The sequence below is a fragment of the Telopea speciosissima genome, chromosome 10 (genome assembly GCF_018873765.1).
Source record: "Telopea speciosissima isolate NSW1024214 ecotype Mountain lineage chromosome 10, Tspe_v1, whole genome shotgun sequence".
In the NCBI taxonomy this organism is placed as follows: domain Eukaryota; kingdom Viridiplantae; phylum Streptophyta; class Magnoliopsida; order Proteales; family Proteaceae; genus Telopea; species Telopea speciosissima.
This window is the reverse complement of record NC_057925.1, coordinates 17,978,405-18,050,493: the sequence shown is the minus strand read 5'-3', so window position 1 is coordinate 18,050,493 and position 72,089 is coordinate 17,978,405. Positions and strand designations below refer to the sequence as shown.

Here is a 72,089-nt window from a genome sequence, read left to right as displayed (position 1 = left end):
TAGCATCTTCTCCACATAAGCTTTACCTGAACATACTTCTCAGGGTGCTAACAACTGTCTCTTTTGCTTTTATATACTCCTGTTCACCCTTTAAATGGTAAAAAGTGGAACAGGTGTTGGCAACACAGATATACGTTAAGGTGAACATACGTGGGGAGATCAATTCTGAAAAAGAATATCTAATGATGTTTTTATGATCATAGTGGTTATGACAGATGTCAATCTTAGAGGGTATGCGTAGAGTAATTAATCTCCTCAATGGGAGAGATCCGAGTCATCTTTATCCTCTCAAGTGAGATGCACTGCACAGTGTACCTTTAAAGTTTATCCTCTTAGTCTCATGGTCATCGTTGGATACTCAAATGTGGTGCATTGGACAGTACACCGCACTTGAGAGGATAATATTTTTCCGAAGTCTCCTCACATTTCAAAATTGCATCACTTTTCATACTTCATATATTGAATTAGGCTTCTTTTTTCTTTTCCTTTTTTTTTCTTGGAAAAGAAGAATGGAAATTAACTTTTTATTTTTCTTTTAGGGGAAAATCTGTTTGTAACCGAGTCTGTTACAACAGCTTTTGTAACCTATCTTTTTTCCTTTGCCTACAAGACAAGACAATGTTTTAGATGAGGATAGTTTTGTAATTGGGCTTGGAAGTTAGGACTACTTTCAAGAAAGTGAGTGACTTAATACAAATTTGTTGATCTTCAGCAAAAAAAAGTACTACTTTCAAGAAATCATATTCCATCTTAAAATTTATGTAACTTCTGATCATTTGCAATTGTTGATCACCAACCCTATGCTTTCGTTCAATCATTGTTGAGGTAGCTAGACAAGAAGCACTGCGGAGGAAATCGATTGTCTCGGGTCTATATGGAAATATCCTCCTCTATTTAACGGTTTAAAACAAGGGTGCTTGGAAGAGATTTGCATAGTAGAGATTGACCATCCCGGGTTTGTATGAAATTTTAATCAAGTTCTTCAAGCATTGTTGGACCGACGAGTCATTGGAAATCAGCGAAAACAACTTGAGAATTATTCCAACAAGATTTGGGTGTTGGAATGAACCCGATGCACAACGGAATTTGGATCGGGTCAATACTTGTAGTTCATGATCAAGAGTCGGGAAGAAACAATTTCAAAAACAAAATTCATGGTTACCTTAGAGTCGCAAGCGTAACTCCTATAGATAATAGGTCTTCCAACTTGTGCAAATATGAAGATTGAAAACTTGTTCAATACTTCAATGCTTGTTCAATTCTTGCAAATTTTAGAAGAACACAAAAATCACCAAAGCCTCTTAAGTTCTAAAACTCAAGTCTCATACACACCACTACAAGAGAGGGGAGAGAGAGAAATTTGTGGGAAGGGGAGAGAGCACTGCCAAAAATCATGGAGAGGCTCTTTCCTCTCCCTTTTTATAATTTTGGAGATCCTTGGATCTCAAGTAATCCCCTTCCATTTTGGCATTAGCTCAATCTTCTATTTTGGTGTTTTGTGAATCTTCTAATTGTGCAACTCCAATTTGCTACTAAAATTGAAGAAATAGAATCTCAAAAGGGATACAATTTTTCTAAATTATGGTTCATAAAATATTCTCATAATATCTCTTGCCATAATATAAAAAAATATTTAACCATAAATATTTTGTTCTCCCATATAATGCCATGTGCCCAATAAATTCTTTTATGGCACATAAGCTCTTCCACTTTTCTAATATCCCATAATAAATTATAGGGTATGTACTTTAATGCTACTAATCTCCAATTTATTAGTACGTTGATCGAGAGAATATGTGATTGCGATCGGACGGCCAAAAAACTTCAAATCAATTCTCAATATAATTTATGCAATAATTTTATATTGAAAATAAATTAATAAAAACATTTCGATTATTAAACACTGGATCCAGATTAATTCCAACCAATCACTTTCTCTCTCCTAGATATTCCCCGCGTACGGGTAGTGAATTCCATGTTGAGCATCCTCTTTGTTTACAATGCGGGACCATGAATCCAGTGCACCGGTTTATAGTCTTAACGGATATCGACCATTGGTTTACCAAAGCCCGTAACACCACACTGCAACAAATGGAATCTCTCAGGTCTAAGGGCCATCGAGTGGCGGGTACGTGTATCACTCACACAACCAGTAGCATTACATAAGATACTCGTACCAGATTCTTATCTATACACGTTCTCGACGTGTACACATACCCATGCATCAAAATCTCCATTTCTTGTGACATGCGGTACAGTGACCATATAAATAGGATGTCCAGTCCCATTCCCAGTTGAAACCAGTTTAAGGTTAATACCTATGGAATGAACTTATAAGCCCAATTAATATAATTAAAATGCTAATAATTAAATTCATTAATTTAATAAACGGGTTTGATGGACACATTTCCAACATTGGGATCTGGGTGGGAATTATATAAAATTCTTTTATTTGTGCACTCTTTCGTTTCCTACAATTGGTCTAGAGGACAAGACCAAATTTAAGGGGAGAGGAATGTTATGGACACATGACTATGTTGTTATAATTTTAATTAATAGTCGTTAGTTATTATGTAGTTGTAATAGTGTGGTTAGTTCGATGGAGTAATAGAGTAACTGTAATATTGTAATGGGTGATGTGAAAGATAGAGATTCTAGGAAAAAAATAGTGGGAAGTTATGGTGTTAGTGAGGATAACCACTTGTAACTCTATTTAAGGAGTAACAAAAGGAATGAAAGATAGACTATTGAAATCCCTAAAATTTCTCTTATGTTAGACGAGGTAGGCTTCCTTATTCAAGCCAGAAGTCTGACTTCATCTGTAAAGCCGAATCTCTATTTTCTCTCTACGAAGATCTGCGCATGTAACAATGTATTGGTTCATTAGTTTGTGCCCTTAATAGAAAGATGCTCCCAAGAGAACCAACCAATTCTTTAAAAAAACCCATCGTATAAGTCAAGCGGGTGAGGCCACCAACGCCATTGCACTCAAGGTGACCACTACAGTTGGCTGTCCCTTGTTGAGCAACCTCCACAAAACCTGACCATTGATTCCAATGGGTAACATCCCGTGTTACAACCGAATTCTAAAAGAATGTAGATCCTCAAATACGATTATGCCACAATTTCCCTAACCCCAGGACCACCAATTTAATACCCCAGTTTCTAATTATAGAATTCAAATTCTTTTATGGAGTCAGTGCAACTAGAAGTCATTTCCTCGCAATGACCATCAGAAGGCGAGATATCCAAAATCGTGGTAAACATTATTATTGCTTATATTCATTTTGGGTGTATCTACATACTAAGGATAATTGTTATTAGATAGGGTAATGACATTTCTATAAATTTTTAGATGTATTAATAGACTCTTTAGCATGATTAGATTTTTAAGTATTCCTAGCTTTATTATTATTAGTATTATTGTGATTTATGTTTTGTCATAATGATTTGTATATGAGTGTTGTATGTCATAAATTACATGACAAAATTTTCTTATTCTATGAGCATGTATATTTATGTCGGGTGTATACTATATGAGGGGCTAAGCCTAAGAGGGCTAAAGGTGAACCTTTGGACTTGACCAGGTAAACCCTAGTGTTTTGGTAGGGTTAGAAATTACCCAGGTATAAAAGGTATATAACAGTCATTTGAATGAGAATATTATCTCAGCACTTTACCTAATTGGGAAAAGAGCGAAGAGAGAGGAGAGAAGAAGAGGAAGAATGGAAAAACAACTTACTTAGGGTTTCCCTATAAATATGTAGCGAGGGTTCTTTTTTTGTAATGCAATCTAAGAGAAGTGTGATGATGAGTGACTGTAACCCTATTATCCATTGATAGTGAAGCAAATCTCATCTCACTATGGACGTAGACAATCTTGTTGAACCACATAAATCCTTGCTTTCATTTCTATGATTGTTGTTTGTGATTTTCATTCTTTTCTGCATTAATATTGTCGAACCACGTAAATCCTTGCTTTCATTTCTATGATTGTTTTTTATGAGTTGCTTTCCTTTCTGCATTGTTTTATGATTGGTTTTCAATAGTGTCGGGCATTCTTATAAAGAAGAATGACATTGTCAAATAAACTCGACTGCTCAGCCCAATCACCTTTCCAATGTCCTTCTTGGCCATATCAAGTTAAGTATCCTTACAGGTTATAAGAGATCCATTCATTTATAACCAAAGGTTTAGCAGCACCTTCAATGGTCCTATTGTGTTCCTTGCCAGACATCTAAGGAGGTGGTTCGTTGGATGTATGTTATGGACACATGCTTATGTGGCTATGTAGTAATAATTTAATTTAATTGTGGTTAGTTATTATATAAGTTATAGTAGTGTGGTTAGTTCGATGTGTTATTGATGAAGCCTGATCTCAGTCTAATCTAGAAAGTACTGTTGTTACTTTGGCAGGCTGTTTCACCTTCGAAATGCACCAGAAGGGCAAAAAAGTGCATATGTCAACGCCGAAGGCCAAAGGCATTGACACCTGAAGAGCTCATCGAGATCTTCGATTTGATATGTAATTCACCCTATGTTGGTTTGTAACTCAAGCTAGACTGGGAGGGCTTCTAGGGGCAGTTTTGTACTTTTGTGGGTTAGGGTTTTCTCTATTGTATCTATATATAGTGTTTATCTCTTTTTGAGAGATGTGAGGGCGTGAGAGAGCTTTTGTATTTTCTTCAAAGAAATAGTGGATCTGGATCTATCGCTCTAATGTGGATGTAGCCTACCTTCTTTGGGGTGAACCACGTAAATCTCTATCTCGTGTGTGTGTGTGTGTGTGTGTGTGTGAGCTTTCTCTTTGTTTTCTTTTACAAATTGCCATTCTACTACATTGTTTTTCCTAACACGATGGAGTAGAAGAGTTATTGTAATATTATAATGGGTAATGTGTAAGGTAGAGATCGTAGGGAAAAATTACTGGGGAGTTATATATGGCGTTAGTGGTGATAAACACTTGTAACTCTATTTAAGGAGTAACGAAAGGAATGAAAGATAAACGATTGAAATCCCTAAAGTTTATCTTAAGTAAGACGAGGTAGGCTTCGTCATCCAAGTCAAACGTCTGGGTTCATCCGTAAAGTAAAATTGCTATTTTCTCTCCTATCTTCTCTCTTATTTTTATTTTTTATTTTTTTCTATTTTCTCTCCACCAAGATCCACACATGTAACAACTGGTATCAGAGCCAGAGCACGGTGGAGGAAATCGACCGTCCCAGGTCTATAAGGAAATATCCACCTCTATTTAATGGCTTAAAACAAGGGTTCTTAGAAGAGATTTGTGCAACAGAGATTGACCTTCCCGGGTCCGTACGAGATTTTCATCAGATTCTTCGAGCATTGTTGGACCGACGAGTCATTGGAAATTGGCAGAAGCAACTAGGAAATAATCCCAACAAGATTTGGGATCTAGTTTGGAATTATTTAATTTTTTTTATTTGTATGCTCTTTCGTTTCATACAATTGATCTTGAGGACAAGACCAAATTTAAGGGGAGAGGAATGTTACAGACAGTTGCTTATGTGGCTATGTAGTTATAAATTAAATTAATAGTGTTTAGTTATCAAGTAAGTTGTAGTAGTGTGGTTAGTTCAATGGAGTAGCAGATCGAGTTACTATAATATTGTAATGGGTGATGTGTAAGATAGAGTTTGTAGGGAAAAATTAGTGGAGAGTTATGGTGTTAGGGGTGATAACCACTTGTAACTGTATTTAAGGAGTGACGAAAGGAATTAAAAATAAACTATTGAAATCCTTAAAATTTCTCTTAAGTGAGATGAGGTAGGTTTCCTCATCCAAGCTAGACGTCCGGCTTCGTCCGTAAAACCAAATCTCTATTTTCTCTCATTTGTTCTCTTTTATTTTTCTATTTTCTTTCCACGAAGATCCGAAACACATAACAGTGTATTGGTTCATTAGTTTGCGCCTATAATAGAAAGATACTCCCAAGAGAACCAACCAATTCTTTCAAAAAAGGTGGGTGAGGCCACCAATGCTAGTGCACTCAAGGTGACCACTACAGTTGTCGGTCCCTTGTTGAGCAACCTCCATACAACTTGACCATTGATTCCAATGGGTAACATACCATGTTGCAACTGAATTCTGAAAGAATATAGATCCTTACATACGCTTATGCCACAATTGCCCGAACCCCAAGAGCACCAAGATCTATAAGATCTTGTTAAGACCCAAAACAAAACTTTCCGTTGGTCATGATAATGGAGTACTTAAACTGGTGACTGTCCACCAAATCCAAAATAAGTTGTTTAATTTTAATCTGCAATATATATGGGTGTTTGCAACTAGGCATGGAGTTGGGCTCTCTATTGCTTGATTGTTGCATTGAGTGTTCTGAGAATAGAGATTCTAGACACAAATGCGAGTACACATTTATGTGTATTGGACCCGATCATTCCAGAACCCTTCTTAGTTTACTATAGGGTGTTTTATGTAATAGGGTTCTCGTGAAGTTGTGTGGTCCCCAAACTTGAGAGGTCTTTATGGTTGTAGACCAGTATTGTGTACTTTAGTGTATATATGATTGATGCTTACATTTGATTGCCTATGTATCACTAAATTGGGTCTTTGTGTTTGCTAAGGATGAAAGTGACGCCTAATATGGAATTCAGTTCTCGTACTAGGAGAATATCTAAGATGGAATCCAGAATATGAATGGAACAAATTCCAAGCTTAGTGGTTTAATTGTAAATTGTTTACAAATAATTTATAAAATTATTCTATGTAATAATTTTATTTTATTTATTGCATTTGTTTTTTTGTTGTTTAATCCGTGGTCAAGATACTCTATGCTAGCTATTCAATGGACTAGGGTAATAACATTAATTTAATTCCATGGAGTCCATTGTGAGATATTTTAAAATGGAGGGACTTAAACATATTGTTTTATGTCAATATGGTTTTTGTGATGATTACCATACTAAAGTGTCCTTATAAGACATTATGGTTAATTAACTTTTTTGAGTAAGGCTGCAATGAAGCTGCCTTTATGTATGACCCAATAGGATCACACCACTTGACACATGAATCCAAAGAAGGAAATGAATATAATTAGACTATTTAATAGCATAAGGAGGAAAGAAAAACACTCTTGTCATTACCTCATATCGATTTTGAGAAAACTAGAGCTCTCTCAAAATCACACACCGTCCCTCTCCTCTTCTTCTTCTCTCTCTCTCTCCCTCCAATTGTTGGGTGTTGTCATCATTTTTTGGAAGGATTCCTCTAAGTTTTGTCCATCAAAATGTTGAGTACGTGAAGATTGATTTCTACTTCTATGGGTTTAGTGTTCAAGTCCTATGAACCGTTGGAGATCTTTTGCTTGCAACACTAAGCTCCAACCCTATATTGAGTTGTTTGATTCGAATATCCTGTATTGTATGAGGTTCAATCTGTTGCTTTGGATCTGAAAATTTTGATTTAGAGTCGTGGGCACCAATAGTGGCTCCTTGAAGTGAATTTGGTATGGGGAGGGAAGACTGAAGAGGGCATATATAAGACCCACTAAGCTTGTTCCAACCATTCCATCCACATTTCTAAGGTTATTATCCCCCCCCCAATGGAGCTCCACCACCATCACAGGTGATGATTGTAGATCCTCCAACACCATTAATCTTTAACCCATTGCCACTTGCAGAGTTACATACATCAGAGTGGAGAAAGAAAAAGCATCACACACAGCTTAGTGGTCAATTCCCTTTCTACCTTCTAACCTCATGGATCTTTAGTCATTTCAGGCATTAAAACGTATTTTACATGAAATTACATCATTTGCCCCTATGTTAAAAGATAAAACCAATTGTGGTAAAGGGAAATAAGGTATGGTTCCAAATAATATTTGTAATAGATTGGTTATTGTTGCACAAAGAAAGATGTTATTGGATTTGCGAGGTTTCGCTCTCTGCAACACAAGAATTAGTAATGGACATGAAGAGCTCTGTCAAATCTTTATTGATTGATTGGATAATTGGTCCCCCTTTCTTGTGGCACTATGGCCTCTCTTTATACATGTTTCTCCTATAATCCCCTTTGCCGAGACGTGCGAGATTGCCTTCCTTCTCCCGTGGATGATTGAGTCATTCTAGGCTTTAGATACTCCCCAGAGGAGTGATCCCCTCCTAATTTTCATCCATTAGGAGTCTTCCCATATGTGGATTGCAGTTACCATTCTCTACGCCATCGGGAGTCTTTCCAACTAATCTTGGTGATGTGTCACCCACGTTTTACCTTGTCACATATGATGTATGAGTCTTCGACGGATTATGCTTCTAGGGCTCCACTCTTCCACGTGTCACCCTATAACTGGTTAGATATAATATGGTGTATCATTTGCCCCTACTCCCTTTATCTTGAACAAGGCATAGGGAGGACTTCACACCTCTTCTGAGTATCAATCTACCGACCACCATGCTTGGTTATCTGTTATTTTTTATCTTGGTGTACCATGGTGTAGACGCTGGATTTCGCCAACCCCCCAGTGATGACGACAATTGAAGCAAAAGACTAGCAATGCCCTTCAAAAATTCTTTTCCTTCGGAGTGACTCAAACACCCCCTGTTCCACCTCGTTTCTACCCGCGGTTCCCCGCATCCCCAGAACGACCCCACAAGACACCTTCGCCTGAAGCCAAGACCCAGTGGCATCATACGCGGCCGTGGCACTGCGCAGTAGCACTGTGCCCCACTGCCACAGTGCCCCGCTGCCACAGTGCCCCGCTGCGACACTGTACGGCAACACCGCGCTCGACGACGGCACCGCATGGAAGCACTGCATCAGCGGCGGTGCCCAATGGTAGCACCGCATCGGCGGCGGCGCCACACAGTAGTGCCCCCGCTGCAGAGGTGTCGGGCAGAAGCACCGTGCCCAGCTACGGTACGGTACGGCACGACAGCGCCGCGCCCAGTAAACCCTGGTCCCGCGGCTCCGCGGGGGACCCAAAGTGAATTTTTTTTAGTCCGGTGAATTTTGCCTATAAATACCCCACCCCTCATTTCAACAAGTTCCAAGTTGAGGAGAGGGGGGACCCCCATAGCTCCAGTTTTCAATTTTTTTTCTTTTTTTCCTAGTTTTGGGGCCCTGCCCAATCCGATTTTGAGCTTTGGAGCCTTGTCCCTCTGTTTGGAGTCTGAGTCCCCCGGACCCGCCTTTCCTAACCCGTTTCCACCCAAAACCCCGAAGCCTCTCATGGCCTAGTCACCTTACCTGGAGTCCTAATTCCTAGTTTCTGAAGCCTTCCGACGCCATTATTCTGTCTGAGGTCCTAGTACCTGACACCTGTGCGCCGTTACTCCGCCCGATATCTGAGAAACCTAGTTTCTGAAGCTTTTCGATGCCATTATTCTATCTGAGGTCTCAGTACCTGACACCCGTACACCGTTACTCTGCCCTACATCTGGGTGATTGCTATCCAAAGATTTTTTGACGCCGTTATTCTGCCTGATATCCAGGCAATTACTTTCTAACGCCGTTACTCTGTTCGACGAAGGACAAAGCCAGTCTTTTGCCTCCACTTGAACTAGGGGACGTGATTCATCCCGTATAATTGCATTGGTTTGACACATACAAGTATTTAATCCTTTCATTGCATTTTAATTTCATAACAATGTAGACTTTTGAATTATGCATGTGTAGTGTACAGTAGTTAATTTAATTAAGCAGTTTGTACATCATTTTAGCTATACATGTGGAAATAGGACATTTATGAAGGAATAATATTTGAAAACCAGCATCTAGTAGAAAGACCGGTATACCTGGGCGAGGTGGGTGCCTAACACCTTCCCACTGTCGTAACCTGACCACTTACCCCGAATCTCTAACAAGACCAAAAGAAGTCCTGTAGCCCTTCACAGGGCTACACCAATGGGTCCTATACCCTAATCCTAGGTGGCGACTCCATTTTCATTTAATTGTATGGCCTCCATCCCCTGATAAATCATGAACTTCGAGAAGACGCATTCCTTCTCTCTCTCCAACCGAGGAGCATACCTCCAAATCCCCGTCCAGAACCAAGCACAGCGTTTGGAACACATGTGCGGTTCCCGGAAAGGAACGGATCCTCACAGTGGCGAATCTGCTGTGGATTGATGGTCAAGCTTTCAATACTAGATGCTACCGTTGAACGCAAGAATATTCTTCCTTTTGCATTATTGATTGATAACATGTTTGGCTAACCCCTTTTGTGTAGTAACTGAATCATGCATCGTGTTCGAAGTGAAATCAAACGACGAGGGTACTCCCTGTTGTACCTCTACCCCTGGGGAGGTAGGGCACATCATACTAAGTACTCTGAGATCGGATGATACCCGCTTCCGCCACCACTATCATGCACACACAACCCCGTGGTTAGTCGTTGGACCCCATATGTAGATATGGGTAATTCACGGTGAAGCCACAGCCCTTGATATTTACTGTACGAGTTTAGAATCACCGATGAGGGTATTCACTAGTGTGCCATGGGGTACTTCGCTACTCAAAAAGGGCACTAGTTTGATTACTCTGAGACCATGTGACCTACTCTCTAGGTATATTAAAAGCACCACGTGCCGACGATTCGAGACCACGAGCGGTAGGTATATCGGTTCTGTCAAGGGTGACCTTTTTCTGTTCTATCAACCTACCCATTGCATGCATTATGTAGGAAATTAGACCATATATGATTAGGATACACCATAAACTAATGTAGCAACCCTTCGTGGACGAAAACGAGGTTCTTGGCAGTATATCCTCCTTAATGTAGTTTACTCGTCATGGAAAAGAGCTCCATTTGTCCCTCGATAGTCCCTCGATAAAAGTGACATTATCATCCGGGTTGGTGTATCAAAAAAAAAATAACGTAGCCTCGATAGTCCCTCAAAAAATGGTACACCACCGAGTACATTATATCAATGATGGAGCTTTGGTTACCCCAAAATGAAAGGTACTCTGCATTAACCTCTTTGGGAGCTAAGGTGGGGAGCTCGGGTGTCGGTGAGTAGATTCCTGCAATTGAAGCTAAACAGATTGTTGCACAAGAAGCTGAGCGTACCAAGTTTGTGGTAGAAAAAGCTGAGCAGGTTCCTTTCAAGTCGGAGGAGTCCCCCTCCATTTTGGCCCAAGACACAGAGAAGTCCTCTGCTTTCGATGTTGAGATCCGAGCACAGATACTCAAGCCCTAGTTTTACCTCACCCCTATCTTGTTTTTTGGTTTTTTTTTTCTTTTATCCTTTTGTCCAGGCCCTGTTTCCACGTATTTTCTTCTTGTATGTAGAGAGATTATTTTTAATGAGAAAGTTTTCTAGCTTTTGACTGCTATTTCTTGTGCCTATGTTTATTCTTGCAAATTCTGAGCATGACCTTTGAATTTTGCATGTAGGGTCATCCTACAATGCGCGGTGTGCACTCTCATGGAGTAAGTAGAGAGGAGGAACTCCATGCGTGGTTAAAAATGTATGAATCTTCAAATGTAGCTTTGCGGAGGTTTAAGACATGTCTTAAGAAGGAGCTTGACTACTTCAAGTCGCTTGAGAGGTGGGAGGATGATCTAGTTAAGAGGCTTGATTTCACCAGGGACATTGTTGACGATATTGCTGACTATCTTTGGACTGAGAGGCACGCTGCTGCAAACTTGGCCATTGATCATTTCTTAAAGTCAAGGTCTTCCACCATTTTTGCGAGGACAAAGCCATGGAGGGTGCTCAGCATTTATACCACAAAGTTAAGAAGGCTACCCCTTACTTAAGTGGGGAAACTTTAATTTGGGTTTTAATCCTGAACTCCCAGTACGGGATGTGAAGTTGGAGCCTTCTTCTATTTCATTGCCCCTCTTTCCTCCTCCTTAGAATCTTCCTAGCCTCCTAATGCTTGGCATCCCAGCAAGTGATTTATGTATCTGTGACATCTTCATGTATTATGTATACTTTGTAAATGTAACCTTTCATCCCTTTTGCTAATGAAATCTTCACCTTTCATTATTTGTCAATGGTTCGTTTTCCTGTTCGCCTTCTGTTATTTGCTTCTAATGTTACTACAACCATTATGGTTGGTAGACCATTAATTTTATTGTGATGCAACTCACCACTATGGTCAATACACCATCAATCTTATTGTGGTGCAACTCACCATTATGGTCGGTAGACCATTAATCTTATTGTGGTGCAACTCACCACTATGGTCGATAGACTATTAATTTATTGTGGTACAACTCACCATTATGGTCGGTAGACCATTAATCTTATTGTGGTACAACTCACCACTATGGTCGGTAAACCATTAATCTTATTGTGATATAACTCACCACTATGGTCGGTAAACCATTAATTTATTGTGGTGCAACTCATCCCTGTGGTTGGTAGACCATTAATCTTATTGTGGTGCAACTCACCACTAGGGTCAATAGACCATTAATTTATTATGGTGCAATTCACCATTATGGTCGATTGACCATTAATACATACATTGATGATTTACACATTGAAATGGTTTGATGAAAATGCCTCTATTGAATATAGACGATTTGGGATTTTTGTTTTAAAGCATTTCCAAAATCTTGGAATAACTACATAAACGATTTTAGAATACATGAGGACTGACCTGTACTGATAGAATTTCCTCAAGTTTTCTGAGTTCCACGATTGCGGTATGGGTACACCCTCCAAAGTCTTCAAATGATAAGCTCTGAAAGCTACTTGTTTGGAGATTCTGTATGGTACTTCCCAGTTGGGTGCTAGTTTTCCCATGGCTCTTGGATCAGAAGCTTCTACCTTGCGGAGCACATGGTCCCCTTGATGAAAGGATTTTGGCTTCACCTTGGCATTGTAGTGGCGTGCTATCTGTTGTTGATGAGCGGCATTCTTCACTCGCGTTGTCTCTCTGATTTCCTCCAATAGATCTAGATCTGTTCATAATTCTTCACTGTTGGTTTTTGGGTTATAGAGTTGTACTCTTAGTGAAGTTTCACCGATCTCCACAGGGAATACCGCCTCAGTACCATACGTCAACATGAATGGTGTTTCACCCATTGCAAGTCTTGCGGTTATTCGGTATGCCCATAAGATGTTCGGCAGTTCTTCCACCCATAACTCCTTGGCTTTCTCCAGCTTCTTTTTTATTCCATCCAATAAGATTTTATTCATGGCTTTTGCTAGACCGTTGGACTATGGATGTGCCACTGAAGTCTTACGCAACTGAATCTCATACTGAGCATTGAATTCTTTAAATTTCTTCTCGAATTGCTTCCCGTTATCTGTGATAAGGGTCCTCGGAATTCCATATCTGTAGATGACAGATTGGAGAAAAAACTTCCATACGTTGGCCGCTGTGACTGTTGCTAACGCTTCTGGTACCACCCACTTGGTGAAGTAATCAACTGCTACCACCACGAATTATCTTCCTCCGGTTGCCTTTGGGAATGGTCCCAAAATATCCATCCCCCATTGCACAAAAGCTAACGGGCTTGAGATGGTGGTGAGCTCGGTTGCCGGTTGGTATGTGATCGGTGTGAAGGTTTGGCACTTAAATTTTCATACAAAACTCATTGCATCTTTTCGTAAGTATGGCCAAAAAAACCCTTGTCTGATCACCTTGTGAGCTAGCGCTATGCCCCCCAAGTGTTGTCTGCAAATGCCGGTGTGTATCTCTCTGAGGACATAATTAGCCTTTGATGGTATGAGGCACTTCAAATATGGCATAGCATATGCCTTTTTGTAGAGTACTCCTTCGATCATGATGACCCGTGCTGCTCTCATCCTTATCTTCTAGCTTCTTCTTTGTTGGTTGGGAGTATGCCCCTTTGGAGATATGCGATGAGTAGGTCCATCCAGTATGGTTCTTCTTCAATTGGCATCATATTCTCCGTTTCTTCAATGCTCGGTGCTCCGAGAATGTTTATGTACATTGTCCGGCCAAGCTCTTGAAAATCTGATGTGGCCAACCTGGATAGTGCATCTGCAGATGCGTTCTGTGCATGGGGCAATTATAATATTTGAAAGTAAGCAAATTCAGCCTTTAGTTTGTGTACCTTCTCTAAATATTGTGTTATGCGTTGCTCCTTTGCTTCATACTCTCCGTTCACTTGATTGACTACCAGCTGTGAGTCACTGTGCGCGGTGATGCTTTTTACCATTAGGCTCTTTGCAAGGCCCAAACCAACTATCAATGCCTCATATTAAGCCCCATTATTTGTAGTTTAGAACTCGAATCTCAATGCATATTGAACTATAAATCCTTCTGGGCTTGTTAAAATCAGCCCTACCCCGCATCTGGCATTGTTGGAGGAGCCATCCACATATAACATCCAGAATTCTGACTGTTCTTCATGATCGGTGTTCGCTACTAAGTTGTCATCTAGTATGGTGCATTCAACGACAAAATTTGCTAGTGCTTGTGCTTTTATAGCGGTGTGCGGTTTGTATTGCATCTCAAATTCTCCGAGCTCAATCGACCATGCGACTAAACGTCCTAAGTGGTCAAGTTTTGACAATATCTTCTTCAGAGGTTGATTTGTCACCACCACTATCGTGTGAGCCTGAAAGTAAGGCCTTAACTTTCGTGCAGCCACTATTAGCGCATAGGCATGCTTTTCTATGTTGCTATATCTTGTTTCTGCATCCAGGAGCACCTTGCTGACATAATATATTGGCTTTTGCACTCGCCCATTGCCTTTTACCAATCCTATGCTGACGGCTACCGTGGTAACAGCTAGGTAAAGCTAGAGCTCATCCCTAGGATCAGGTTTCTTTAGCAATGATGGATTTGCCAAGTTTTTCTTTAGATCTGTGAACGCCTTTTGACACTCCTCTGTCCACTCAAAAGTAAGCTTTACCCCTTTGGTCTATCTTTCAGCTGCTCAATTTTTCATTACTTTGAAGAATGGAAGACACCGATCACTAGAAGCAAAATTATACCTCCCCAATGCAGCTACTCTTTTCGTTAGCTCTTACACTTTCTTGATTCTTCCAGGTGAAACCATATCTAAGATGGCCTTGGTCTTGGCTAGATTTGCCTCTATAGCGGCATCATGAAGCCAAGGAATTTATCTGAAGTTACCCCGAACGCACACTTAGCAGGATTGAGATTCATTTTGCTTTTCCACAAAACTTAGAATGTTTCTTTGAGGTCGGTTATGTGGTCGGATGCCTTTAAAGTTTTCACGAGCATGTCGTCCACATAAAATTTCATGTTGCGCCCTATCAACTTTTGAAAAATTTTGTTCACCAACCACTGATAGGTGGTACTTGCATTCTTTAGCCCAAAGGACATGACTTTATAGCAGAATGTGTCTCTTCCAGCTATGAAGGAGGTCTTCAGTATGTCGGGCTCATACATTTTGATTTGATTATACCCTGAATAGGCATCCATGAAACTTAGCAATTCATGGCCCGCTGTTGCATCTATCAATAAGTCAATGTGAGGTAAGGGGTAGTAGTCTTTAGGGCATGCTTTATTCAAATCAGTAAAATCAATACACATACACCACTTGCCATTATGCTTGGGCACCATAACTACATCAGAGAGCCACTCAGGATAAATGGCCTCTTCAATGAATCCTACCTCCAGCACCTTGACTACTTCCTCCACCACTTTTCTCTGGCGCTCGGATGCAAAGGTGCTCTTCTTCTGGAAAATTGGCTATGATGCTGGATGGACGTTTAGCCTGTGTTCGGCTAACTCTCGGTCAATTCCAGGCATATCAGTAGCTGACCATGCGAAGACATCTGCATTGGGCCTTAAGAACTCCACCATACATCCCTTCCAATCACCCATTAGGCCTGTGCCTATCTGCACAGTGCGGCGATCATCCCCTTCAATAATCTCCATTGAGACTAGGTCCTCAGCCGGCTCTGACCTTTGCTGCTCGGTATCATCGCGAGCATCTTTGAGTGTAACTTAGAGCATCTGCAGCTCCTTCCCTTTTCCTCATAGATCACCCTCATAGCATTTTCTTGAGGTTATCTGACTTCCACGACACTCTCCTATGCCTCCTTTAGTGGGAAACTTCATTATGAGGTGGGGAGTTGAGACTATGGCGTGGAAGGCATTGAAGCCTAGTCGGCCGAGTATTCCATTGTAGGTGGAATTGATCTTTACCACCAGAAAATTCATCATTACTATGGACAACAAGGGCTTAGTCCCCACAATCACCAATAGCTCAATAGAGCCTTCCACATGCACGGGTGCTCTGAAAAATCCATATAGTGGAGAATCCACCTTCTTCAGCATCTCAGGCTTTAGTTGCATTTTCTCAAATGCATCATAATAGAGCACGTCAACCAAACTTCAGTTAATCAACCAATATCCTGGCCATCGAAGAATTGGCGATAGTCATATTGATCACCAAGGCATCATCATGAGGTGGCTGGATATCAGAGAGATCTTCGTCCGAGAAGGTTATCTACTGCTCGGTCTTCTCCTCTTATTTGTCATTTCGGCCTGAAACACACATCGAGCATGATGTTTTCTAGAATTTGAAGATTCTCCTCCCAATCCTGGGCCTCCAAAGATAGTGGCTATCTCTATGAGGGGTGCATTGTTGGTATAGCGCCTACGCCCAGCTAGATCTGTCCTGTCCTCATTATCCCCCAACCGAGCAAGGGATTTTTCCTCCAATCACTGCCATCCCTTTTTACGAATATACTCAAGTGGCCCCTCTGGATAAGGACTTCTATCTCCTCCTTCAGCTGCTTGCAATCCTCCGTGTCATGGCTATGATTTTGGTGGAATCTACAGTACTTGTTCATGTTGCGCTCATGCGCAGGCTTAATCATCTTCCCTGGCCAGCGCAGGGTCACCTTGTCCTTAATTTCATTAAGGATGTATGCTTTGGTTGTGTATGAGGGAGGTGTAAGTGGGCTCTGGTTTTGAATTGTTCCTCGGGACCCATGCCTGATCATCTCTCTTTCTATTCCCATCATTTTGGTCCTTACCATCTTTGTGGTTATTTCCTCCAGGATGAGAATCTTTCTTTTCCAGATTCTTCTTTTCTGAATTTGTTTCATTCGCTTGCTCGACTGCAATAACCTCTGCAAGGTTGATGTGCTTTTCGCAGCACAAGAAAGATCGTACATATTTGCAGATTCATCCATGATTAGGGACTTCATCAACTCTACATCCTTGATGTCACTGCACAGGGCTTGGAATTTCACAATAGGGTCCAAGTCTCAGACTTCCAATGCCTCATTGTTGAGCCTTGTGAGAAAGGCTCTTAGCGTCTCATCGGAATGTTGTTTAATGGCCAATAGATTGGCCACTGTCTTCCTATGGACTCTGCTACTCATGTAATTGGCTACAAAGACCCGCATAAGCTCCACGAAACTAGAGATTGATCATGGCTTCAGGCATACGAACCACTGTCTTGCCGAGCCCTTCAAGGTAGAGGGGAATGCCTGGCACATGATGGCATCTAATGCTCCCTGGAAGAGCATTACAGACTTGAAACTTTCCAGATCGTCCTCTGGATTTGTCGTACCTCTATACTGCTCAATGGTGGGTATCTTGAAGCCTTTGGGTTCTGCCCTGATCTCCTCCATGAAGGCAGTGTCGGTGGTGAAGTTGAAGTCGTGGCTTGGAGCGTGACCTTTTCCCTTCAGAACTTCCTAGATCTGTTCCTGCAATTTCATCACCTTGTTGTTCAAGGCTTGTTCAGCCTTGGTCATCTGAGATCCCTGCCTTTTGTTGTCTCCCAGAGCCTCTTTATCCTTCCTCCTAATATTGTTGGCATCGCTGTGATTTTCACTATGTGCAGAAGAATGTGTTCTCTCCTTCATCTGGGATGGGTGTGGAGGTGGCAAGAGCTCTGTCAAATCTTTATTGATTGATTGGATAATTGATCCCCCTTTCTTGTGGCACTATGGCCTCTCTTTATACATGTTTCTCCTACGATCCCCTTTGTCGAGACGTGCGAAATTGCCTTCCTTCTCCCGTGGATGATTGAGTCATTCTAGGCTTTTGATACTTCCAATAGGAGTGATCCCCTCCTAATTTTCAGCCATTAGGAGTCTTCCCATATGTGGATTGTGGTTACCATTCTCTACGCCATCGAGAGTCTTTCCAACTAATCTTGCCGATGGGTCTATCCACGTTTTTCCTTGTTACATATGATGTATGAGTCGTCGATGGATTATGATTCTAGGGCCCCACTCTCCCACATGTCACTCTATAACTGGTTGGATATAATATGGTGTATCAGTTACAAACGGAGGAACCCTTCCATTATTATAAAGATTGCAAGGGCTTCAAAAGGATAGCATATATGTACCCTGAATCTCAACTCAATTCACTAAAACCTTATCTTTGATCATAATTTTTATTTTTATTTAATTTTTTGAACAATAAATTTTGTTGAAAGGGCAAGAAAAATAAGCAAGGGAAAATTGCCTCAAAACATAAGAACTGCAGGCAAATTGTCACACCCCAAACCACCCCCTAGGAGGATTGGGTAGGTGACCCGAATTGCATAACGGCAATCCGCCAAATCCCACGGATCTAGAAGCTGTGCTTACGAACATGGAACCACAACCATCACTTTACCATAGGCAAGATCAGAGTGCTGCAGATAAACTACAATTTCAATAATAAAAGGAAGCATAGCGATAAGGGGAAATGGTGATAATATATACATAGGATAGTTGGTACATTTCCCTCCACCCACAAACAAAGAGACCAAACTGATAAGTACAGAACTACATACATAGACATATACAGGGTGAGCATACTCAACCCCAAAAAGAAATAAAAGAAAAGCTACAACTGATCCACAATCAGAACAGGGAAAACTCCTAGCAAAACAAAAAGGAGTTCCCACAACAAAACATCAGAAGTACTCCTCAATGGTCTTCATCAATGGTCTTCATCAATGACCACCAAAAAAGTATGCAGACCTCCGTCGGAGTCCACACCAACATCATCGTAACAACCAGGACTCTCCTCCTCGAGATGACCTTCCAGGCCACACTGGCATCTATTTGCAAAATCATCTAAGAAAAACAACATATAGCAGAGTGTGAGCCCCACCGAGCTCGTGAGCAAATAACATCAATTATGCATGCACATGCAATCACAATTCACAGTTCAAATGGTCCTACATGATGTGCAAGTCCAGTTTATTATTAGCCACCTAACATTACAACTAAGTTAGGTTAGTGCTACTAGAATCCCCAATACATGTATCCCTGGTGAGGGCTTCTAACCCCTTCCCGCGATTCACCCATTGAGTTGTCGGAGAGGACCAGTCAGCTCCCATATTCGTTCACCAAGGTCAGCCCGACCAGCCCTCTGTGATTAACCCGTGGGACAATCCATTTCATTTCTTTCTTTTCTTTTCTGGCTTATAGCCCGACATATAGCTCATATCACCATTCCGATGTTCTTTTCATTTCATGCACCATTCCGGTGTGCTATTCATTTCTTTTCCTCTTTCCTCATTTTTTGATGGTCGCCCCCACAGGCATCCAACACCTTAACCCCCGTTGGCAAGGGTGCGTAGCACGGGAGATGAGACTCTAGCCCCATGTCTATATGGCATCGTATGAGTCAGGTGGTGTCAACCGCATCCCATACTACGGGCTACCACCGGCCTCATTTCCAAGCCGACTACGACATCTAGTCTAACAATCACAATCATCATATAAGAATTCACAGTGTTGATCAACAAACAGTAATTATGCAGTGATTTGAGTAGTTTGAATATAAATAAATAACCCAACATATATGATTCAATTCTAATTAGCCGGCACAGTATCATAATTACACATGCTCACATGATAGCATTATTCACTCACCTGAGTTGGGTTCTAGATACTCGTTAGCAAACTCAGTTCCAACAGCAGTCTGATTATTGTCCTCGAGCGTGGGATCAATTCCTAGATGTAAATCAAAAGTTGTTATATTAGGGTTTCAGTCTATCACTGGTACTCCTAGGGTTAACCTAATCTTACTGGGTTGACCCGGTACTTGGTTGGTACTCATTTGGGATCACTAGACCATGTCTCTAGGCCCTCGATCGAGTCCCGGTGCTTTGGCCAGAGTCTGTGGCACAGGGGTAAAATAGTCATTTCCATTGGTTTTACCTGACCCTAGGTCAGATCAGGTTCACAATGCTGTCCACAGCTTGTCTGTACTGCAGGACCAAGCACAGTAGGGTTTCCTTCACTTACGGGGCCCATTAGGGTTCCAAAGTGTTCTTCCACCAAGGACAGATGTGGGGAAGGGCATTTATGTCATTTTCCAACCTCCCACAGTGTCCAGGCGGTCAGTGGGTGAGATTCCCTAGGTCTGTCCACTAATCCAGCAATTTTCCCTTCACTAGGCGATGTCTCTAGACGTTGCTGCATCGCCCAGTGGCTGTAGAATCGATGCTGGCTGAGTTTCCATGGTGGGGCCCATAAGACTGAGGTCAGACCTGATCCTCTGCATGTCAGGGGGGTCAGGTAGCCCTTGGGATGACCTACCTCTTGATCCAAATGGATCATCCATCAGGTCCACCATCAAGACAGCCTAGTGAATAGTATCATAGGGTTTTTTTTCTAAACTTGAAATTCGATTCCAGCCACATGCAGGGCTGGAAATGGATGTAAAACAGTGACTCATGGTTGCAACCACCTAGGGTTTGGTCTCTGCAGTCTTGGCTTGTATCCAGGACTTCAATTAGCTCATCAGGAGCAGATTTGAGCAGTGTAGTAGGGCATAGCCAGATTCGGCTCCCAAGAACAATGAATCAACCTATTAAATTTGTATGAAAATCACAGATCTTCCATGCATAAGGTCTGCATGAGAGATCTGGAGCAGTTCTGAGCTAACCCTAGCTGAACAGGGCTGCCCAGGGAGCAGAATCATATCAAATGCAGAGGAGAGATGGGGTCAGCAGGCATAGGGGGATGTTTTATACCTGTAATGGCCTAAGAGGGGGCTCGGTTTCCAGCTGGAATGGGTGGCAGCAGCTCCCTCTCCTTATTCCTTCTTCCTTCTTCTTTCTTCTTCCCCTTCTTCTTCTTCCTCTCCCTTTTTCTCTCTTCTTTCCTCTCTTCTCTCCCACGGATTTCAGGTTTACTAAGGGTTCTAAATGAACCCAGAACCTCCCTATTTATAGGCTCAGCCCTCACTGAGGCTTGTTTGCCTATGAAGGTTCCTTTTTAAAATCAGTTTTTAAATTGATTCTGTCTGATTCTGAGCACACTGGTCGGGTCCACAGTTAACCAAGGGTATGAGGTGGTCCCTCAGACTCCCCTTTATTAGTGGAGGGTGCCCATGTTCTTATTGGGTGGTTCCCACAAATAAAATTCAATAAAATATTCAGAAATACCCACTGGGCGATGTCACTGGGCCTTGCTGCATCGCCCAGTGCCATCGTCCAGAGAATTCCAGCAAGCTGAAATTCAATGGGCCTGCACAGGGGTTTGACCCTTGATCAGGGTATTGTCCTCACATGCCAAATAGGAGATTTTACGCACTTTTTACATAGGTGGGTCCCACTGTTTGAGTAGGAGAGAGATTACTTGGGATCCAAGTCATACATCAGGCTGTGAGCTGCACAGTTGCCGGGGTCTGCTACCCATCTATTGACAGGCATGTAGGATGACCCACACATGGTTTCCTCATCAATCCAAACCACTGGAGTAATACTCCACAGTGTTCTTGGTTGCTTGATCAGGGGTTCCTGTCCTTCAATCAAAATTCCAGTCAGTCAGAGGTAGGGTTTAACACAAATAAAATCAGGCTTTAGAACAATAACTTGAAAAAAATTAGGGAAAGAGAACGCTACCTAGGCGCGTGCGGTGCACTGCCCCTGCGCCCAAACACAGGAGAGGTTGAAATGACCACCATGCCTCCATGGAAAGGCAGAATTAGGCAAAATTTTCCAGGGGTACGGCTGTCATTTCACCCACCCTCGTGTTTGGGTGCAAGGGCAGTGTACGACACACGCGTAGGTAGCTTTCTTTCTCCCAAAATATTAATACAATGAAGCACAACGGCTCAACAATCATCATAATATTATTTGTTAACCACTTCAAAGCTCATTGTATACTTCCCCAGACAAATTTTCAATCTACCCCTTGTTCTAATCTACAAAACATATAGGATTTTTCCTTTTTTTTTTTTTTTTGGGGGGGGGGGGTGGGATGAGGGGTTTGTGGGGAGCTCGCTGTCTGAATGCATGGCCCCTACACTAGAAGGGGGGGCGAATGAGGGAGTGCTGGGGGCATCCAACATTGGTAGGATTTATCATTTCATGGTAGGCGGGGATAGTCACTTCTCCCATCTTGTGTTTAGCCACGCACACGGTGCCACGCAGCTTGGGAGCCTTCTTTTGCCTTTATTTTTTTTTTAAGGTTATAGAATATAACCTATTAGTTCAATTAATACAAGTTTGATACTTCTCTAGGAATTTTTTTTTTAGGGGGGGGGGGGGGGGAGAGGGGTGTTAAGAAATACTCCTCTAGGAAGTAACCAGACTACCGAAAGCAAAAACAAAAAATAAAATAAAATATTCAGTTAGATTCTGAAAATTTAAAGATTAAATTAAATGTCATGTCTTGGTTGAAAACCTAAATACCTAGGAAAGATTTAGATTTTCAATTTCAACCTTTATTTATCGTGTCAAAGGGATCATATCAATCCACACAAAATCCCTTTCATAATCGATGTGAGATCAACTTTCATATTACTGATATGTGATTATAACATATCACCAGGCTTTTGAATGACATCAACGACAATTCACTCAAATAAAATAGTCTTTTCTAAGCGGTTCCACTTTGCTCGAAGATCTATGCAGATTATTCACATCCTTCTTGCACATTAGAAACGGAAAGAAAGGTAATGTCGCAAGCATTTGACACCATGCATACAAAAAAGATCATACTTACGTATACATACAACAATAAAAATTGAAGTAAAGGAGCTCGCCACTTACACTTGTGCTAAAATATCCCCGACATATTTTTCTCTTTCGTTTTCGTTATAGCCATATCTCAATTATGTGATTGTAGTTAAAAAGAGAAGACTAGTATAGTGACCCAACATTCTCCTTTTTTCCAAGGTAAAAAGAAACAAAGAACTCAAGGGTACGTTATGAAGTCGATCATATCGCAATCAAGCAACTATGAAGCAAGGCCTTCAGCATCACTTTTTCAAAAGAAACCGACGTTCTAAAATTAGAAAATGGTACAGTTTGAACTTCCAGTTTTACCGTATGTGTCATACTAAATAATGGTCCACCAACAAGAAGACAACATGTGGAGGGAGACTTGGATCACACGACACCTAACAGCATGATCCACATTTCTAGTTGGACTCAAGCTACTGATAACTTACAAAAAAAAAAAAAACTCAAGCTACTGATGTGACTATAAGGGGAAACAATCCCATAGTTTGAGGGACATGGAACCCAAGCAAACGATCAGGTGAAAGACGTATTGAAACAGAATCATCATCGTCTCAGTAATCGCAAACTCTATATATAAGGATAGGGGGACCACAAAGAGGTACGATCACTTTTCAAGCTCTGGATTTTTCCGTGCTCCCTTTACTTACTATTCTGTTAGACTGACTTTGGCATCGGAGAGTTTCCCCTAGGAGTCGGCTCCGGGTCTCTTCAGTGCCCCTTACCTTTTGTAGGTCTCCACATCATCCAGCTATATTCCGACAGCAACAGTATGTAATTTTGTTTTCGTTTTCTAGTTTTGTGACGGAAAAAGATGAGGTGATTTGGTTTCGAGTTGAAGTGATTATTTCTCTATATGGTTGAGGTACGGCCGGTTATGTCCTCCCTTTATTCTTATCGACTTTATATCTTAATAAAATTTAAGAGTTTTCCCGGGTCGGTCCCAGATAATATTCGGGCCAAAAAAAAATCACCATTGCCACGGATGAAGCGATGACAAATCCTTGGCTGAGCCGTAAAGGTAATAGCATCAACAACGGCTCTTACTTGTGCAAGGATACTCATCACTATCCGGTAAGGGAAAGTGGAGCTAAAAAATAACTCTACCTTTATCATCTCTAAATAGGTTATATGCCATGCAACCCCACCACTGCGGCCAGTCAATTCATTAATCGATTACTACTAAAATAATCAAGAATTTCCAGTCGCACTTTGTAAATAGAACATGAAAAGCTTGCAACAAGTGAAAGCTAAGGAATATCTTACTTAAATAACCATTAACCACTCAAGGTAGAAAGCTATGAAAGTTTTTTTTAGGTAATATCAACTTTATTGTAAACAAAAGGAAAAGATATAATACAAACTGTTAGCAAATTAGCATTGCATTAATCATAGAGGTTTAGGGATTACCTGAACCGAATGGAATCGCAGCGGAAGGGATGATCGAATGCGGCTTGCAGTTACGAACAGATCACGATCACGAACACGAACAATCTCGAAAGGTTTCTCCACGAAGAAGAACTCCACACCACAAAGCCCTAGGCAACGATGGAAACCCAAGGATAACACAGAACTTGAAAAAGAGGGAGAGAGTTTCGAATTGTGTTCATGTCTTAGGGTTTGAGCCAAATAACTTATTTATAAGCTAAACCACTAGGGCCCCCCCACTAATCCGATTCCCTCTGGGAATCTAAAACAAGGGATAAGAAGGGGGGAAGGAATCGATCACTTAAGTGATCGTTCCTCCCTCTTTCATCTTGGGCCTGCGATCAGCCCCCACATGTGGGCGATCAAGTTGGGCCCAAACCCCATATTTTATTACATCTCCCACTCGCCCACATAGGGTGCATAAATTTAATTATGCATTCAAGTTTCTCTTATTCCGTGTTTATCCTTCATACAGGCAATGGGGCGTGCGACATGACGAGATGATACAAGGTAGGAGTACTATATCAAACTTCCATCTAGCCAACATAGTACATCACTCTCAAAAGTCTCCAAATACCCCAAATGATCCACTTATACCCGATCTAACACTCTCGACCCCTCATGATGAGCAGTGTTAATCCTTGGTATGTAATGTACTTATGACTGCGTCGATCACAAATACGACACGTCGCCCGGGCAATGAGTCACATAACAAAGGTGTAACATCCAATGGTTTTCCCTGAGCACCTCATGTCAATCCAAATATCTCCAACAACTTTCCCAATCGCTTCCCGCTGGACCACATAATCCATGGTCTTAAGGAGAACGTCAAAGTAGCGTCATTGGGTGTCTTTTTCATGACATCGTCTCAGGTAATAAGGGTATTATGGGATTAATATAATCCACGTGGCTCACACAGTGATGAAGTAGGGATCCATTCGGTCACTCTCACAATCAGTCGTCATGAACACATGCAGTATGATATGCATGCTATGGCGTAACTCCCACTAGGGTGGGCATGTCACTCGCAATAAATAAACGCCATACAGATCTTAGTCTAGTCGCTACTCTAAGCGCCTAACCTGAGTCTCTAGCACAGTCACCCTCATGGTTTCTGTCTAGAACCTCACATTTGGCTTATAACAGGCTACTTGGAAGTGTGGTGTCTTCCAAGTTGGACCAAGTAAAGGTCTCATCTTAGCTCTAACTAAGGCGCCATAGAGCACACATGCTCATGGGCTCATCTCGATCACTACACCCCAGCGCCGAGGTGAGTCACCCGTGTGGGTGGGTCGATTCTAAGCTTGGTGACATCTTTACAAACAATGAATGTATACACACAAGATTACTCAAATAAATATATGCTCATCAATAAATGTAAGAGAAATACAGATAAATGTCCATCACAAACAAAGTATTCTCAAAGCAAATACATATCAGATCCGCCTGAGTCCCAAGTTCCTAACGTGAACTAGGTAAACATCTCTGGCAATGGGCTTAGTCAACGGATCAACCAACATATTGCCAGTGGAGATATGCTGCAGAACCACTTCACCTCGCGCTACCATGTCTCGAATGTAGTGATACCGTATGTCAATGTGCTTAGCCCTACCATAGAACTTGGGGTCCTACGCAAATGTAAGCGCTGCCGTGCTATCACAGTGTATAAGCACAGCGTCGTCTGAGTGACCAGAAACGCTAAGTCTTTGCAAGAACCTCCTAAGCCAAACGGCCTCCTGTACTGCTGCTGAACATGCGACATACTCCGACTCCATCGTGGACAGGGCGATGCAAGTCTGTTTCTTGCTACTCCAAGTGACAGCCCCGCCTCCCAGGACAAACGCATACCCCGAAGTGGACTTACGCTCGTCTCTATCACTAGTCCAATCAACATCACTATAGCCTCTCAGTCTCAAGTCTGAACCACTGAAGGTGAGCTAGAGGTCTGCAGTGCCACGTAGGTATCGAAGTATGCTCTTTATTGCCTGCCAATGAACTGGCCCTGGGTTACTCTGGTAACGGCTCACCATGCAGGCGGCAAAGTAAATATCTGGACGCTTGCACATCATCACATACATTAGACTGCCTACTGCCGCTGCATAGGGTATTTTGGACATTTGGTTTCTCTCTTCATCACTCTTAGGGCATTGGTCTAGGCTCAAAGTGCATGCCTTGTCCATTGGAGTGTCAACGGGTTTTGAGTTGTTCATATGGAACCGCTCCAGGACTTTCTTTATGTAAGTCTCTTGAGACAAACTAAGAAGTCTCCTAGTGCGATCCTTCACAATCTTCACGCCCAACACAAAGTTGGCCTCACCCATGTCCTTCATCTCAAAAGTAGAGGACAACCACTCTTTAGTGGCTACAATCATTCCAATGTCATTTCCAACCAATAAGATGTCGTCAACATACAATGATAGGATAAGAATCCCCGCCTTAGACCATTTAACATACACATAGTGGTCCTCTTCAATCATGTTAGAACCTGCAGTGGTAATGGCATGGTGAAATCTAATGTACCACTGCCTGGACGATTGCTTAAGGCCATAGATGGAACGTTTGAGATGGCATTCTTTACGCTCATGTCCCTTCTTCTCAAAGCCCATAAGCTGAGCCATAAAGATCTCTTCATCCAGTTCTCCATTGAGAAAAGCGGTTTTAACGTCCATTTGGTAGAGCTCCAAATCCAACTTTGTGATAATGGCAAGAATGAGGTGTATTGAGGCCATTCTCACCGCAAGGGAGAACGTCTCATCATAGTCTATACCCTCCTTTTGGGTATATCCCTTCACCACAAGGCGTGCCTTATACTTGTCAATTGATCCATCTGCCTTTCGCTTGACCTTCAGGACCCACTTGTTCCCGATGGCCTTGCTCCCAGGTGGAAGATCAACTAACTCCCAGACTTGGTTCTTACTCATAGAACTCAACTCATCTTCCATAGCAGCTAGAGAAGAGAGCACCTCACTTACTGAGGCTGGCTCATTCTCATCCCTCGGGCCACAGACGAGGACAGCGTCCCCTTCGATCTCAAAACAATGTCAAGGAACGTGTCCATATACGCTCTTATGCGCAGAGGATTCTTGACCCACGGGTTGTGCATTTTCATTTGGTAGCGCACTCCCACTGGGCTGATGATCACTCTCACCCTCTCTGGCAATCTCTTGATGAGTATTTAATTCCTCACCTTTGCCAAGAGTAGGTGAGACGCTTTCATCAGTCTCTATATAAAAAAGATCAAGGTCTCTACCAACGTCACTGATGCTAGGGAAATTGGTCTCCAGAAAATCCACATCGCGGGACTCACTCTCTGTCATTCCTCCATCTTGATGTTCACCGTACACTATATAGCCTTTTGAGGTATCGAAATATCTTACAAAGATACTCTTTTTATCTCTAGGGCCAAGTTTCCCAAACTTATGGGAGGTACTATGAACATATCCTGCACATCCCCATGGTCGCATATGCCCCAAAGTGGGCTTTGCGCCTTTCCATAATTCATAGGGAGTGAAGGGAACTGACAGTGATGGCACGCGGTTAAGGACATAGGTTGCGATCGAGATAGCATCCCCCTAGAAAGATATTGGGAGGTTGGCCTGTGCCATCATCGATCTAACTATATCTAAAAGCCTCCAATTCCTCCGCTCTGCTACACCATTTTGCTGTGGAGTGTGGGGAATAGTCAGCTGCCTAGTGATTCCTTTTTCCTCACACATCTCTTTAAATTGATCAGACAAATACTCGCATCCTTGGTCAGTGCACAGAGTTTTTGACCTCTTGCCTTACTAGTTCTCAACCTCTGCTACAAAGCGTTTGAAGCAATCTAGCGCTTCATAGCGATGAGCGATCAGATACACATAACCATATCTCGAATAATCATCGATAAAGGTGAGAAAATAGGAAGCACCATGACGTGCCTTCACGTTCATTGGTCCGTAGATGTCCGAGTGGATAAGCTCTAGGGTCTGGGTTGCCCGTTTAGCCTTTCCAAAAGACTTTCGGTGGGCCTTACCTGCTAAACAAACCTCACATGTCAGTAGGTTGACTTTAGCGAGTGAACCAAGAAGGCCTTCTCGAGCTAGCCGTCCCATCCTATCTCGATCTATGTGTTTTAGTCTAGCATGCCAAGTAATTAAATCTGGACTAGTATTAGAATCAACTACAAAAGATGAAGAGGAAATAATAGGAATTATCAAATCCAATTTAATAAAACCATTCTCTGGCCTACAATGTCTAAAACTACTACCATCCAATCATATCTCAAAAGAGCCACCATAAAAAATAAAGGAATATCCTAAAGTCAATAATGCAGTAACTGAAAGTAGATTATGCTGGATTTTTGGTGCATATAGCACATCGTGAAGTAGCAAGATGCACCCCGTGCGTAAGGTGAGCTGGTAGGTACCAACTCCTCGAACTACTTCACTAGTGCCATTCCCCATGTATATACTTTGGGCACCATCCAAAATCTTTCTATAATCTACAAATCCTCCTCAATCTCGCGCTATGTGTCTTGTTGCACCTGTATCCACAATCCAATCAAATTGAGTTTGGGCAACCAAAACATGTGTACATACAAAAGTACAAGGAGAGAGAGGCAGAAATGGTACCGCTTCGCTGGTGCATCACGAGCGAAGTGCCCCATCTTCTCGGCGTTATAGCACTTGACCTTGGTGATATCTTTCTTTCCACTCGCTTGCCACGTCGGCACTTGGTGGTCTTACGCCCAGTTGGTGCAGCTTTCTGAGCTTGATCCTGATTCCCAGTGGTCCTTTGTCTCTTGCACTTAAACCCATTCTTGCGCTGCCCCGCTTGGGCGACAAGGGCATGTGATTGGGTCGCCTCTAGGCACTCCGCCTCTAGTTCCACATGAGCGGCAATGCCATTAAATGTCTTGATAGTGTTGTTATGTGTCAGAACTATCTTCATCTGCCCCCAAGAATCAAGCAACGTCCTGATGACAGCTTGTACTTGCTGCTCATCGGTAAGGTGTACCCCAGCATCATCCAATTTTTGGATCATGTCTTTCACGACCCTGAGGTGTTCAACCATAGTGTGCTTGGGGTCCTTACGGTACATCTCAAACTTCAAGGTCATAGACCTAAGTCTGATCGTGGATGTACCGCCACAATCGAGCCTTACCTGGTCCCACATGGACTTGGCAGTCTCGCACTTCTCATACTGGCCAATAAAATCATCGTGCATTGTGGTAAACATAAGAAAGCACGCACTACGATCTCTCTTAAACCAATTGTCGTAAGCCTCTTTTTTTTTAAGGTGACAGGCGGTAATACCCACTTCGGGTGGGGCCATCTCAGTGGTTAGGAGGTCTAGGTAACCTTGCTCATTAAGCAAGAACTTGGCCTTTCGGTGCCACATGTCATAGTTGGTGCCATCCAACTTGTTACCTTGGTTAAGGTCAGCAACAACACTTTTTGAGGCCATCACTACAATGTGCAAGGGAAGACATTTAGTATACATCCATAAATCCACAAATTTGTTCAAGAAACCCTAATTAAAATTAATGGTACCCATTACCACACGGTGAGGCCAAAAATTTTGCTAAGCTGGTAATCAAATCTCACAATGTGTGGGTCTAGGGACGTGTAACTTTAACTGATTTCGAACAAATGTAGGAGAAAAACAAGAATCTCCTAACCACAGTTTAGTGCACCATACATACGGGTGCACAAGGGACTCACATAAGAGACCCAAATTTGGTACTCGAAGTGATATGCCAAGTCGGTACAAGGTTGTGATACGCAGTGTAATAGCTCCCATTACGTGGCTTCTAAAAAAAAATATTAAAATTACAACCGGCTCTTTACATTTAAGATCCCTACTACAAACTACCAGCGAGCACTGCACTTTGTATCACTTCCAGGTACTAACTCTAACGCACATCTATCCAATTAAAACACATCACTCAAAGTACCAAATCCATCCCATGAAGATATCAAAATAGCAAAACACACGGTGTGCATGGGATGGGGTTTTTGACAACGGTACCCAAATGGCAACGTCAAACAGGTCTGTACCGCAATGGGGGGAATCACATGTTTCTTTATTAACAAAGTGGCCTTGGACAATCTCCAATACACATGGGAAAAATATGGGACGATTTGGGGCAAAATCCTATCTCCCATTTTTCTCCCATGGATCTCACAAAATGGTTTCACACTAATAGGGGTTGTACATGACATAAATAAAATACCCCCAAAATGAGAAACCCTACAGGGGAGATCCCCAAAATTTGATGGGGTCCACATGACCAAATCATAAACAATACATATATCAAATTACATGCATAATAAAAATATGATTTATCCCTAGATCAAGAAACCATATAATAATCAACTCAATAACAATCCCCAAAAAACGGCCCACAACCATACTCACATGCATATAGTTATAACCAAAACACCAAAATTGCATATATTTCCAAAAGTATACCCATATGCAATATATATTTCCAAAAAAAAATGCAATCGGTTATAACAAAAATTAAAAAGCAACTAACAACAGTAGGTTTTTTTTTTTTAATTGCTTTCCCTTTCTTCTTTCTTCTTCTTCTTATTCTCCTTAAACGTGTTGCTGCCAGCAGCAGCTTCTCTTTTTTTTTTGTTTTTTTTTTTTTATAAATTGATGTAGCGTCCTGCTTGGCGCTGCCGAGCATGGCCGCTGCTGTGCTTTGCGCTGCCGAGCATGGCTGCTGCCATGCTTGCATCCCTTTTTTTCTTTTTCTTTTTTGTTTTTTTAAACCTGCTGCAGCCATGCTTGGTGCTGTCGAGCGTGGTTACTGTCCCAGCCTGCTTCCCTTCTTCCCTTTGGTTTCCTTCTCCTGCGTGCACTTGCACACAACCGCGGTAGCAGCCGCGTGCTGCTGGCTCGCTATGTGCCAAGTGCCGCAGCCTACATGTGATTCATCGAATGGGAAGAACAGAGAGAAAGGGGAAAAAAAAGAAAGAAAGAAAGTAGAAAGAAAGAGATCCGATTGTAAATCTTTAAAAATCCTTTTTTTTTTTAATCTCTAAAAAAAATATGCACCATGTGCGAACCGCAAACCCTAATCGGCTCTGATGCCACTATTAGAAAACTAGCATTTCATTAATCATAGAGGTTTAGGGATTACCTGAACCAAATGGAATCGCAACGGAAGGGATGATCGAATGCGGCTTGCAGTTACGAGCATATCACGAATAGGAACAATCTCGAAAGGTTTCTCCACGAAGAACTCCACACCACAAAGCCCTAGGCAACGATGGAAACCCTAGGATAACATAGTACTTGAAAGAGAGAGAGAGAGAGAGTTTCTAATTGTGTTCATGTCTTAGGGTTTGAGCCAAATAAGTTATTTGGCTCAAACCCTAAGACATGAACACAATTAGAAACTCTCTCCCACTTAAGTGATCGTTCCTCCCTCTCTCATCTTGGGCATGCGATCAGCCCCCACATGTGGGCGATCAAGTTGGGCCCAAAGCCCATATTTTATTATACAAACCAAAGAAGGATGCCCTAAATGCACCTCATGAACCCCACGAAGGCACTGAAAGGCACTCCTAGATCCCTATGGAATAAATTTCAAGTGGATTTTCTTCCCTTAAGACAGTTCGGCAACGGTTCTCCACATCAGCTCTGGTATTTTTAATAACAGATGGGCGGAATGAAGTTTTGTTTCTAAAGATGCTGTTGGAAAAAGAATTCAATTATGAATCGGATTTCGATTCCTCCTAGGAAAGTGTGGGGATAATTTGGTAACTACCCCCATCACTTTATAGTAGGGTTTTAAACTATATAAAGATATGTTGTGAAAAATCCAGATACAAGCTCTCAAAATATTGTTGAGGTTTTTCATCTTTTTTAGTCTTCTTCTCTACCAGTTTATAATTAGGGTTTTGGCAAAAACTCAATTAATTATGGAGAAGCTTGAATTCAAGGGAACGTAAAGTTGTACGTGTGCGTGGGACTCATTGCGCAAAGGCTAAGATCGTGTGGAAGCTTTGCACTTGTGATGTTTTAGGTAATGATCAAAACCCTAAGTTTCGATATGAGATTTGAATGGTTTCTCCCATTGGTTGCAACAATTCGAATTCGCTTCCGTCAAATCATACTTGCGATTCTAACAAATGAGAGAGCTCCTCTCCTTCCAAATGTGGGTAATAGTGCCACAAAATGTCAGCTTGACAAAGCAATCAATATAGTCCCCATTGAATGTTTTCCCTACCCACAGAGCCTCCAACATGGCATTACTCCTAAGACCTCTAGAAGGTAACTATAGGGTAATCATATCCCCCTTCCCAAACTTGCTTGGTAAGTGGGAAATCAAAGGAAAGGTGGTCTCTACTTGTTAGAATCGTATGGCATAAAGACACTAAAGATATGAGGTTTGAATGGAATAGGTTACTTTCCATTGATATGGAGATGTCAATATATACAAGAGATTACATGGGTCAATCACCCAAAATAATTCCTAAGATCAAGTTATAGATAAGAGAGAATCAATTATCTCAATTATCCTAGTCACTAGATTAGTATAGAATCAATTATCCTAGTCACTAGATTAGTATGAAAACTCATATGGTAATACTCCCCCTCAAGTTCGAGCGTGTAGGTCATAAACGCCCAACTTGGAAGCGAGACCTTTGAACAGTTCCCTACCAAGGGATTTGGTAAAGAGATCTGCAATTTGGTCGGAGCTTGGAATCTTGGCTAGTCTTATGAAACCCTATTGGAGTTTGTCGCGAACGATATGGCAGTCAATCTTGATATGCTTCGTGCGTTCATGAAACACGGGTGTAAGTAGCGTGGTCCTCAGGACGAGGGTTCCTCAGCCTCTTAGCGACAAGGATTGACTTCGATGAATAATAGCGTATCATTCCGATATATCATCATGGGGATTAGGATCATGCTTTATAAAGAAATGGAGTTGCCACCTAGGATTAGGGCCTAGGATCCAATGGGTGTAGCCCCATCCGGGGTTAGCGAAAAAGGCTACGTGAATCCATATGGTCTGGTCAGAGATTCAGGGTAAGTAGTCAGGTTACGAGGGTGGGAAGGTGTTACGCACCCACCTCGCCTGAATAAACCGATCTTTCTACTAGATGCTGGTTTTCGAATATTCTCCCTTGATAATATATCCTATACTAACATGTAAGGCTAAGTTATGATGCACTAATCTTGACAAAGAAAGAAAAAATCATTTATTGTATACACTAAACGAGTTGCTTTAATTGTCTACATTATGCCAAAAATAATGAAAGGGAAAGAGACAGATACTTATCTAGAAATGCAAGAAATAAATGAAAGCGCATCGAGGGCAAAATATATGATGTCCCACGGCTCAGGTGGAGACGGACGATCGGCTTGTCTCTCTCTTGTCGGATAGAATGACGCTATACGAGATGAGTTTTATCACTCAGACTTCGGGCAGATTAACGACTATATAAGAGATTCTCGTTATCTGTATACAGATTGAATAACGGCTGTGAAGGGGGTTTTTCGTTATCCGTACACTGAGGGGATAACAATACCTAAGAGTAGAATCACTCTATGTTTGGATGGGTAATCGAAGGATCTACCCAGGTCGAAGAACTCCACTCACTCACATACTCATGAGGAAAAGATGGGACGAAAGAGGGTGAAAAGATGGCAAAATAAGCCCTAGAGGGTCTCCTTACCCAAGAAAATCTTGAGAAATGAGGGAGGGGGACCCTCACCCTTGGCCGGATAAGCCCTCCACGGCGCCGTGGGGGATTTTTCCATGGCACCGTGGGTGACGTTAGCAGGCTGATGTCACACCCCTTCATGGCGCCGTAGAAATCAAGTACACGTCCCCACGGTGCCATGGGAAGGAGCCCACGGCGCCGTGGGGGCGCAGTACCACTTTTCCTTATTTTTTGGGTTTTTATCTCCCTGCCCCCCTAGACCCCCACGACCCGCTAACCGGCTAGCGGGACCACCGTGGTAGGGGAGGGTGAGTAGTACCTCCTTCAGCGTTTAGTAAAAGGGTCTGATAAGTCATTTTAGGGATGTTAGGGTGACTTGGTTCAGATGTAGGGACAAGAGTCCTTCTTGAGAGAGACACCGATGTCTGTCTGTGTCCTGTTGTCATCATCGCCGGGGGGTGACAAAATTCGGCGTCTATAGTTTGCCCCTCTTTGACCGAGGCTTGTGCTAACAGCCGAAGGGTAAAGCCAAAAGACCAACTTATTTTGTCACCAAGAGCATGTACTGCTGACGCTTTGCTCAAAGGCGACAAAGTTGCTAAAAATAAATGGTTAATCATGAAGAAATCTTTCGATAAACCCCGAAAGAAAGTCTCGGAAAGAACCAAATCTTTATTATGTGAGCATTGCTCAACCATGTTTGAGGGTGATAAGGCACCACTCGACCAAGAATTAAATTATAAGAGTGATAGGGCACCCTTCGACCAAAAATTAAGCTTTGAGGGTGATAAGGCACCGCTCCACCAAGGATCAAGTTTGAGGGTGATAAGACACCGCTCAACCGAGGATCAAGTTTGAGGGTGATAAGGCACCGCTCGACCGAGGATCAAGTTTGAGGGTAATAAGGCACCGCTAGACCGAGGTTCAAGTTTGAGGGTGATAAGGCACCGGTCGACCGAGGGTCAAGTTTGAGGATTTCACTGGGGATAAAGTTTTGAGGGTGATAAGGCACCGCTTGACCAAAAATCAGGTTTTGGTAACTCCATTAGGGATCATATTAGATGCACTTCCTATGGTGGGATGAAAACCATATTAGATGCACTTCCCTGGGGATATGGATTAATGATTGTCCTATAGTGGAATAAAAATCAAAACAAATGCACTTTCCTAGGGATATGGATAAATGATTGTCCTATAGTGGAATGAAAATCAGATTAGATGCATGGGAGTGATTAAACTACACACTAGTGTAGGGAAGATAAAAAATGTTACTAATTAACCTACACACGAGTACAAGAAAAAATCAGATAATGGATCAATCTTGTACATGAGTACAAAGAGGATCAGGATGATGGGTCAATCCGTACATGAGTACAATGGAGATCGAAGATTCATGGGATGATCGAACTGCCCGCGAGTATAGTGAAGATCAGAAATGTTAATGACTAACTTGTACACGAGTACAAGGAAAATCAAATAATGGATCAATCTTGTACACGAGTACAAAGAGGATTAAGATGATGGGTCAATCTGTACATGAGTACAATAGAGACCGAAAGATTCATTGGGTGATCGAACTACACATGAGTATAGAGAGGATCAGAAAGTTCAATGATTAACTTGTACACGAGTACAAGGAAAATCAAATAATGGATCAATCTTGTATACGAGTACAAAGAGGATCAAGATGATGGGTCAATCTGTACATGAGTACAATAGAGACCGAAAGATTCATTGGGTGATCAAACTACACGCAAGTATAGAGAGGATCAAAAAGTTTAATGATTAATTTGTACATGAGTACAAGGAGGATCAGATAATGGATCAATCTTGTACACGAGTACGATGAGGATCAAATGATGGATCAATCTGTACATGAGTACAATGGAAACTGAAGATTCACGGGATGATTGATCTACACACGAGTATAGTGAAGATTAACTATATGGAATCGTATGGAATCGTGTAGCCCTTTCTACTCATCCTGGGGATGAAGCTACCACTATTGGATCATAGGCCCTAATCCTAAGTGACGACTCCTTTTATTTTAATATATAGCATGATCCCAAACCCCCATTTTAACAATGGACCCCAACAATAGTTCAACCACTGTAGCCAAGGGACCCGAAAGGCGGAGAAGCACCCGCTTCAGAGGTCCCGGTACCCACAGTACCCAATGCACAAGGTTCCCACTATTGTTGGGTATGGGGAGGGTCATATCTACGCATCCTTACCCCCGCGCTTTGCGGAGAGGCTATTTCCCAACTCAAACTTGCGACCACTAGGCCACAATGGAGTAACCTTAGCATTGCACCGAGGCCCACCCTTTTTTAATTATATACAATTTAAAAATTAATTAATAATAAGCCTATGAATTAGCATTTAATTTTCATATTTTTTTGGTAATAAAATGATTTATGGAGAATGAACTCGTGAGCAACCTAAAGCATCCTGAACACAAAGCTCATGGAGCCAAGGAGTGGAATTTGGTCATTCTGTCTTACACGAAATCGATAGGGCCTTCCTGGCCAGGCTATCAGCAATACCATTGCTAGTCCTGGAAATACAAGAGAAAGAACAGACACGAAAAGATGCTGCTATCCGAACAATGTCATCGATAATGGGAGCAATATGAAGACGAGTATAATCCCTGCTTGCCCTGTTGAGAGATGCTATAACCTCTGAATTATCAGATTCCACCTGAATTTGATCCAACCCCAAAGATTGAGCATAGAGTAAGCCCGCCCGTATTGCCAAAGCTTCACCCACCACGACAGATGTGAAAAACATCTTTTCTGAAACAGCCGCAAGTTGTGCTCCAAAACTATCTCTAAGAATGAAACCAATACCCCCAATAGAGCCATCAAGTTGCATAGAGGCATCACAATTCAACTTTATAAAACCTGCTTTTGGAGTTTCACATATTTAAATTTTTTATTTCTAACACTTAGAAATATGAAATTGGGGTCATAATAATTCTATAATAATGCAGCCAAACACTATTACATCTTCCAAACAGCCCCTTTACCAGTAACATTAGTAGCCAAACAGGCTATTACTAGGACTCGATCTTGTAGCCAAACTAACTCTTGTACGTAACTTAAATGCCAAACAGAGCTTTACCAACAAACTACAACATAGTCACCAAACAGTATCATATGAACAACTTAAAAGCTAAACAGTTTCTTGCTCTTATTCTATTCTCATAGCCAACAGTCCCTAGTGGGCTAGTGGGGGACCTTTATCGCCTCCAGTACTACTGGGGGTGTTGTGCACATCATGCGGCACAGCATCACCCATGTGTGTATGATGGGGTCCATTGTGCACACATGGGCGGTGCTGCACCGCACGATGCGCACAGCACCACCATCACCCATGTGTGTATGATGGGATCCATTGTGCACACATGGGCGGTGCTGCACCGCACGATGCGCACAGCACCACCTATAGTACTTGGAGCGATAATTTTCCACTAGTGGATCACTTAAAACTAAACTTGGGTTTAAGTGAATTCATTGGACCAAGTATTGGTTGATTGGGATAGGCTTCAGGTAGGTCTAGGCTCGAACTATGCGTCAGTTGGACTAGCAACAAAACATGGTTTTAAATTATGAAATTATTTATTATTAGAGGCCCAACCCCATAGCACTATTAAATATTAGAGGTTCATTAAGCACCTCCCAATTCAGGTTTGGAGTGGACCCCTTCGGTCCCACACGGTTAACCCCATAATCCCCTATATGCATAAACAAGCCCCGGTTGATATATGGCAACCCCCTTATAAACAGTCTAGGGCTCGGGCCATGGTTTAGGCTCATAAGAGCTTTAAAAATAAAACAGGTTTGAATTTTATAAAGTTAAACGGGGTGGTCAAGCCCACATGGGATTCTTACCAAAACAAAAAAAAAAAGCCCACATGAGATTAAGGCTAAAAGTTTCATACACGGTCGTGTATAAGAGGAATTTTTAAACTGGTTTTTAGTAATCGACAGATTAAAATGTTTTAATCTGAATCGTCTAAAATTAAAGTAATTGTAGATAACTCCTATATGGTTACGGTTATCTTTCAATACCTTTTCAAATACTTGTAAAAGATTTTTGTATTTATCAATAATAATTAAAAAATACAATAATTAAAAAAAAAAATCGAAACAACTTCCTTCTTCCTTTGTTTCGTTTTTTGCAAATATTTTTTCAAATATGTTCTCTTCAAACAACTTCCATTTGTTTCTTCTGCAACTCCTTTTTTCAAATACGCGGAAGATGCAAGCTAAGAAGGTGAGGAAGGTTGAAGCAGTGGAACCCATACACGAAGAAGAACCAGCAGGGTTTTACGATGCCCACCACGTTGACGAACCCCATGTCCGTCGCTGTTGTTTCTGATGTTTGGTGCTCTTTGGGAATAGCTTTCGTCGCCGATGCTGACCCTGTTGATTGCATTGAAGCAAGGAAACCTGTGGCAGGAAGAGGGAGAATCAATGGGAAAGGATAAATCACAGAGAGGTTTGCCTCTCCCCCCAACCCCTCCCATTTTCCACTGCCTATTGATCTTAAAAGAGGGGTGGCCGTCATTGTGGAGGTGAGAGAGAAAAGAGGGATTGAGTGGAGAGGATTCACAAAAAAAAAAAAAAAAAAAAGGGAAAATCGGATACAAGAAGAGAAAAAAAAAACAGAGTGAGAGAAAAAACAAGAAGAGAAAGGAAAAGAGAGAAAAAAGGAATAGAGTGAGAGAGAAAACAAAAAAGAGAAAGGAAAAGAGAGAGAGAGAAATGAAAAAACCGAGAGAGAGTCTGGTCTGAGACAGTTCATCGCAGGCCCTTTCTGAGCCGGGGAAGAACCAAGCTTGTTGCCGCTGCCGCTGACGCTGACCATGACCAGTGCTACTGCCTCCTTTTCATCCTCTCTTATTTTTCCTTTTGAACTAAACCCCACGAATCTCTTCTCGTTCTTCTTCCATTCAACTGAAACCCACCTTCCATTAGTCTATCACCAAAACCATCCATTAATCCCACTTCTACCATTTTTGTTTTACCCCACCAACATCAATCACCGATCCATTTCCCCATTCATTTTCTAATCTTCTTTCATCTTTCCTATCTTCTAAAATCCCAACCCAAATCCACCGAGCCACTTTCTCTTCCATTTCTGTATTTGATTTCTTGTCTTTGGAATCCAAAATACCCCCACTTGTCCACTTCCATTTCCGGTTCTTGTCATTCCATTTGGGAGGTATCTGCAACATTTGTGAAGAAGGCAATGGAGCAGTTCGTGAAGTTTGCTGTTGTTTAAGCGGTTCTGCTTTGAATTCTCAATTTCCATTTTTGTTTGGTTTTTTTTTGTTCAAATCAGTTTGTAATAATCCTTTCCCCATTTTGATTCCCTGGCTTGTAATAAATCCCTATCCCCTGCTTCCAAAGTTCATTGATCGATTGCATCGTGGAGCTACAAGTACCTTTCGTGTGGTCGATTGAGAGTTGAGATGGAGATGAAAGAAACCGGTGTTGCAAGAAGAGTTGCAGAGAACGAAAAGGAGTTGCAGGCCAAAAATAAAGTACTTGAAAAAAAAAGAGTTGTAGAGAACGAAACAACTGTCCCTTATTTTTCTCTAATCGTTCTAATTCCCTTTTTTTATTTATTGTTGATATATACAAACGTATTTGAAAGAATAACCGTATAGGAGAAGTATATATCATTACTTTATTCTTGGATAGTTCAGATTAAAACAATTCAATCTGACGGTTACTAAAATCCAATGTAAAAGATTCATCTTATACACGACCGTGCATGAAAACCGCCCCCTAAAATTAATAATGAAATCAATGCTCAGTTAAAAGATTCTAAAGGAGGTCTGGATTTTGTCTTCCGAAATCACTTAGGCCATGCTCTTCTTCTTGTTTCTGCTCCGGCTATCTTCAATGTTATCATGGTAGGGTAGGAGAAGCTTTGGGGATTAGAACTGCATTATTGGAAGGAATATCTGAGGTTTTTGATCGTATCTTGGTTGAATCTATTCACAAAGGCATCATATATTTCCTGTAGCTTAGTGATGCTTCTCCTCCTCTTGTGGTCAAGCCGGTGTTAGATGATATTATTTATCTTTTATCTCTCTTTGTTTTTTGTAGTTTTTCTTATGTTCTAAGGGAGCAAAACAGCTTTGTTGACTCCCTAACAAGGAGGGCACTGTCGGTGACATTTACAACAATGATCCTTGGATTGTGGAATTGTGTTCTTTCCAATCTTTGTGTACAACACACTGATCTTAAATGATTAAAGGTCTTTAAAAACAGATAAGGGGCTCAAACGCCCCCTCCCCCCTATTTTTTTTTTTATCAAAAAGTCATGTGGTTGATAGACCTGAAACTGGGTTATTATAATCAATCTTATCCCTAAGGGTGTTAAACGGTTCGGTGCAAATTTTTTCAATAAAACCAAAACAAAATCGTTTAATAAACTATTTAACATATTGAAATCAAAACAATTTATAAACAGTTTTATAAGGTTTTTAACTATTTTTCTTTAAACGGTTACTTATCTTTTTTTATTATTATTATTGAAATGGAATGAATTGAATTCTTATGTGCTTTCTGTAAATAATTATTTATTTGTACCATTATATATTTATTAATTATTTATTGTTATCATTAATGCTTAATTATTGCCATTACATATTGCTAAAGTTTGCTTTGGTTTAAATGGTTTTCTAAATGGTTTACCATCGGTTTAAACAGCTCGACTGGGTTAAAACCGTCTAACTAAACGATCTCAATTTTAAAACCAAAATCGACCATTTATTAAACAATTTCACGATTTTAGTGTAAACGACTTGGTTCGATTTTGATTAATGGTTTCAAGTTCATTTTGCCACCCTTACCCTTGACCACTTCTTCCTCGAATCTAGGTTTTTGAGAATTTTTTGTTTTTGGCAAGTTCTTACATGCTTGGCAGGAGAGATGAGAGCATAGGAAAGAAAAAGGGAGAAGAGATAAAATAGGAGAAAAAGAGATAACTTAGGATAATATGATAGGGTTGGCCTTACAAACGAAGCCTTGACACCTTAGCTTTATTGAGGAAGTTGGACTTCCTTTGAGAGAACATAGGAATCAATGACATGCAAAGTCTACTTTCCATTCCGTATCCTACCTATTTAATGGAATTTAAAACAGTTACAAACACTTATAACTTCTTCACCTCACGGACAAGTAGTTACAACACTACTAACACTATCTCAATTAACTTCACAAATTAATAGATAACTACACAACATCTATTTATCTAAAAACATTAATTAATAATTAAATAAAGTAAACGAACTTTCCTAAATCTTGCACGTAACACAAACCCTAAAGGGCCTGCATCCAATAGGGAGGAGGCTGCAGCCGGGCAGGCAGCCTATGGCTACTGCTGACCTAAGGGCTGGGGTTGGCAGCCTGCGCGCCTTTTTTTTGAGAGAGAGAGAGAGAGAGAGGCGTATGATGCAGCTATGGGTGGCATGAAGCTATGGGTGGCTTCTACTAAGAACACAGTTTTTTTCTTAGGGGTTTTACCTAAACAATAAGAAATAAATAACCGGTGGCTGTAGTTTAGTGGTAAGAATTCTACGTTGTGGCCGTAGAGACCTGGGCTCGAATCCCAGCAGCCACATTATTGGGATTTTTAAATAAATAAATAAACTATGGGTGGCTTGGGTGGTCTGCAAGCCGTGGGTCGTTCACCCAAAACCCAAAATTTTTAAATAAAATTTGCATATTTAGAATATATAAAAAATAAAATAAAATTTGTTTTCTCAAGCGTGTATTGCAATACCTGGCTCTGTTGTCATTGTGTCAATTGTTCGCGATGGGGAATGCCCAAAAAATTTTACATCCCTGCACCATGGACTTGCAATGTAGGTTTGAACAAGTACACTTAATAGGGTTTTATGGTGATCAACACAGCAGATATGTTTTCTTAACTTGAAGTTTCACAAACGATAGCTCTCACACTTAAAGAGGGAGGAGAGAGAAAGATAGTCATAAACATTGTGAATCCAAAAAACCCTAAAATCACTGGCTAAGAATTTTGTAGTGTGGACTCTCTTCTTCCTAGCGACGAATAAGTAAAGTACCACCTCATAGTCTCCCAGGCTAAATGTGTCATCCAAATGGTTTGAACCTATAGGGTAGTAATTAATTCTATTTATTCACTAAATAACACTAATTAACAACAAGTGTAACAACAATTGGTGATAACATGTAAACCCTGGAGTAATAAAACAATATATTTAAGTCCCTCCACTTTAACATTGCATAATAGATACCCAAATATGAAAAATATCACTGTCAAAAACCCTAATACATCGAAATAGCTAGTACAAATTAAGATTCTCGATCATTGAGTGGAAGTCTAGTTAGAACAGAATTTGGCTTGAATCTCCAAGGCGCGTTACAGAGTCATTTTCCTTAAGACGAAAATCGTCCCTACTTCCAGATGCAAATAGGTTGCAGACAAATTGTCTCCCAAGATACAATGAAGCCCAAACTTGTTGATTATCTTGGTTGTGAATTGCACAAACGAAGCCAAGATCGATGCCTGAAAGCCTTTTGAGAAAACAGAAAACAGAGAAATCTGTTTCCTGCAGTAAAACAGATTCTCTGCAAGATCACCTTTGAGAATGAGGGAGGAGAAGAACGTTTTGAATATGTCTTCAAATTTGAAATACCCTTGGGTATTAATAAGCCACTTGGCATCTGTTCCCAACAGATGGATCCTTCCATCTTTGAATCTGGTCCGTTAGATCGTAACTGTATGATCTAAACCGTCAAAAAATATAACAGTCATAACTGTTGATCAACTGTATACATTGATCTTATCCATATTCAAATTGGACCACTGGATCAAAAGGAACAGTCCAGATCAAATCTCGCTTGAAGCGATCCAAAAGTACTATGTGTTAAGTGCGTGCACCACTAACGCCTCTTCACCCCACTACCCATACCACACATGCACGCTTAGACGTAAGTCCTCGCACATACACCATAGCATTCACCGTATTTATTATTTTAAATTACTAATAGTGTTTTATTAAATGTACCCAAAGAATTAACTTTACGTTTCCGATGTGGGACTATTCCTAATGCCATTATGTTGAAAAACCTTCAACATAGATGTATATTAGCCATACCACCAAACCTTCGTTCTTAGGATTTACATCCGATTATCCATTGAAGACTTTCCAAATTAATCACTCTTAGATTATGGTTAATGAAACTCATTCATTCTGATGGAATAGATGCCTTATGGAAGCTGATAAGTTCGTTTATTCTAATGAAGTAAATGCCTGATGCCATTCGATTTCTAATGGAAAAAAAAATTCATTTGCTGGGTAATATTCCTTCAAAAAGATTCCACATGTTCACCTATAATAAAGCATTACCATCAATTTATCCAAAAATTTTGGGGAAAAATTGTTACCAAACAAATCTCTTATATTCTGATTGAACTTTTTACCAAAAAAATAAAATATTCTGATTGAACTAAATCTCCAATCTTGGACATCAAGGATAGCATCGAAATGATTCCAAACTTTTGAAGCAAGTATCTCGGAGTAGAACCACTATGTTTTGTTCATAGCTAGATTTGGTTGCGTAAGTAAAGACTTTGGTTAATTTGTTTTTCCCAAGGTCTTTAGATTGAATCATGCCTTCATCATGGATGGTTAGATTGGGAGGAGTTAAGGTAAGGTTATAAGCATTGAAAAGAAAGGGAAAAAGATTGCTACACTGCCGTTGTACAGATATCTTTATACCCGTGTGTTGCGCCAAGAAATCTTCCGATGGTCCTTCGAGTGCCGTTACCTGCAAAAGAACCTGGGTGACAAAGGAGAACCGGTGTGGTTCCGGCCTAGGACTCTCCGATGCCTAAGTTAGATCTCTCTGAGCAAACAGATGAATGATTGAACTCAAGATGAGTTAAGATGATTGATGGGGTAGAGTACCTCTGCTTTTATAGTGGAGTGTGGCAGTGTGGAGAGTCCCAGTTGATGGCGAATAATTTCCGTAGTAGATAGAGTCCCGGAGTGTCAGGGGTCTTCCATGGTTGGTTGCCTCTCTACGAGGAAACAGTATCCCGATAAAGATGATGTCTCCGATAGATAAACGTAGATGGGTTGTGAGATGAGTTGCTTGTATCCGTCTTGGATTGTGTAGTTGATAGGTGATGGTACAGAGTCTTGGAGATGGTGTAGGTCTTATTGATGACAGTGGTAGTAACCTAGTCTTTGTCCAGGTCCATGGAGGGGTGGTCTGTACCCTCGCTTGGGTTCACGAGTGTCTAGGGTTCACGTCCACAGGCTGTCCATGCCCATGGAGACCGCACTCGTGGAGGCCGCGCCCAGGTAGACCGTGCCCAAGGGGGTTCGCGACCAAGGGTCGGCACCCGAGGGGTTCGGTCCCGAGGGGTTCGCGCCCACCGCCTAGTATTCATCCTTGGTCCGCGCCTACCTGGTTCTCCACCGGTTCTAAGCTGGGCCACCTTGTTGGCCCGGGATGCATGGCGGCTTCTAATTGGTCCATACGAATTTGGGTTTATCATTTGCCCCCCACTCTCTTGGATCAGGAGGTCCTAGAGAGTAGACTTCACTTTTGCACTCACAAGGGGCTTGTTGCCGACTTTTGATTGTTGGAGGGTATGCTTGCGAATCACTTGGTGAAATAGGAGACGTTGTGGGTTCAAACCTCTCCTCTTACACCTTTCGTCTTCTTTCCTTTCTTCTTCTCTTTTTGTGGATATATCTTTTTCACCTCTCTCTTCCTTTTCCACTTTTCATCCTTTCACTTTGTTGTTCTTCTCTCTCTTGCTTTTTGATTTTCACTTTTCTTTCTTGGATTCTTCTTCCTTGTATGCATTTGGCATTTGCTTTTTAGGTGCCCCCCAAGTGTTTGTCTTTAGGTGGCATAGAGTAGTGTGACCATCCATCATTGGCTTTGGCCCTTCGGTTGGCTTGCTAATTAGCCTAGTGCTTACGCTTGTTGTGCCTCCCATCCGTGCTTGTGTCTTGGACCTGTGACGCCCGTGCTCGTGTCTTCTGGGTTTGTGCTTGGTGCCTCGGTCTCAGGTTCATCACTCGAGCTTCGATCTCGCACCCGAGTCTCCATTTGTGGCCTTGCCTAGGGTCCTCGCTTGTCGCTGCGCCGCGCCGCACCTTGCTCCGCTAGTCCGAGTCCCGAGGTCACGTCGTGCCCTGAGTCTGTGCCCGTCTCTCTCAATCCACGCCCATCTCTCTCGATCCGTGCCTGTCCTATGCTTCGTGCCCTTAGGGTCCGCACCCATAGGGTCCGCTCCTATCTCTCTCGGTCCGCACCCGTCGTCCGCGGCCTTCTGTGCTTCGTGCCCTTAGGATCCGCACCCCTACGCTTTGGTCCTTGCCTGGTGCTCTGGTCCGTGCCCCTGCACTTCGGTCCGCGCCCCTTGATCGTGCCTATGTTGGTCTACATCCATCTATCGACGTCCGTGGTTCGACACCTGGTGCGTGTTTCATATATATATATATATATATATATATATATATATATATATATATGTATATATTTTACTCTCTTTCTTCTCTCTCTTAAGAGTCGATGCCCATTGATGGCACCCATGGCCCTTTGGTCGTGGTTTCTTATCCATGGCCATTGGTAGTCGTCGCGCCCATCTGACTTCTGCGCTCATCCCGCGTCTGCGCCCATTAGCTCCGTGCCCATTGGCTTGTCCGCACCCGTTTGGCTCATCCACGCCCATCTCTGTTGGTCCATGCTTGTCTTCTCTGGTATATAAAATATTTGCTCTCTTCTTTTTTTTTTTGTATTGACTCGAATTGGTCTTCGGCCATAGACACATCTTTACTTGAACCTTGACCTCGACTCCTCGCAAACTTCGACTTTGGACCTCGAACCTCGAACCTCGACCTTAGTCCTCGAACCTTGTCCATGCCCATGAACTGTCGTCGATGGCCCTTGGCCGTGGCTTTTTTTTTTTTTTTTTTATTGAGTCGAATTGGTCTTTGGCTATAGACACATCTTTACTCAAACCTTGATCTCGACCCCTCGTGAACTTTGACCTCGGACCTCGAACCTCAAACCTCATCCTCAGACCTCGACCTTGAACCTCGAGCCTTACCCATGTCCATGGCCTGTCGTCTACGGCCCTTGGCCATGACCTATTTTTTTTTTTTTTTTGTACCTTTCCTCCTGGGTTTGCTTGTTGGTCGTTGCAGCTCGCTTTCCACTCTCCTGGGTTGGTGGCTTGACGTTAGGGGACTACTACTCAAGTAAGCAGCCTTCCTTGCCATTGTCTATGACGTCTAGCGAATCTGACTCCGCCACTGTTGTAGTTGGGTCCACGGATGGGCCCTCTTCAAGGTCGTCTTCTTCTGTAGACACTCTCCCCCATTGCCTCCTCCCAGACCTACTTCTAGTGACCAGAAGGATGTCTTTGATAGTCCTGGCCCATTGATAATCTTCCTAGAGATGATGTTGGGCGTGGCACCCCAATCAAGGATCCCAATAGTAGGATGGGACGGTTCTCGAGCATCTTGACCGCATCAGACTTGGTGTCTTTTTGTCGATTGTACCACATACCTTCTGAGATTATCCTTCGCGCCCCTGGGGAGTCGATCATGCCTTCTCCCACCGAGCAGATGAGGTCTATCTTTATGAGGTTTCCTTCTCCTATAGCCTTCTTTCTGGATTTTTGTGGTTGGATCCACGCTCCTTTGTGTATTGTTCTTCGTCACTCGTATATGGCCGACTGGCTTTGGTAGTCGTTCAACATTGATGGCCTTGCGCCTTGATAGTTCTCGGTCTTTATTGGTCTACAGACCTTGGTGGCATTGCGCCTTGGTGGTCCGAAGACCTTGGTGGCATTCCGCCTTGGTGGTCAATGGACCTTGGTGGTATTGCGCCTCGATGGTCAGTGAACCTTGGTGGCATCGCGCCTTGGTGGTCAACTGACCTTGGTGGCATTGCACCTTGGTAGTCAGTGGACCTTGGTGGCATTGCGCCTTGGTGGTCAACAGACCTTGGTGGCATTGCGCTTTGGTGGTCAGCGGACCTTGGTGGCATGGCGCCTTGGTGGTCAGCGAACCTTGGTGGCATTACGCCTCGCTGGTCCGTGGACCTGGGTGGCCTTGCGCCTTGGTGGTCTGGAGACCTTGGTGGCCTTACGCCTTGGTGGTCCATGGACCTGGGTGGCCTTGCGCCTTGGTGGTCCATAGACCATGGTGTTTTGGAAGTGTTCGACCGACGGGTAGAGTAGACGAATGTATCCCAATATAAAATTTTAAATTATCCTTGAAAACTGTAATTGTAATGTGACTTACTGTGTACCGTGGCTAATAGCCGACTATGCTACTATTACTGCTACTCTTCTTATTGGGTAGTACTTCTTTAGGTGTTCTGAGTTCCAGGTGCGATCTATCTTCTTGCCCCCCGGAGTTTTCAAGCGGTAAGTGCCTTCTCACGGACCTCATCTATGAAGTCCAGGTTCGCTCGTAGTCTGTCTACATAGGTGCGTTCATTGAAGTACATCACTCTGTGGGACATGGCGAGGACCTCTACTGGTACTAGTGCCTCAGTGCCGTATACTAGGCGGAATGGGATTTCTCCTGTGGGTGTCCTTACTGTGGTTCTATACGCCCACAGAACACTTGGTAGTTCCTCAACCCACTTCCCTTTAGCTCCTTGTAGCCTTTTCTTGACCCCTTCTAACAATGTTCTATTTGTCACCTCCACTTGACCATTGGCCTATGGGTAGGCTACCGAGACAAGTCGATAGTCAATATTGTAGCTTTGACAGAATGCTCTGAACTTGGGGTTGTTGAACTGTTTCCCGTTATCTGAGACTAGTATTTTTGGCACCCCGAACCTGTAGATGATGTCATCACAGACGAACTTCTTCATTTCATTCTCTGTGATTTTTGCCAGTGGCTAAGCCTCGACCCATTTGGTGAAGTAGTCTATGGCGACCACCAAGTACTTGCGATTCCTGGATGTCGCCGTGAAATCGCCTAGGATGTCCACCCCCACATGGCAAAGGGGATGGGGTTGAGGATAGATGTCAGTTTGGTGGCGGGTAGGTGGGGTACTGGGGCGAACAACTGACATTGCTCGCAAGTCTTGGCATACTGTATTGCTTCTTCCTGCATTCATGGCCAGTAGAGCCCCTGGCAGAGGACTTTGTAGGCTTGAGCTCATCCTCCCATGTGGCTTCTACATATCCCCTCATGGACCTCTGCTAGGGCATACTTGGCTCCCTTGGGTCCTAGGCACTGGAGTAGCGGTGTTGTGACCCCCCTCTTGTATAGTACTCTGTCCAGGACTGTGTACTTTGCAGCTCTCATCCTTATCTTCCTTGCCTCGACCTTGTCTTCTGGTAAGACATTATTCTGTAGGTAGTTGATTATAGGGTCCATCCAGCTAGGCCCCTCTTTAATCTCATTGACCTGTTTCTCCTGGTACGTTGGCTCATGTAAGATCTCAATGTAGATTGCACTGGCCAAGTTTTGGAGCTCGTCATTAGCTAGCTTGGATAGGGCGTCAGTAGTGGCATTCTCTATCTTGGGAACCCGAACCATCTCGAACTTCATGAACTCTCCGATCAATGCTCGAGCACATGCTAGGTATGACGTCATTCGCTCGACCTTCGCCTCATACTCTCCATTCACCTGGTTCACTACAAGCTGGGAGTTACTCCGGATGGGTAGGTGTGTAACTTGAATGGCCTTGGCTACCCGGAGTCCAGCTGGTAGTGCTTTGTACTCTACTTCATTGTTGGATGCTTGGAAGGTGAATCGGAGAGCATACTTGATTCGGAATCCTTCGGGGATGGTGAGTATGAAGCCAGCCCCACTTCCTGCTGCTTTACTCGAACCATCCATGAACATCTCGCACGATCCTTGATCATGCTCTTCTGGTTCTTCTGATTCTGGCTTGATCTCAGATAGGGTGCATTCGACGACGAAGTCTGCCAAAGCTTGGCCTTTGATGGCCGTCCGTGGTTGGAACCTGATGTCATGCACACTCAACTCTACCGCCCAAGCTATCAACCGTCCGGAGACGTCTGACTTGTGGAGTACCTTCTTCAGTGGTAGGTCGGTGAGTACTATGACAGTATGGGCTTGGAAGCAGGGTTGTAGCTTCCTAGCCGCAATCACCAGCGCATAGGCTACCTTCTCGATCCTTGTGTACTTGGTCTCTGCATCAATCAGGACATGACTGACATAGTAGATTGGTCTTTGTATTCTACCCTCTTCCCTCAACAGTACTGTGCTTACCGCGACCGGGGTGGCGGCCAGGTAGATTTGCAGCTCTTCATTGGGTTCTGGTCGCCCAAGCAGTGGTGGATTCTCCAGATACTCCTTCAGTTCATCGAATGCCTTTTGGCACTCCTCCGTCCATGCAAAGTCTTTTGGACTTCAGAGGTTCTTCAATGTCTTGAAGAATGGTAGGCACTTGTCTCCGATCGTGACACGAACCTTGAAAGGGCGGCGACCCTTCCATTCAACCTTTGCACTTCCCTGACCGTCCGAGGTGGTGCCATCTCTTGGATGGCCTTGATCTTGGATGGATTGGCTTCTATTCCACGTACTGAGACCATGAACCCCAGGAACTTCCCTGATGTTACACCGAAGGCGCACTTTACAGGGTTTAGCCTCATCTGGTTCTTTCTCAGTACTATGAATGCTTCCTCTAGGTAGGTCAAGTGTTGGTTGGCTTAGATGCTTTTCACAAGCATGTCATCCACGTACACCTCCATGTTGCGTCCGATCTGTTCCTAGAACATCTTATTGATCATCCTCTGATAGGTGGTCCTTGCATTCTTCAATCCGAATGGCATGACGCAGTAGCAGTAATTTTCTCTTGTTCGTCCAGAATGCGGTGTAGGACTCATCATCCTCATGCATGAGGATCTGGTTATACCCAGAGTAGGCGTCCATGAAGCTCAGCATCTCATGGCCGGCAGTAGCATCGATCAACAGATCAATCCTGGGCAGTGGGTACTCATCCTTCAGATATGCTTTGTTCAAGCCAGTGTAATCGACGCACATCCTCCACTTCCCATTGAGTTTTAGTACCATGACTACATTTGCGAGCCAGGTAGGGAACTTCTCTTCTCTGATGAACCCCGATCGGCTTAGCTTCTCAACCTCTTCCTTGATACCTGCTTGTCGGTCGAGGGAAAAATTCCACCGCTTCTGTTGGACGGGCTTCCTGGTTGGGTCTACATGTAGCCTATGCTCTGCTATAAATCTGGGTATGCCAGGCATGTTAGTGGTCGACCATGCGAAGACATCCATGTTGGCTTGGAGGAGGTGTCCCAGTTCTTCTTTCTATTCATCGTTCAACAACGAGCCAATCTGTAATACCTTAGAGGGTTCATCCTTATTGAGTAGCCATGGGATGAGGTCCTCCACCGGCCTTCCTCTTTTCTCTGTCAATTCATCTCTCTGGTCGCTGACCAGGTTCTACATGCACAGTGTCATTCCACGGGTGTTACCATTGTTCTTCTTGACAAAGGTGGCATAGCATTCTCTGGCTTTCTTCTGATCACCTCGGACCTCGCCTACTCCGTTGTTAGTGGGGAACTTCATCTTTAAGTGGAGTGGTGATACGACTCCTCTAAGGGCTATCAGAGATGGTCACCCTAAGAGGCCATTGAATGACACCATGGACCTGACGATCATGAAGTTTACCATGATGGTCACTTGTCGAGGATGCTCTCCAAAGCTGGTGGGTAGCTCTATAGTGCCTCTGATGGAGGCAGTGGTGCCCGAGAATCCGTGGAGGTAGGTGAGCTCTGGCTTGAGTTGGTTGTCCCCGAACCCAAATTGGCGGTAGGCTTCCAATGAGAGCACATCAACAGATTCCCCTGTATCGATCAGTACCCTATGCACTGGTCGGTTGGCTATCTCCACCTGCACTACTAGGGCGTCTTCATGTGGAAAGCTCACACCTTCCAAGTCTGCATCCGAGAAGGAGATGACCATGTCAGTCTTTGCTACTTTGCTTGGCTTCTCTGCTACTCCTATGAACCTAGCGTGGGCTTTGGCCTTTCTAGTAGACTCTTGCCCCGGTCCTCCAAGTATGGTGAGGATGGGGGCTCCCTTAGTGCCGCTTGGTTCTAGTGCATCCCTCCTCTCTTCTGTGCGGTCTCTCTCCCTATCTCGATTCACCCTCCTTTCTTCCCTTCTTAGTTCTTCTCTTTCTCAGTCACGGCCTCTATCTCCTTGGCCCGAACGGCCATCACGTCTTCCTTTTATATATTTGTTCAAGCTCCCTGGCTTCACAAGCTGTTCTATCTCCCTCTTTAGTTGGAAGCAATCTCTTGTGTCATGTCCATTATCCTTGTGGAAGAGATAGTACTTGGTGGGGTTGCGCTTCTCAGGTCCTGCTAGCATGGGCCGTGGCCAATGGAGTAGGTCACGGTCTTGGATTTACATAAGGATCTGGGACCTAGTGGTATTCAGGGGTGTAAACTCGGGGCTGCTTGCCCGATCGCTTCTCTCTAGGTGATGATCGATCCTTCCTAACTGGCAGTCACCCTTCTCCTGTCGACGCTCGATCCTTGACCTCTTGCTTTCTTTGCGGTCATCCGGTGCCGACCTCTTGTTATCCTGTGGCTTGGCCTCATTTACCTTCTTCCTAGCCTGCAGTACTTCGGCCATGTTGGCGAACTCATTACACCGTTCCAGAAGCTCCTTCATGGTCCTGGTCTCATGTCATGCCAGGTCCTTGATCAAGTCTAGGTCTCTGATGCCCCCAGCCAAGGCTGCATGTTGGGTCTGATCGTCTAAGTCTCTGACCTCCAGGGACTCTTTAGTGAACCTGCTGACATACTCCCTGAGGGACTCCCCAGGGTTCTGTATCATGTTCAGTAGATTGACCATGGTCTTCTTCTGCTTGACACTGCTCTGAAAGCAGGTGACGAACTGCTTGTATAATTCTACGAATGAACCTATCGACCTTGGTCCTAGTCTAGAGAACCATGAGGTAGCTGCACCCTTGAGGGATACAGGGAATGCTTGGCAGGAGATCACGTCCGATCCACCATATAGGGTCATCATCCTGTTGAAGTAGTTGATGTGGTCATTAGGGTCTGTGGTTCCACTATAGAGTTCGAAGGAATAACCTGAACCTAGATGGGAGTGAGGCTGACATGATCTCTTCTGAGAACGGATGCTGTCCGGGGATCGAGTGTATCTCGCCCTTGGTCTGCTTCTTCAGTCCTTCCAGCTTCTCGTCCAAACCTTGGAGTCTCTTGTCTAGCTCCTCATCCTGTGACTGTCCCTCACGTCTGGCTGGTCGTTCACTACGACCTCGTTCTCGTCCTCTCCTTGAAGGCCCCTCCTGTCTTGAATGTTGGTGGGATGGTGAAGGGTCACGTCGCGATGAACCTTGATGTGAACACGAGGGGCTTTCTTCTCGGTAGGTCTGGCTTTGCCCTGGTGTGTGACTCCCTCCTAGTCAACCTTGGAATACCGACCTCCTGATTGAGCCTTCCAGACTAGGTACCATAGATCGGTGTGATGGTGTTCTCCCACGGTCCAACCGTACAGGGAGGTCCACTGTTCTTCTAGGATGCTGGGAGGGATCCCCCCGTTGCCTGGTGTGCCTCTCTGACCTATCACCCCTGGGAGGTGACCTCCTAGGGCTCTACTCCTGTCGAGGGACAAGATCTATCCTCCGACGGTGGGATGTTGCGCGCTACCTCAGGTAGTCGCAGAAGAGTTGTTGGTCATGGAGGATCTGTCGCTGCAAGTCATTGATTTGTCCCACAGTCGCTGGTGCATTAGGATCAGAAACTGGCTCCAAGGCGGCTTCTATGGCTGCTTCGGGGTTGAGGTTGACTACTTCAACCTGTTGGTTCTCTGGGATCTCCCTCTCCTGAGAGACACGGTCAGTGGCTCTGTGGCACGAACTCTCTAGAGGAGGTGATCCATTCCCCTCCCTCACAGCATTGTTGGTGGAGGGAGCGGTCTTCTTGCCTCGTGGTGCCATTGAGTAATTAGGAAAACAAGCTAGTAGGTATGATGGCTAGCGTCGTTCCTACAGACGGCGTCAATCTATAGCATCAAGATATCGTCTGATGGTCCTTCGAGTGTCGTTACCTGCAAAAGAACTTGGGTGACAAAGGAGAACCGGTGTGGTTCCGGCCTAGGACTCTCTGATGCCTAAGTTAGATCTCTCTGAGCAAACAGATGAATGATTGAATTCAAGATGAATTAAGATGATTGATGGGGTAGAGTACCTCTGCTTTTATAGTGGAGTGTGGCGGTGTGGAGAGTCCCAGTTGATGGCGAATAATCCTCGTAATAGATAGAGTCCCGGAGTGTCAGGGGTCTTCCATGGTTGGTTGCCTCTCTACGGGGAAACAATATCTCGATAAAGATGATGTCTCCGATAGATAAACGTAGATGGGTTGTGAGATGAGGTGCTTGTATCCGTATTAGATTATGTAGTTGATAGGTGATGGTATAGAGTCCTGGTGATGGTGTAGGTCTTATTGATGACGGTGGTAGTAACCTAGTCTTAGTCCAGGTCCGTGGAGGGTGGTCTGTACCCCTGCTTGGGTTCACGCGTGTCTGGGGTTTACGTCCACAGGCCATCCACGCCCATGGAGACCGCACCCATGGAGGCCGCGCCCAGGTAGACCGCTCCCGGGGGCATCCGAGCCGAGGGGTCGACACCCGAGGGGTTCGCGCCTAATGCCCGGTCTTCGTCCTTGGTCTGCGCCTACCTGGTTTTCCATCGGTTCTGAACCGGCCCACCTTGTTGGCCCGGGAAGCGTGGCGGCTTCTGATTGGTCCGTACGAATTTGGGTTTATCACCGTGTCACATAAAAAACAGTGGGGCTCATATAGATGTTTTCTATTCTATTGATGTACATAAAAACACCCCTCTAGTAGACTATCAAAACGTGACAAAAGACTACTCAAACTCTCAATCGTCAAAGGATTCAAAGCTCTCCCATCACAGATCTGTTATTAAGAGAACGACCCATTATAAGGAAAGGAACTCCTCGATCCATAGCCTCTCCTCCAATAAATATGAAGACAAAGCTTATGGGAAGGGGTTGGACAATATCCAGATGATTCACAATTGCTCTTTCCGTACTACCGCTATAAATGATTATATGTTGCTCGGATCTGACTTAGGCATTGGAGAGTCCCCTCTCGGAGTCCGCTTCGGATCTCTTCGGTGTCCTTTATCATTTTGCAGGACATCCCCGTCATCAGATCAGATTTTGACTGCAACATCTATTTTGACCATGTAGATCCCATATGAATCAAACATAAATGATGTCATTTTCCAAACTCTCATTAGTGTAACATGCGGATTCCTTCTTATAGTGTCCTTGTAGGAAACCCTCCCCAAAAAGAAAATTCATAAAGAATACTTTAAAGGTATACAGTTCAAAGTGGCAAACAACCAAATATCATGGGGATTGTACCACTAGAATAAATAGGGTTGATCCAAAGGATTTATTCTTACGATTTATGCTATGGTAATAGTTTTTTCCAAAAAATCGGTTAGTATGAAATATATGAATCGACTAAACTTATGTGTCACATGGAAAGATGATTTAACAAATCTAATTATTGAATAGGAAGAACATAATCTAGAATTGTATGCCAAATTTCACAGCAAAACTCATGATAGACACAACATGAGTGTGGTACATCAAGTACCAATGGATCATGTCCCTAATATCAAATATGGTAGTAGCTAAGGCCTAAGAGGTGTCAACTATGAACCGGATTCAATAAAATGGAAACAAAATCGGTCATTTAAAACTGAACCACTAATAATTGGTTCAGTTTTGATTAAAAAAATGTCTTTATATGTTCATTTTGGTTTTAACCAAGAAAGCCGTCGAATGCAAATCGAGTGAATATTACAATATTCTTTTGGGATACAATTTTCCGTTTGGGAGTGTGGCCTACGGTAGCACTCTCATGTGTCTATCTCCCTCCTCATCAAAACAAGGGGGCAGATGTATCTTTTCATATGGTGATAAGAGAGATAGATTCATGGGAGTGTTGGTGTAGGCCATACTCCCAGACTAAGTTCTTTTTCCTTATTCTCTATCAAGAAAGAAACCCCAAGAGAGTGAGGAGTGATTGCTAGGGAGATTAGAGAGATGGATGGTTTCATCTCTCTCTCCCTATTCTTTATCAAGAAAGAGTCTTGAAGAAAAGGAGAGAGAGTGAGAAGGAGTGACAATAGGGAGAATGGAAGATTGGACACATGGATAGTTTCAGGGTTTAAATACACATACCCCTAAAATGTATTCAATATCTCCCATGCACCCCTAAGATTTTGACAATTCTAGACGCACCCCTTGAAAATTCTAAATACATCCCCTACTTTTCAACTTAAAGCCATTTAAGTCCACGTCGTTAATTTCAGATGTTAAATGCAAACAGTTCTGAAATTGAAGAATGTAATGTACAGTTATACCCTTGCTTGGGCATAATTATTAAAATGCCCTCATCTTCTCCAAATCGTTTTCCCAAAATCCATCTTCAATTTCTGAAACTTCTCTCATGTCCCTCGATCTACATAACAATGAGCTCACGGGAGAAATACCAGAGAGTTTCTCTGAGCTGAAGGAAGGAGTTAACGCTGCTTAATCTATTCTGAAACCATCTCTATGACCCAATCCCATCGTTCATAGCAGATTTCCCAGAAACCAGAGAAATAAATTCTCTTTCTCATCAAGTTCAGATGGAGATGGAGAAGAGGAAACGGCCTCATAACGGTGAGGTTGACGGACGGAGGACGAGAAATGAAGGAAGATAAAGGAGATCTGAAAACGGATCAAAGGGAAATAGAGACGGCGACAGCGACACCAACGGCGACAGAAGAGGAGGTAGAGGAGTTCTTCGCGGGAAAAAAATGGAGGAGCGGGAGAAGTGAAGAGAGGGACGGGGAAGGGATGGAATCCATCATTCCAATGGGAGGATTTAGATGATGGTAAACAATATATATGGGGTTGTGAGTGATAAGGGAAACAACAAAATTAATGGAAGGGCGGAGAAGAAGGATGTTGAAGCTGTGGAGGAAAACCTTGTCGTCTCTGGGACTCTCGATCTCAATGCCGAACCAGAATCGTTGGCAAAAACGAACTAAAGGGAGGAGGAAGGAAGGGGGAGGAATGGTTATCTATCCAGAGGCCGACAGATTCAGAACAGAGAAGGTCATCTTCGAAGATAATCGTCATCGTTGTATCAGTACTAGGAAGTGTGTTACTTCTCACCATCATCATTGTAAAGATCAAATTGTACCGGAGGGAGTACCACAAATTAAAGGCTTGGAAACTGACTCCATTCCAGAAGCTTGGTTTCAAAATCGAAGATATAATCGAATGCTTGAAAGAAGAGAGCATCATCGGCAAAGGAGGTGCTAGGATCGTTTATCGGGATGATCGATGCCTGATGGCATGGATTGGAGTGGATTTGCAAGTTTGGGGAAGATGAGTTGCAGGTTAAATCAATTAGGGAAGATGAGGGTTGGGCAAAAGGTCTTTTCAAATTACATGGGTGGTTTAAAGAAAGCGTAGTTTGACTAATAAAAAAAAACTGGATTTATACAAATGCCTCTTCAAAATGCCCATTTGTTCAAATGCCTCCTTACAATTTTTTTAATTGCAAACACTCCCTTATTTTCAAAATAGTGTAGCACTTTGGTCCAATCTGTTAGTTTAAGACGTTATGTTCAAACAGTTTGACTTTTTTGACCATTATGCCCTTGATGGTAGAATGACCAAATTGCCCTCATTAACACTCAACCCTACAACTCATCTTCCAAACCCAGTCGATCTCCCATGATGGGTACTTCTGCAATATGAACTTCTCTGATTCATCCCATGGAGGCTCGTTGAAATCAGAGAACTTGAAATCAGATTCAGATGAAGACCCTACTTGCAGACTCATCGCTCTCTGTCAATGATGGCGATGGTGCGCTCTCCACCTTACAATCTTTCGTTCCCAAAAAATCCACATTGCCTTCTGATGAATTATCCTACAGACCACATTGTCACCGTTGAACTTGTTGTTGGAGCTGCATCTGAGCTTGAATCTGCTGAACCTGTGTAGGGTTGAGGTGATTAAGCCCTATTGAACAACCTCCTCTGTTCTAGGGTTCTAGGTTTGATATGGATTCAGAGGATCGATGTGTTTGAAGATGGGGATTATAGGTATATGGATTCAGAGAAAAAGGATGATGATGTGTTTGGAGATGGTGATGATTATAATGTCAAGAAGAAGAACAACTTGTAACCACAGGCCAAGATTTTCTCTTAAATCTGATTTCATGTTCCCTGATTTCAATTAAAAGATGAAAAACCTAACAAAAGCTTTGCAAAAAAATTCAAAAAACAAATGAAAAAAACAACTAAATCTCTATTCCGAACCATCCAGCTTCCAAAAAAACCTCTTCCAAGTTTGTTTTTTATTTCTCTTTCAAAATCCAAAAAAAAAAAAAAAAACCAAATCCAATAAACCAAACCTTTGAAAGACAGAGATGATGACAGAAAGGGATACAGAGAAGCGGGAATCAAAGAGGGGGGAGAAGGCCTTTGCTGTCCACGACAGACCGTGCGGATTTCGACCTCCATTATTCTCAGTTTAGCTTAGAAAGTAAATCTGAAATTGGATCTCTCTCTTTCTTTCTTTCTTTTTCTTTATTTTTTTCTATTGGGATTTGGGTAGGTGAATTAGGAATTCTGATACAATTATATTGATTGGAATAGCTCTAAATCGGGAGGAGAAGCTGAAAAAGAACTGGGGTCCAAGAATTTTTTCCTTTCCCGCAAGAAGCCGAACGAAGTTGCGGTGGATGCGTCTTCCTCTTCGTTGTTGCCGGCGATGGCATCGTCGTCTTGTTGGAACCAAGTTGAGAATGTTTCGAAGATCTCTATTCCCTGACATAGGTTCATGGATTTCTAGTTGTAGTATCTTGATAAGAGAGAGATGTTGTTTAAACTTATTATATACTTCAATCAAAGCTTATTATTATGGGTCGATCATCTATAAATTTGTAGGAGATAAAATAAGGGGATTTTGTAAATTTCCGTCAACAATCTCATTGTTTTCCAAGTTATTTTATATGTTTTTTCATGTTCTTCTTCGAAGCAATCTTCAATTGCTCATTGGTCATGAAATTTGTTTCTTTGGCTTGTAGAGAGGCTCTCTTGTTGTTTTCTTCTTGATATAATAAACTCTGCAAGAGTTTTGAATTCAGACTTCTTCACTGGGAGAGCTTAGAATCCCTGCGATGAATTTTGTATCTGAAGGTTGAGGTCACCGTGAACTTCGTCGGTAACTCCCGAAACGCCAGGAGAGCTCAGGATCCCCAAATTTCGACGCCATTAAAAGGCTTTCTGTGAACTTTGCCACAAGGGTTTGGAAGATGAGTTTCAGAGTTAGTGTTAATGAGGGTAATTTGGTCATTCTACCATATCAAGGACATAAAGGTCAAAAAAATCCAGCCGTTTGAACATAACGTCCTAGACAAACAGATTGGACCAAAGTGTTACATTGTTTTAAAAGTAGGGGGGAGTTTGCAATTAAAAAATTTTTAAGAGGCATTTGGACAAATGGATATTTTCAAGGAGGTATTTATAAAAAATCCAAAAAAATTTAACGTCTAACACCTGAAATTAACGGCGTGGACTTAAATGACTTTAGGTTGAAAAGTGTGGGTGTACATGAAATTTTCAAGAGATACGTGTGAAATTATCAGAACCTTAGGGGTGTATGAGGAATATTGGGTACGTTTTAAGGGTATGTGTATTTATCAAGAAAGAGACTTGAAGACAAAGAGCGTGAGAGTGAGGAGTGACCAATAGGGAGTTGGACAGATGGAGAGTTTCATCCGTCTCTCTTCCCTCTCTGTCTCTCTCACATCGTTGTTTTGTTTGTGACGTATTTTATGGACTCGGACACTCTTTTAATGCCAAAATTTATAAAATTTTCAGCACCAATTCTTCTCACTGTGTGTGGACTGTGGAGGGGATGTCATGGAGTTGTTTTGCAACTTCGGTGGGAACGGTTTTACAGGGGAAACAGATTAAGCCGTACCGGTGGCTAATCAATTATGGTTTGAAAAAATTTAGAACTAATTAATACTCCGTCTGATTTTGATATATATTCATTACATCTTGAACCGAACCAAAATCCAACTGATCTACACCCTTAAGCAGCTATTAATGTTTCTATATTACAGTTTAGACTTTAGATCACTATGATCTTGTAATATTCGTATGGGCTGATGTTCTTTGTACAGCGCAGCCTGTGCCTAGACACATGGACTGGGTATTCATAGGGGTGTAAATGAATAGCCAAAATTCGTTTTCGTATCCGTGTCCGTATCCGTTTAGCACTATCCGAATCCGTCCGAAAGCTAAATGGATGCAGATACGGATAGGCTATAGCTATCCGAAAAACTATATTTACATGTAAACGGATAAAATGTCCGATCCTTATCCGAATTCGTCCGATAGCTAATCGGATGCGGATGCAAATATAGCACTATCCGAGCCGAATCCGATCTGTTTACAGCCCTGTGTATTCATGCCATTCAAGGGGTAGGGTGGTCATTTCACCAGCCTTCATATGTTTGGGTGCAACCTGTGCCCCTAGCACACAGAACATTTGGCCTATTGGTATATGTCCATACAGAATAGCATCATTTGGGTCAGTCATTGACATCTCTTCCTTATTCTTATTCTTTATTTTTATTTTTATTCTATTCTAAATAAGCTTAACTCAATCATTTATGCCTCCGGATAGTGGCATATTTGTATTGCATTTTTCTGTCATCCATTTATTCTTCAAAAAGTTACAAATCTTTCAAGCATTATATTGCCGCATGGCCAATTTTGATTGAATTCAAATTTGACAGAAATTAGAGCACGCAAAGGACCTAATTATTGATAAGATTACAAAAGACTGCCAGTGATTTTTCTTCCATTTAATTATAAGTGCTCATGAAATATGGAATGCACCCCCTTTCCCTCCCCGCTACATAGGTACGTTTCTTCTCTCCCTTCTATTGGTAAAAAATATCCTTCTTTTATTTTGTTTTTTTTAATAAGTTCAATTGTATCCTCCTAGAATATATGCTCTTAAGGCTCCATTTGTTTCGGTGTAAATTTATACCTAGAAAATTTTATGCCACAAATTTTACTTCATAAAAAAAAACAAACATTGGAACACTTTTCAACATTTAAAATTTTACATCTCAACTTTTTTGAAGTGAAAATTTTCAAATAAAAATTTTTAGGTAAAATTTTACACTGAAACAAATAGAGTCTAAGTAACTTTTCTTCAAATCTCTCCTAATGCTTAATGTTCCCCTCAAATAATAGGCAAAAGGTTTTGTGCCGTCATGTACAAACGATAAGATGGGGACAAAGTCTCAAGGAAATACCAAAATCCCCTATTTGACGAATTGTTGATGAGGGGAACACCATGAATCCCTTCCCCCAAACTATCATAGAATTCTCTCACTTCCATTCATTGTTTGTTAAGAGCTCTAACTAAGATAGAGTTTAATAACAATCATATCTCTCTCTCTCTCTCTCTCTCTCTTATTTTCTTCTCCGCACCTTTTACTTGTAGATTATCTTGAGATAGGTCTTTGGGGACAATTTATTTAGATATATTCCAAAAAAATTAATAAAATCAAACTAGAAATAGAACCCTTATGCATTACGCATCCATTGCTTGTCAATCATAACCACTTAATCAATCAACAAAAATTTTCTCTTGCTGGAAATATGTAATAAAAATACAATGAGATATAGAAGGAAAAACTGATCTTCCTCTTACCAACTGTTTAAACAAAATAGACAGAGGAGCTATTTATGGAGAAACTCCATTATCTAAACAAACCTTTAATTTTATAATAATTTTTATTCTATTTTTCTTACACATGAGACAACAGTCTCTTCTATCTCAAAATTTTTCCTATGCATAAGTTATTACAAACAAGATTCAGAAATAGCTTTTTTTACAACAGCAGTCACCAATGGGTGCTTCCCATCTGGGATGGCATTCAGCAAGACTAGCATCATAACCCCATGCATCACATTTCTTCATACATTCATGGAGGTTCTTGCAGTCTCCCACACATCCATCATTTTCAGCCCGAATCCCTATATCATGCACCCAACATAAAAGAACATCAAAATTAGATCTTAAAAGGAAGACATAGTACTGATCCTAGAAGAAGCCATGAATGAGCTTAGTAGAAAGAAGCAAGTAACCAAGCCAAACTGAAAATCAGATCAGATTAAAAGCCAAGAAAGAGATACATACCCATGAGAATGGTGGAGAGAAGTAGGGCAAGAACACAAAAAGATGCAAACTTGGATTTGGAGGTAGCCATTTCTCTGCAAGAAAAACCCTAAGATGATCCAATAAGAGATTTATAAGAAAGGGACGAAATTTTGCTGTTACAAGAAGAAAATACTAAAACTTAGGACGGTATTTATAAACCCAAAGGGGAAGTGAATTATTCCATTTCCTTATCTGCCAGACTGCCACCAGGAGTGTAGCAACAAAAATTTTTCATATAGGAAGGTTGCCTTAATTTCAATTTTCCAAATTTTGATATTGCGGAATCCCAAAAAGATTTTTATAGATCTCACTTTAAAGAGTCATAAATGAGATTTCCATTGTCTAAACATGGAAGAGAATTAACTTGTTAATCTGGAGCACCATACGTTACTATACCTCCTCTAGATCTTCTGTCTATCATGGAAATAAATCTTCTATAATGTCTTGATCTTGCAGTGCACCGTAGTGCGGGTCTGAAAGCTCAACACGTGAAAGATGCAACAACCAACGGTGTCAACCTCGAGAAGAAAAAAATATTGTTTTACATCGAGCTCACACCATTAGATAAAGCTACTTCCACATATCGAGGTCTCATGCCCGCACTAAATCCGTATACCCTACCCACAGGCCTGCCGCTCACCATTCAGAGGCATGTTTGGAAAGAGGGCTTTTAAGACCTTAATTTAGATAACCACAATAGTAGAGGAAAAAGGTGAATCTTATTGATAACTTGGGGGAGTATTAGGCGAGATTGCATTGGGGAAGAAGAGAGGGTTTGTGTATGTATGCAGGGCCACTAATTGCTTCTACTTGAAGTAAATGCTAGCACCAACCGCATGTATAGCCATATCAAAAGCCGGTAGGGAATAAGAATGCAACAGCAACAGCATGAATGCCATGTGTCATGCTCATGGTAGGGAATAAGAATGCGGACATGGAGGCCATGTGTCATGCTCATGGTGGAGTGTGTTCAGACTGTGGTTTTAAGTATCAATATCCATACTGGTATCGGTCTCAATCAATACCAATATGGTTCGGCCAGATCGGATGGTTTTATTCCTATTTAAAAAAAATAATAATAAATTGATTTTTGCATGATTTTGCGCTTACCACTTTATCGACTTTAATTGGCATTGATACTGATTCCAAAACCAATACCAGTATTTGAAATTGAACATGGTTCAAGCACTCATTTAATGAGAATGGCATTAGCATTCACTTACTCTTAAAAATGTATTTAGATAAATGGCTGGAAATACAAGGGAGAGATGTCAATACATGGGGGGTGGTAAATGATTGAGCTTTGCGTAGAAATTTGATATATGTGGCTAATGCAGACCACCTTCTTCTTATTCAGTGGTTGGATTTTCTAAGTCATCCTTTCATGTGGTACATAAGGTGCTCAGTACATTAAGGTTTTGTTTGACGAACCAACTACTATAACTTATACATAAAATGTCTTTCTGACTCTTTTATCATATAAAAGGAAAAGTTTTTTTTTTCATATTAAAATTTATTTTTCTCTTATCATTTGAGCCAAAGGAGCAATACTGGATGTATCATGCCCATGACGCTTCCACAATACTGCAGCCTCATTGGAAGCTACAGAATGGGGGAGTCAGAAACACACTCTACCAGGTGTGTAACCAAGTAACATGAACACAAGAATAAAAGATATCGCAAGGGAAAAGCTACAGTTTTCTAGATTGTAATGAAACTTTATGTGGTTTCAAAGAGTTTACGTGACTCTTCAAGGAGCAAGAAATTGCAACTCTTCAAGGTTCCAAAATACTCTGTTGCTAAAGGTTAGCAAAGTATGTATTAATAATGAAGTAATAATTACAAGTTCAGCAAACCCCAACAGGGGAGAAAACCAAAGAAAGAACACAACTCCACTTCAACAGAGAGCCAAAGAGGAGCAAAAGAGATTAGAAAGTTACTCTAGAACTCCACCTTCAGCATGACCATCAATAAGAGATCTAAAGCAACAGACTAATCTAGAAGATAAAATAGAGTGCTCAGCTCAGTACAAAATGGAAACGACTTCTCTCTTGCAGGTGTGAGGATCCGTTCCCTCATGGGACCGCGCCACGCTCTCCTCTTGGCGGGGACGCTCTTGGTGTCTGGATGGGGGTTTTGGGGTTATGCTCCTCGGTTGGAGAGAGAAGGAATGCGTCTTCTCGAAGGTTATGATTAATCAGGGGATGGGGGTCATACAATTAAATGAAATGGAGTCACCACCTAGAATTAGGGCCTAGGACCCATTGGTGTAGCCCTATGAAGGGCTACGGGACTTCGTTCGGTCTGGTCAAAGATTCGGGGTAAGTGGTTAGGTTATGAGAGTGGGAAGGTGTTAAGCATTCACCTCGCCCGGGTAAACCGATCTTTCTACTAGATGCTAGTTTTCGAATATTCTCCCTTTATAAATGTCATATTTCCACATGTATAGTTAAAATGATGCACAAACTACTTAATTAAATTAGTCTAAATTAACTACTATACACTATACAAGCATAATTAAAAAGTCTACATTGTTAAGAAATTAAAATGCGATGAAATGATTAAATACCTGTATGCATTAAACCAATGTAATTATACGGGATGGATTGCGTTCCCCAGCTTTGGTGAAGGCAAAAGACTGGCTTTGTCCTTCGTTGGACAAAGTAACAGTATCAGAATTGGATATCAGGCAGAATAACAGCGTAGGAAAATCTTTGGAGAGTATTCACCCGGGTGTCGAGCAGTGTAACGGCGTATGAATGTTAGGTACTAGGACCTTGGACAGAATAACGGCGTCGAAAAGCTTCGTAAAGTAGGCTTCTTAGATATCGGGCAGAGTAATGGTGCACAAAAGCTTCGAAAACTAAACTCCTCAGATATCGGGCAGAGTAACGACACACGGGTGTCGGGTACTAGGACCTCAGACAAAATAATGGCGTCGAAAAGCTTCAAAAATTAGGCATTAGGACATCGAACAGGATAACGATGTTGAAAAGCTTCAGAAACTAGGCATTAGGACGTCGGACAGGGTGACTAGGCCATGGGAGACTTTAGGGGTTTGGATGAAAACGGGTTAGAGAAAGCGGGTCCGGGGGACTCAGACTCAGGACAGAGGGATGAGGCTCGAAGGCTCTAAATCGGACTAGGGCAAGGCCTCGAAACTAGGAAAAAGAGGAAAAAAGGAAAATTGGAGCTCTGGGGGTCCCCCCTCTCCTCAACTTGGAACTTGTTGAAATGAGGGGTGGGGGTATTTATAGGAAAAAAATCCCATCTGCCGGTGCCACGATGAAATCTGCGACGCCGCCAGACCAAATAAACACGTTTTGGGTCCCCCGCGGTGCCGCTGCTTGGGGCGTGGCGTTGCCGTATGGCGCCGTAGGGTGAAGACTTGGTTGGGTGTGGTGCTACCACGCGACACAATGACCAGGCGTGGCTCTGCCGTGCGACGTCGCAGCCGGGTGTGGTGTTGCCGCACGGTGCTGCAATTGGGCGTGGCGCTGCAGTGTAGTGTCACGGCTGTCCGTGATGATACCAAGCCGAGGCTTTTGGCGGGAGCATCGCCTGGGGTCATACCGAGGATGCAGAGGACTGTGGGTGGAAACAAGGTGGAGCAGGGGGTGTCTGGATTACTTTGAAAAAGAGTTTAGAGGGCATTGCCAGTCTTTCACGTCCGATTGTCGTCATCGCTGGGGGGTGACAAAATTCAACGTCTACAGTTTGCCCCTCTTTGGCCGAGACCTATGCCAACAACTAAAGGGCAAAGATAAAAGACCGCTTAGTTTTGTCTCCAGGAGGATGTACTGCCACCACTTTGCTCAAAGGTGGTGGAGTTGAACGATAAAACCTAAGTCGACAAATCGCTTGGTGAATGATGAGACCTATTTCGGTAAAGCATTCAGCGAAACTTTTTTGAACTTTGAACATAAACCTATCTCGACAAACCGTTTGATGAAAATCTTTTATTTGTTGAGGAAAACACCTCATATACTCCAAGCCATGTTTTGATGATAACAAATAAAGCCTCTCTTGGACTAACATTTGTGTAAGATGTTTAGATGAGAGCATAGCACCAAGTGAGGGGGAGTGTACATAAGAGCGTATACAAATGCATACAAGAATACTGCTCAAGATGATTACAAAGACATGGAAGTCAAAAAGTCAAACTTTGAAGACAAAAGGCCTTAGCTAAACAAAAGAGTTTTTTGTCAAAGATTGAAGATATTTTGAAGACTTTGTAATCCAGTATTTGTAATGATAAAATCACAAATGATGTAATGCACACACGTACGCATACATCCATTTAGAATGTCCTTATGAGGTAAATTGACCCCATAGACATATGACCATTTAGTGTTGGAACCCCCCCTTACCAACCCCTTAATGGAATTGGACTATTTCCACTGAATTTACCCAATCCGGCATACCGGTTTCCAATCCGGCATATCGGATCAATGGGAATCTCAGGAAATTGGTCACGGTAACCCTCCGGAGTACGCTGGATTATAATCCAGCATACCGGATTCTTTTTAGCCTATGTTTTTACCCTGATCCGGCATACCGGATAGCTATCCAGCATACCAGATCAATATTAGGCTATTATTTTTTTACCGTTATTCCTTTGTTCAATATAGAAATTAGGTAATCCGGCATACCGGATTGGAATCCAACATACCAGATTATATATGGCTTTTAGAATCCAATATTAATTTAGATTCCTAATTAAATTAAGCCATCTAGCCTATAAATACCCACTTGTTTAAGGTTCTAAACACCACTGCTAAATCATAATTAGGAGCCTCCAAAAATAAGTCACTCTCAAGTGAGAATTCAAGCACTCATTCAAGGCATTCAATCACTTAGCTTCCTTCATTCAACTTGCATTAAAGTTCAAGATTAAAAGGTAGCATATCATTACTAAAGATTGAGGTAACTCTAAACCTTTAGTACATTCATTTTTACTTATTATAAGTAGGTTGAGTTCTCTTGCCCGGAATCAAGAGTAGATTGAGTCCTCTTGCTCATTAACTCAAGATTAGTTGTTGTTGAGTTCTCTTGCTCATTATTCAAGAGTTGTACGAGTTCTCTTGCTCACACTCAAGAGTTGTTATAGTGAAATTCTCTCTAAGGTGAGAGGAGTGGACGTAGACAAGTATTGGTCGAACCACTATAAATCTCTTGTGTCACTTTTGATTTATTGCTTGTCATTATAGTGGTAATTTGTTTTATTTTTGTATTAATTTTTTTAATTTTCTACCTTCACCTATTCACCCCTCTCTAGGTGAATTCATATTTGGCATCAGAGCGGGAGCTCAAGACTTTGATTATTTTTCAATCTTTAAGAGTTAAAGACCATGGGATCCTCTGTCAATCGTAAAACTGAAGGATACAACATTACCCGACCTCCCTTCTTTGAAGGTGAAGGATTCTCCTATTGGAAGAATCGCTTTAAGAACTTCGTGTGTGCCAATAACATTGACGCATGGAAAGTAATTGAAAATGGACCAAGTACCATAGACAAGCCCAAAGAAAAGTAGACCCCAACTGAAAAAACTAAGATTCAACTCAATTTTGTTGCTATAAGTTACATTCAATGTGCTCTAGGAGAAAATGAGTACAATAAAACTTGCATGTGTGACTCCGCTAAGGAGATGTTTGATAAGCTTGTTATTACCTATGAAAGTACTTCAGAAGTCAAGCAATCTAAGATTGATATGCTTGTAAATGAGTATGAGCTATTTAAAATGAAAAATGATGAAGACATATATGCTATGTTTACCCGATTTACTAACATTGTGAACAAGCTAAAAGGGTTAGGGAAGGTCTACTCCAATGGTGAAAATATTCGAAAAATATTGAGATCTCTCTCAAAGGAATGGAGACCCAAGACTACAGCAATCAAAGAGTCCAAAGACATTGACAAGCTAAGTCTAGATGAACTGTTGGGATTACTCCAAACCCATGAAATGGAACTCAAGATGGACACCAAGGAGGATGAGCCAAAAGATCCAAAGAAGAAAGTTGTAACGTTCAAATCTTAAGAAATCAGTGACGATGAAGAAGAATTATCTGATGACGAGATCGCTTATCTATCCAAGAAATTCTCTCAATTCTTAAAAAACAAAGGAAAAGCCACATTTAACAAGAAGAGATTCTCAAGAGACAAAAAAGGTAAAAATACTCCTAAAGAGAATAATGACTCTTTTTCAAAAGACATTATGTGCTATGTGTTTGCACAAAATAATAATCGCAAACGTACGAATCAATCGTAGCTATGGGTCGAACTCAAGGAGATATACGCCATCCTATTTTACTCCCTTTAAAGTAATGCAAAGTGAACCAAATTAAAGTGTTAAATTAAACTAATTAAACTAACAAATTAACGCTTCCTAACTCACAAGCATCTAACGAATTAAATTAGCATGAATTAAATTGGCATCCTAACACATATCCATTTAACCTATCAAACTAACGCAGATTGGAAGGGATAAATTGCAGCCACACACCACAACCACATAAAAAAACCAAAAGAAGAAGAAAGAGAATGAGATAGAAGAAGAGAGAATGAGATAGAAGAAAGGGAGAATGAGTTTAAGAGTTTAGAGAGTAAAAACTTGGATGTGCTTGAACCGGACTGAAATTGTTTGCATGAATGTAGTTGAAGAGCTTGAATACTTGAACAAACCTTGCATGGCTTCCTCTTCTAAATCTCCAAGTCTTGTCATCAACTTAGAAACTTAGACTAGAAAGCTTGAAACTAAACTAGAATTATTACAACTATATTGAAGGCATAAAATTAAAGCATGAATCAAAAGCATTACAATCATGAAATTGAAAGCATGAAATCAAACTAGAACTTAGAAAGCCAAAATCTAGAAGAAGAAAAGAAGAAATTTCACTAATTAATTGAACTAAAAACTGAATTAAAACTAAACTAAAACTAACTTAAAAACTAAACTAGAACTAACTAGTTACAACCCAAAGGGCAAGGGGTATTTACAGGGGGAAGGAGAGAAGAAGGGAGAAAAGGGAAGAGGGAGAGAGGCCTCCACGATTTTGGGGGTTCTCTACTTCTAAAAATCGTGGAGGGGAGAGAGAGAGGGAGAAGAGAATCCAAAAATAGGGAATATTCTCTTCTCCTTCCTCCTTTACAATGCTTGACTCCCAAGAAAAAAAAGAAAAAATAGAAAGAGGGAGAGAAGAGAATCCTAGCTACATAAACCTTCTATTTTTATAAAAGTAACTTTCTAGTTCTAACTTGTGCTTCCTTTTCTTTGTAGATATCTTCTCCAAGCAATGAGATCAAGGCATCTTTGACTTTTCAACCTTCCATGGATGAAAGAATATTTTTCAAAAGAAATCTATCCCAGTAAAATTCCAAAAGTGCCCCTAAAAAGTTGGAGGAGAGAGAGAATAAGGGTGATGACTAGGATTCCACTCAATCAATTAATCAAATACCCATTAAGTCCTCTAGAAAAATCGTAGAGGGTGTGTGTGCACCCTCTAAAAATCGTGGACAGCTATGGGCCTTCAAAAATCATGGAACCCTATGGTAGTGTGGGTTCCCCCTATGTGGGTAGCAGTCCTTCTCTCTCTTCAAGAATAAAAAATTGTCAAAACAATCCTGTACTTGCAGTAGATCTCCACCATTTCTTAGAAGTGCTTTCTTTAATGTCAAAAATGTCATTGGGCAGTGGCAAAATGACTATGGACTTGCACTACAGCTCCTTTCTGACCCATGATCCTTTCGTGGCCTAAAAAGAATAATCGATTGCATGGTGGCCTAAACGAATGCGTACTTGCATTCCGTCATGTCCATCTTGCTTCAAATTTAATCCTCTTTACAGCCATGGAAAGAGAAATGACAACTTTACGTGTAACTTGGGACATGCAGCTTTCGATAGTCCAGAATAGCCCAAAATAGCCCAAAACCTGAAAAGTACAAGAAAACACCAAAGTAACTCTGTCCAATGTGATAAAATGTATGCTTTATGCCCTAAGATTTCACACATAAATGTGCTCATCAGATTCCCCCACACTTGAACGTTACTTGTCCTCAAGTAAGCAAAAAGAAAAACTAACCTAGAATGCAAAAAATCCTATCTTTCGTAGGAATCACGGTTGCACTTTGCATGTGCAACGAGCCTTTGAACCCCTAGGTCACCCCTAGTGGATGAGTTTTGTCTCGTGGGTGTTTGCAATGAATATACACCCAAAATTCAATTGTAAATGAATGGTGCAAATTTTAATCATAGCATAAGTAGGACAGTGCACATAATCCCAAAAAGTGCTCAACTAAAGATCAAGGAGCCAAAGGTTCCCCCACACTTGAATTTTATCACCCCACATCAATTCAAGTAATAAGCATGCATCAAGATTAAGGGATCTCCTCATATCTTCTGAACACTACTCAGCTTCAAGTAAACCACTTATAATATCAATGGAACCAAAGACTTAGGCTTTGAGTATTTTTTACCACACTTTCTTTTCAGGCATTAAGGCAAAAGCTTTTCTTTCACAACAGTAAACTCTATTTCTGCTCCACTACTGTTCTCTGAATGACATGGTGGAGCATACACCAGACACCCAAGTACTTGGTAGCTTTGCTTTTTGCATATATCCATAAAGACGTTGAGACATTGATGCAAGAGTTTTTTGAGTTTCCTTTCAAAGAATTTCGATCAAGTCACCCTGCTTCATGAGGCACAGCGCCCTGTCTAGTCCCAAGGAATTCCACCTTCTTTTTTGTTTCTTTCTTTTTTCTTTCACTTTTTTTTTTTTTACTTTCATGCCTTGCCTTGCCACAAACAAATTGGTCTCAACTACTAGCCAAAAGATCAAGGGGTCCATAAAACACATAGAGGAATCTAGCCATCAAATGAAATAACGCTCATATTTTTCAACTCAATCCCTCTCATCAGATGCATACCAACTACCGTCCTTGAAAAGGGATTTTTTTATTATTTTGCATGCTAGGGCACCTAATTCCCTCTCTCTCTCGCTTCGCAATCAAAGAAACGTATGCACAATACCAAACTACCGCCACAATCAAAACTTACCAAATAAGCAAGCTCACACCCCCCCCACACTTAAGTCATGCAATGTCCTCAATGCATACAGAAAATAAAGAAGAAGGACAAGGGAGGAGATGAAGGGGCTTACCAGATATAATCAAAAAGAGGATCATGAAGAGTCATGAGCTCTACAACAAGTACTTGGGGCATCAAAAGAAATCTCAATCCATGGCTGGCAAATGTAGAAAGAGCTTCAGAACCAGAAAACACTCGACCATGAATTTTAGTAAAATGAGAAATAATATAGAAGTTAAGCACAACTGAGAAATATTCAATAGAAAAATCTGTCCTCATGGGACAGTGGAAAATGAAGGCATTAAAACTCATGCCATAAATCCTCCCCTTCTCTCCTATTTATAATGTAGAACACATGTCATGTTTAGAAAAACCAACAAAAAATGGATCGTAGTAAACATCAAAAGGATCATAAATATCAGTAACCTCATCAAGATAATCATAAAAAATGGGAGGTTTACCCAAATCAATCCTAGCAATAAAACTATCCGCTCTTTACAGAACTTGGTTTGCCAAATAAGGATCACGATAATTTGCTTTAAAATCATCATGAGTAACATTGTCTTCCTCAATAAAATCATCAAACCTAGGAGGTTTGGACAAATCAACATGTGAGACAATGGAATCCTCAAAATGACAATTATCTGGGTTTTCCGAAGAGAGATGGGGAGATCAAATTTCTAGGGTCTCTATGCTATCATAAAAATCTAATTCTAAATCAGTGGAAACACTAGGTTCACTAAGATCAGAATTTTAGGCAAAAGTTGGACGTCCCTAGGTAGCTCATCAAACTCCGCTTCACTAACATATTCAGGAGGCTCAATCTCAACAAATAAATCATCTTGAAAATCATTGTGTTGGGAGTGACTGTCATTAACCTCAAACTAGGGTGGTGGACTTTCAACATCATTAAACTGGGGATGGGGTGGTTCATTCTGAACAAGAATCTGGTAACATAGACTAGGTCCAGGCTGACTAGGTAACATACCCATTTCCTCCTCCAGTAACATGGTGGTCAGTTGAGAGAGTTGCTTCTCCATAGTATTGTGGCTTGTCGTGAGAAGGGCTATGTGTTTCTCAATCTCACTCAGTCTGGCCTCCTCACCCATTTTTGAAACTCGGGGGGTTGTTGATACGGTGTAAGGAGAGGTGGCTCATTGAGATTCAATGGAGGGTTGGGCATTAGAGGACCAAACTGACCATGGTATTGAAAATTGGGTGGTCCAGCTTGGTTATTCCATTGATCCCATGAAAAATTGGGATCATCACTCCACCCCTGATTGTAAGTGCCAAAAGAATTATACTGAAATAAAGGACTCACATTTTCATCACCATAGCTACCCCCATAAAGATTAGGGCATCCTTCCATAACATGGATAGTTTGGGGATGTGACCAATCAAAATTTCCTGAAAGCCCATAGTTGGGTTGGGGAACAAAATTATACTGGGGTGGTGCAAAGTTGTTCTCTAACTCACTACTTTTGGCTGCCCTAGCTTGTTTAAACCTTTTCCCCCAAAGTTATATGTGCCTTAGCATGGTTCCACCTTTCCCCCAAAGTCATAGGTGAAAGTATATCTCCCATTATTCCTAACTAACCACCTATCCCAAATTGAGGTCTCCCTTAGAAAAATCAAAGAAAAATAAAGGACTAGAAAAAATTCACTAAAAACAT

The 72,089-nt window shown here is 41.9% G+C and overlaps 2 long non-coding RNA genes and 1 other non-coding gene across 3 annotated transcripts; 2 read left to right on the top strand and 1 right to left on the bottom strand.

Annotated features, from left to right (window-relative positions):
- Positions 1–32,245: 32,245 nt before the first annotated feature.
- LOC122643148 lies at positions 32,246–57,963 on the top strand. The gene is made up of 3 exons (XR_006330173.1): positions 32,246–32,258; positions 33,325–33,331; positions 57,551–57,963. It is a non-coding gene; the product is annotated as an uncharacterized LOC122643148 (long non-coding RNA).
- TRNAH-GUG lies at positions 41,539–41,610 on the top strand. The gene has a single exon. It is a non-coding gene; the product is annotated as a tRNA-His (tRNA).
- Positions 57,964–60,920: 2,957 nt separating the features above from the next.
- On the bottom strand, positions 60,921–61,386 carry LOC122644056. The gene is made up of 2 exons (XR_006330224.1): positions 61,310–61,386; positions 60,921–61,146 (listed from the first exon to the last, which is right to left on the bottom strand). It is a non-coding gene; the product is annotated as an uncharacterized LOC122644056 (long non-coding RNA).
- Positions 61,387–72,089: the final 10,703 nt, after the last annotated feature.